The following is a 72,089-nucleotide window of genomic DNA, read 5'->3' on the forward strand; positions in this document are numbered from 1 at the left end:
TAATAGGGGTAAAATAAGACATTGTTTTTTAAAAGAAATTAAAAAAATATTTTCAATTCAAGATTTGAAATTTGGTCACCGTTTTCTAAACGGGTATTGTGAGGTGCTAACACCTTCCTCATACATAAATGACTCACAAACTCAACTCTAGTTTTCGCATACCACTTTTTATGATTTATTTAAAATCGTTTACTCTATTTCCTATCCAATCACACCGTGAAAAGGAATGGTGGCAACTCCTATTTTGTTTTGAAACTAACCCATTTTGAGTACGTTGGCCACTCCTCGTCGTCTCGGGCACGTGGCGACATCATTCACAACTGAAAATGCATTTCCAGCAAACAAAAAACGGCCAATTTTAGGAACTTCTGGTGTTTGTCCTAAAAACAGACGAATGACAATGCCCTGGAATCAGTTTTTTATTTTGGCGTCCAAAGTGGTCCTTCAAAGGTTTCTTTATTTTTTATTGTTCATATGCCTTTCTAGATTAGAAATTCAAACTTCAAAGACTTCAGTCTACATTCCTGGCATGGTTTCATACACTTTTTCTCAAGTATAGGTCAAGAAGCAAGCTCTTTGGAGGGAGGATTAGGTACAACCCAAAAAGGTTGAAAACATGGCCAATGCTTCAAAAAAGAGGCGAATGTTTGTTCGGTGTCACAAACCACTGAAAATGCACTTCGAACAAACAAAAAGGCCAAGTTTAAGAACTTCTGGTGTTTGTCCCAAAAACATGCGAAGAACAATGCCCTGATTCAGTTTTTTATTTGGGCGTCCAAAGTGTTCCTTCATCGGTTTCTTTGTTTCGTATTGGTCATAAGCACCTCTAGCTTAGGAACCCAAACTCCAAAGACTTCAATCTACATTCCTGACATGGTCTCTTACACATATTCCCAAAGTATAGGTCGGGAAGTGAGCTCATTGGAGGAAGAACTAAGATGCAACCCAACGTGATCGAAAATATGGCCAATGCTTCAAAAAATTGGTGAACATTTGTTCGATGTCAAAAACCACTGAAAATGCATTTCGAGAAAAGAAAATGGGTCATGTCTAAGAGGTTCTTGTGCTTGTCCCAAAAACAAGCGAATGACAATGCCATGGGCTCAATTTTTTCTTTTGGGATCAAAAGTGGTTCTTCAACGATTCCTTTGTATTGTATTGGTCGTAAGCACATCTAGCTTAGGAATTCAAACTCCAAAGACATCAGTTTACATTCTTGGCATAGTTCCTTACACATATTACCAAAGTATAGGTCAAGAAGCAAGCTCGTTGGAGGGAGGACTAAGGTGCAACCCAAAACAGTCGAAAAGATGACCAATGCTTCCAAAAATTGACGAACGTTTGTTCGATGTGAAAAACAACTGAAAATGCATTTCCAGTAAAGAAAATTTAACAATTTTAAAAACTTCTTGTATTTTTCCCAAGTACAAGCGAACAAGAATGCCCTGGACTCAGTTTCTTATTTTGGCATCCAAAGTGGTCCTGCAATGTTTCTTTATTTTGTATTGGTTCTAAGCCTTTCTAGATTAGGAATTCAAACTCTAAAGACTTCAGTCTACATTCCTGGCATGGTCCCTTACACACTTTCCCAAAGTATAGGTCTGGAAGTGAGCTCATTGGAGAGAGGACTAAGGTGAAGGAATGGAATTCCTAAAGCGAAAGCTTATGAACGCCCGTGCGAGTGAAATTCAATTTATGAAACCAATAAATTCAAAGAAAAATAATAAACATGCTTTTCATGGAAAAGGTGAAAATAAACTGACCTTTGTAAAACCAATTCTTCTTCCAAGCTTCGTGGCACCACAAAATCTTCCTCGTTATTCTCCAAGTAAAGAACCACATAGAGTTGTGGGCTTCTGTAATTTTGGTGAGGGAAGAAGCTTTTGAGAGGATTTTCTTTTGTTGGGATACAGAGAGATCGTAAGATTGTTTTTTTTGCTGTTAAAAATAAAACCTTTCTTTTTTATTTTCTTTTAAAACAAATCTCAACAATGGAGGGGGAAGTTATCAAATAACTTCCCCATCCTTCCCACGTAGAATAACTCCCAAGGGAGTTATTCTATTCTATTTAAATATATTAATATATATATATATATATATATATATATATATTAATTAAATTAAATTAAATCAATATAAATTTAATTAATATATATTATATCTCATATAATATAAAATCAATATAAATTTAATTACAAATATATTATATCTCATATAATATAAACTTTATATTATATCATATATAATATAACCAATGATTTAGATCTCTCATATAATCTATAGTTCTAATATGAATCGAATTCAATTTTAACCTATAGTTTATTTATGAATCTCATTCATATTATTATTATTATTTGAATCATATTCAAATATTAACTTCTCTCATAAAAAACTTTACATTATAATGTATCAAATACATTATATTAATTGTATCATATACAATTTATTCCCTTTAATCAATTTGAACAATTCAAATTAAACCAAAATAAATTTGATTCTCATTTATCCTTATTGAGCTAACAAGGGGACCTTATGGACCTACAGATTGAAGCTCTAATGAAATGAGATAATTAATTAAACTCTTTAATTAAATTTAATCTCTATTCATTAACTATTAGTCATTCCACTAAAGACTAATAGTTGCACTCTTCTAACTGTAGATATATTTTTGTGTCCATTAGATATAACCAATCAACAGTGCAATGACCCTTCACAAATTGCTCGTAAGTACAGCTAGGCCAAAAATTACCGTTTTGCCCCTGTAGTTACATCTAACTCCTTAAGTACCATTGATTCCTCTAATGAACAATAATTATAGTCCTACTATAACTGAACTCCTCTCAGGCCAAGAGAGGGTGTGGCGCCACATTGTTCAAGCCCTGAAATCAACCCTTAAGAGAGCAAATTCTCTACTTACTCTATCTATAGAGAAGGAGTGAATTCCTTCTTGTGTAGCTGCGTTCCCAGCTCCCCAATCAAACGAATCCCCAAAATGGTAGGCATATTGAGTCGGCTACATAGGCCATTCTCACCCATACAAATCAAAGGATCGCCTACATAGGCAGGAGTTCACAACTCACTCAAGATTCAAGTCAAGTCACCTATAGTCATCCTGGTGAAATGTAGTCTCAACTAGTAACGGTGTTAATAAGAGAGACTATTCATTTCATGGTCCGGTCTTATACAAACTCTTTGTATAGAATACCCCCGCTCTAATGTCTCGACATAAATGATTAGGATCAAATCATTTGTAGCACTTTAGAACAATTGTAACAACTACAAAGCAGACCGTATTCGTAGTGTCACCAGGATAAGGTATCCAGCCTTATCCATTTACTACAGACCATTTAGGTTATCACTTAAACATGATCCACTTGTATGTCTCTACATACATGTTTAGGTTACAGAAGATAACCTTGGATGTTAGTTTATTGGTTTTGTGAGTTAATGCAACTAAATATCAAATAAAATAAAACACTTTATTTTATTAGATAAATAAAAAGTTTGTATTATATATACAATTACAAACTACAAGACCACGAGATTTAGAGCATCAACCCCAACATAAGGTACAACCCAAAACAATCGAAAAGATGGCCAATGCGTCCAAAAAGTGGCAAACATTTGTGTGGTGTCATAAAGCACTGAAAATGCACTTCCAGCAAAGAAATTGGGCTATGTTTAAGAACATCAGGTGTTCGTCCCAAAATATGTTTTATATTTTGGGGTCAAAAGTGGTCCTTCAATAGTTTCATTGTTTTTTATTTGTCATAAAACTTTCTAGCTTAGGAATTAAAACTTGGAAGACATCATTCTACATTCCTGGCATGGTCCCTTACACATTTTCCAAAAGTATAGTTCAGTAATCGAACTCTTTGGAAGGAGGACTAAGATGTAAACCAAAACCGAAAAAAATATGGTTAATGCTTCCAAAATCTGGCGAACGTTTATCCGGTATAAATACGATTGAAAATGCATTTTTGGCAAAGAAGATAGGCCAAGTTTAAGAACTTCTAGTGTTCGTCCCAAAAAATGTGAACAATAATGCCGCAGACTCATTTTTTATTGTAGGGACTCGTCATTCAACGGTTTTTTTTTTTTTTTGGTCATAAGCCTTTCGAGCTTAGGAATAACAACTCCAAAGACTTCAATCTACATTCGGGGCATGATCCCTTACACATTTTCCTAAAGTATAAGTCAAGAAGCGAGCTCGTTTGAGTGAGGACTAAGGCAAACCCAAAACTGTCGAAAAGATGGACAATGCTTCCAAAAATTTGCGAACATTTGTTCGATGTCAAAAACCACTGAAAATGAATTTCCAGCATACAAAAAGGGCCTAATTTAAGAACTTCTAGTGTTTTTTCCAAAAACAAGCGATCGAAAATGCCCCAGACTCAGTTTTTTATTTTGATGTTAAAAGTGGTCCTTCAACGGTTTCTTTGTTTTGTATTGATCATAATTCGCACTAGCTTAAGAATTCAAACATTGAAAACTTCTGTCTACATTCCTGGCATGGTCCCTTACATATTTTCTCAAAGTATAGGTCGGGAAGTGAGCTCATTGGAAGGAGGATTAAGGTGCAACGAAGAACAATAAGAAAGATGTCCAATGCGTCCAAAAATTGGCAAATGTATGTTTGATGTCAAAAAACAACTAAAAATGCATTTTCAGTAAACAAAAAGGGTCAAGTTTAAGAACTTCTGGTGTTTGCCCCAAAAACTGGCCAGGGACAATGCCCCGGACCTAGTTTTTTATTTTTTGGGTTAAAAGTGGTCCTTCAACGGTTTCTTTGTTTTGTATTGTTCATAAGTCTTTTTAGCTTAGAAATTAAAACTCCAAAGATTTCAGTCTACATTCCTAGCATGGTCCATTACACTTTCCCAAAGTATAGGTCTGGAAGCAACCTCGTTAAAGGGAGGACAAAGGTGCAACCCAAAACGATTGAAAAGATTGCCAATGCTTCCAAAAATTGGCGAACATTTGTTTGATGTTTAAAACCTCTAAAAATGCATTTCAAGCAGACAAAAAGGGCCAAATTTAAGTACTTCTGGTGTTTGTCATTTTTATGGTAAGAGACTATGATCCAACTACTCGCTACAACGATCTATTAGATCCAAAAAAGTTGAGCAATAATACCCCAGACTCAATTTTTTATTGTAGGGCAAAATTCGTCCTTCAATGGTTCTTTTGTTTTGTATAGGTCATAAGCCTTTCTAGCTTAGGAATAAAAACTCCAAAGACTTCAGCCTACATTCCTGGCATGGTCCCTTACACATTTTCCCAAAGTATAGGTCGAAAAGCGAGCTTGTTGGAAGGAGGACTAAGGTGCAACCCAAAACGGTCGAAAAGATAGCCGATGATTCCAAAAATTAGCAAATGTTTGTTTGATGTTAAAAACTACTAAACTGCAACTCCATCATTCAAAAAGGGCTAAGGTTAAGAACTTCTGGTGTTTCTCCCAAAAACAGGCGAACGACAATTCCCCATACTCTGTTTTTTATTTTAAGGTCAAAAGTGGTCCTTCATCTGCTTCTTTATTTTGTATTTGTCATAAGCCTTTCTAGCTTAGAAATTCAAACTCCAAAGACTTCAGTCTACATTCATGGCGTGGTCTCTTACACATTTTCCCAAAGTATAGGTCAGGATGCGAGCTCATTGGAGGGAGGACAAAGGTGTAACCTAAAACGGTCGAAAAGATGGTCAATGCTTCCAAAAATTGGTGAACGTTTGTTAATTGTTTAAAACCTCTGAAAATGCATTTCCAGCAAAAAAAAAAAAAAGAGAGAGAGCCAAGTTTAAGTACTTTTAGTGTTTGTCCCAAAAACAGGCAAGCAGCAATGCCCCGAACTCAGTTTTTTATCCTGGGGTTACAAGTCATCCTTCAACGGCTTTTTGTTTTGTATTTGTCATACACCTTTTTAGTTAAGGAATAAAAACTCCAAAGACTTCAGTCTACATTCCTATCATGGTCCCTACACATTTTCCCAAAGTATAGGTTGGGAAGCGAGGTTGTTGGAGAGAGGACTAAGGTGCAACCCAAAATGATCGAGAAGAAGGATAATGCTTCTAAAAATTCACAAATATTTGTTCGATGTAAAAAAAACCAATAAGAATGCATTTCCAGCATACAAAAAGGTCCAAGATTAATCACTTCTAACGTTTCTTCCAAAAATAGACGAATGACAATGCCCTAAACTCTGTTTTTTATTTTAAGGTCAGAAGTGCTTCTTCAACGGTTTCATTTTTTGTATTGGTCATAAGCCTTTTTAGCTGTGAAGTTCAAACTCTGAAGACTTCATTCTACATTCCTGGCATGCTGCCTTACACATTTTCCCAAAGTATAGGTCGAAAAGCGAGCTCGTTGGTGGAAGGACTAGGGTGTAACCCAAAGCGGTAGAAAAGATGCCAATCTTCCAAAAATTGGCGATCATTTGTTCGATGTCATGAAACTGCATTTCCAACATAGTGAAAGGGTCAAGTCTAAGAACTTTAGGTGTTTGTCCCAAGAACAGGTGAACGATAATTTTCTGGACTCAGTTTCTTATTTTGGCATCCAAAGTGGTCCTTCATCGATTTCTTTGTTTTGTATTGGTCATACACCTTTCTCACTTAGGATTTCAAACTTCAAAGACTTCAGTCTACATTCTGGCATGGTCCTTTACACATTTTTCCAAATTATAGGTCGGGAAGCAAGCTCGTTGGAAGGAGGACTAAGGTGCAACCCAAAACGGTCAAAAAGATGGTAAATGGTTCCAAAATAGACAAACGTTTGTTCGGTGTCAAAAACTACTGAAAATGCATTTCCAACAAGGAAAATGGGTTAAGTTTAAGAACTTCTGGTGTTTGTCCCAAAAACAGGCGAACAACAATGTCCTGGACTCAGGTTTTTTATTTTGACGTCCAAAGTGGTCGTTTAATGGTTTCTTTATTTTGTATTGGTCATATGCTAAGCTTAGGAATTCAAACTCCAAAGACTTCGATCTACATTCCTTGCATGGTCCCTTACACATTTTTCCAAAGTATAGGTGAGGAAGCAAGCTCGTTGGAAAGAGGTTTAAGGTACAACCCAAAACAGTCGAAAAGATTACTAATGCTTCCAAAAATTGGCGAACTTTTGTTCGATGTCAAAAACCATTGAAAATCCATTTCCAGCAAAGAAAATAGGCCAAGTTTAAGAACTTCTGGTACTTGTCCCTAAAACAGACAAACGAAATATCCTACATTTAGTTTTTTATGTTGGCGTCCAAAGTGGTCCTTCAACGGTTTCTTCGATTTGTATTGGTTATAAACCTTTCTAGTTTAGGAATTCAAACTCCAAACACTTCAATCTACATTCCAGGCATGGTCCCTTACACATTTTCCCAAAGTATAGGTCATGTAGCGTGCTCGTTGGATGGAGGACTAAGGTGTAACCAAACATGGTTGAAAAGTCGGCCAATGCTTCCAAAAAGTGGCAAACATTTGTTCAGTGTCATAAACCACTGAAAATGTATTTCCAGCAAATAAAATGGACTAAGCTTAAGAACTTCTGGTGTTCGTCCCAAAAAATGTGAACGATAATGCCTTTGGACTCAATTTTTTATTTTGGGATCAAAAGTGACTTCAACGGTTTCTTTGTTTTAGGTCATAAGTCTTTCTAGCATAGAAATTCAAACTCCAAAGACTTCAGTCTACATTCCTAGCATGGTCCCTTACACATTTTGCCAAAGTATAGGTTGGGAAGGGAGCTAGTTGGAAGGAGGACTAAGGTGCAACCCAAAATGGTCGAAAAGATGGCCAATGCTTCCAAAATTTGACGAACATTTGTTCGATGTAAAAAACCATTGAAAATATATTTCTTGCAAAGAAAATTGACCAAGTTTAATAAATTTTTGTGTTTGTCCCAAAAACAAGCGAACGAAAATTTCTTGGACATAGTTTTTTATTTTAGCATCTAAACTGTTCCTTCAACGGTTTCTTAGTTTTGTATTGGTCATAAGCCTTTATAGCATAGGAATTCAAACTCCAAAGACTTTAGTCTACATTCTTTGTATGGTCCCTTACACATTTTTCCAAAGTATAGGTTGAGAAGCGAGCTCATTGGAGGGAGAACTAAGGTGCAACCCACAACGGTAAAAAATATGGCCAATGCTTCCAAAAATTGGTGAATGTTTGTCCGACATCAAAAACCACTGAAAATGCATTTCCAACAAAGAAAATGGGCCAAGTTTAAGAACTTCTGATGTTTGTTCCAAAAAGGGTGAACGAAAATGCCCTAAACTCAGCTTTTTATTGTGGGGTCAAAAGTGTTCCTTCAACGGTTCCTTTTTTTGTATTGGTCATAGGCCTTTCTAGCTTATAAATTCAAACTCTAAAGACTTTAGTCTACATTCCTGATGTATTGGTCATAGGCATGGTCCCTTACATATTTTTTCAATGTATCTATTAGAAAGCTAGCTCATTGGTAGGTGCACTAAGATGCAACCCAAAACAGTTGAAAAGACGACCAATGCTTCCAAAAAGTGACGAACATTTGTTCGATGTCAAAAATCACTAAAAATGTATTTCGAGCAAATGTTCATAGCCCAAGTCAGGACACAAAACAAAACACCCAACAGGGTAGCAAACGCCCAAGGTGAACACCCGCAAACTCAAAAGATCACATAGAAAAAGCCAAGAAGAAAAGAAACACCAATATAATAAGCAAAGGCAAAATGAAAGTAAAGGGAAAGCAAAGACAAAAGAACAAAACCACTGAAGCAGTCCATCAATATCCTCAAGTTAGGAAGCAAGTATGAGTATGAATAGTAGCATCAAGATCAAGTCACAAAATCATAAAAACATCAGAAGGTAGATTTCCATGCAACTGATGATTACACTTTTACCAGATAAAATAAATAGTTGTAGACCACAAAGCACACCAAAGCTTCTTCTTGCACCCTTACTCAACCCAACCCGATAAACCTACTACAACTTAACACCCCAACAAGCCACCTATAAGGAAAACCCTTCAAACCCAAAATCTCACACCATACTGATGACCGAAACAACACTAAAAAAATAAATGATCCTATGACAACTTAGATCCCTCAACACATAACAGATACTCAATCAAATTATCCTCCACTATTTGAACATACCAATCCCTCGTCCTCAATCTATCTCGCACAATAAATCAAGTGCAAAAAGAGTGACGAGAAATATTATCTCTAACTAGAGAAGACCCAACTAGAACACTCTAAAACACCTAGGACACAAAGCTTCCCAAGCACTCTTCATAGTAAAATGACTAGACACCCCCTACCTCGACACCCAAATCCACCTATCCACCTACCTCACATTGCTAGGAACGAAGACCATGGATAACCCTTGCCAACTTCAACAAATTTGAAGAACCACTAGGTTAACACCAAGGCACATCCTCTTCCAAAAAATCTTACAAACAAGCATCCCCCAAACGCATAACATCCCACGAGACCCTATCACCAAAGTGAGCTAAAATTGGACTATCAGAAAGCCATATATCATGCCAAAATAAAATAATCACATCCATCACCCACATCCAACCTAACAAATGACTCCAAAAGGCTACAACAAAAAGAAATAACTCGGAGACGCCAAGACATACTTGAGCCCTCTTTAATAGACTAGAGAGATCTACCACACAACACAAACGCCAGAGCCCACACAACCCACAACGAACCAACCCATATGAAAATCAACCACAAAATCTTAAGAATAGCAACTTTGTTCCAAGATCCCAAATGACGAATACCTAACCCACCTTTCACCTTCGCATACACACCTCATTGAAAGGATGAGAGCCCTTGCACAGCGGAAAAACAAACAAATACAATAAACCCAATTTAATTGGAAGTTAAAAATATCAAATACATTGATAAATAACATAAACAAATTTCCTAAAAGTTAAGCATGCTTTGAAATTCAAAGAAAATTACAAAGAAGAGGAAGAATACTTATGCACGTTGACGACTTTAAATCTAATAAACGCTAAATTTGGGGTATCACCACTTGGAGAGCTCCCTATTCCCTGCGTTGAGATTTTGGTTCATGGGAACCAAAATTGGAATAAAATTTTTTTTAGAGAAGATTTTTTTAGAGAGTCCCAATACGCAAAAAATTACAGAACACACTACAACAAATCTGGCCTTTAATGTCGGGTGGAAAAAATGAAAAATGGGCTTTAATGTCGGTTTTCAAAAGGCGGACGTTTAATGTCGGTTTTAAACCGACATTAAAGAAGGAGCTTTAATGTCGGTTTAAAACTGACATTAAACGACCACCTTTTGAAAACCGACATTAAAGCCCCTTTGTAATTTTTTTTAATTTGGTAAAAAATCAAGTTTCCTCTCTCTTACTTTACCTTTTCTTTTTCCTTAAAAGTTTCTATATAAATTCTCCTCCTCTCTTCTTCCTCCTTATAACTTTGAAATCTTCTAACCCTAAATTCTGCAGCCACCAATCAAATTTTCCTGGATGATTCTTTTTTTCATCGACGATTTGAAGATTTCGCGAGTTGCCCCACGGAGCGGTGAATCAAATTTATTGAAATCAAATTTAGTAATTTGAGGTATTTTTATTTGAAAAGAAATGAAATAGAATTCATAAAAAGGACTGTAATATCCTTCAGAAACGCACCTATTGCCGCGTACTCTTCAAGCATTCTAACGTCCATTTTAGCCCTAATACACTGCGAGAAAAACAGCCAACTTCCCGTTCCCATCACAAACCCTATCGTTAAACCTATTTTTACAACTCGCGGCGCCTGGTACCTCCCACCGGCCCCTAACTTCACCGCCCTCTCTGCCACCACACTAACTCCATGTACCACAAAGAAAGATCGTCAGATCGTAAGACCAAGGCCCTAATATGAGATTATCCGAAAGGTAGCTTTTTATGTAAATCAAAATGAAATAATTTCGTCTTTTTTTTCTTCTTCTGTAGAAAGATCTCTTCTTCATGCTTCTCGTTCTAAACAGTCCTATTCATACCACGGAGAGTCAGGTGAAGGTGCCTGATGTTGACTCATACGAAGGTGCAGATTTGGTACGAGAGAAAATGCCCCACAGAGCGGTTTAGGAAGGGGCAGCTAAGAATCAGGTCGCCATGAACCCGATTAACACAGTTTTTGGTAAGTTTTTTTCCTTTTCGTTTCTTTTTTTTTTTTTTTTTTTTTTTTGCGATTTGAGTTCTGGTTCTATGGAGTTCTGATTTGTTGCAGTTTTTCTACTTTCTAAAGGACTTATAGATTATTCTTGTATTGCACTTCATTCAGTTAGGATTATTCATCTGTCTGGAAGTTTCTCCTAGTACTTTCAAACCTCTAAGTCCCACCCGTCGATTAGGAATTAATTTGAAGTCTACTATCAAGGTAAATCCACCAAGGTGTTCAACTTTTATGAAACCAACAGCAAGCTATTTGGCCAAGCAAAATCAACCTCGGGGAATACATTCCAACACGGTTCTTGGAAGGTGATGTTCATATCTTAAATACTGTTCTCATGCCAATAATGATGTATGCAGTGTTTCTTTCTCTTGATATATGATGGGTTCATTTCTCATTCCACTCGTGAAGATAAGTTATATCAGGATAGTTGGTGATAGTTGTGGCTCATTCATTATTGTGGAACATGTTACTGTGAAATAAGGGTTCAATATAATCATTATTTATTCTTATAATTAATCCTTATCTTCTTGAATTGACAGGATATTTGTATGTATATATGTGTGTATATATACATACACATATATATATAATATGATTGTGTAGGTCCATTAGGGTGTCCTCATTTGTTTTTTGTTCCTTCAATAAAGTGGTATCTCTTATAATATGTATATATACATAAATTTATGTGAACGTCATTGTGTGACCTCTAGGCTTGAAATTTTCTTTTTTAGAGGTAATTTTTATGTGAGTAGACTCATATCTCTATAAACGTTATGAAGCCTAAGAATTGTCAGTGCTAATATGTGAATTTGAGCGTTATTGGACATTTGTTTGATGTAAGAGTTGACATATTTAGTAATTTTGTAAACTGTTTGGTTCATAACGCCCCGTCTGGTTCAAGGTTCCTTATAGTGATCCGTACCTTCTTTGCATCTGTATTTTTAATCTATATACATGGGTTAATTCTATAATATCGAGGAAAATCTTCCATGATTATGATGCCTTGCCTTTGGGTAGTGCTGGACTGCTAGTAATGAACTTAATGAACTAAAGTCATAATCATGTAGGGATCTATGGTGGAACCTACCGATATACCATCGGCCAGTGTGCCCCAGAATTTGTTACATCCTAGTCATTCCCTTCCTATCAAGGTATCTTCAATTTCTACCACAAATGAAAATAAGGGAGTTAGTATTACCAGATCTCATGAGGTTCATGGAAAATCTAGTACAGATGGGACATCCTCAACTGCTGGGAAAAGTGGAAATCTCTCTCTTGATGCTTTAGCAAAAGCTAAGAAAGCTTTACAGAATCAGAAAGAATTAGCCGAGAAGTTGAAAAAAATTCCCCTGGTAAGTTAGGCAACAGAGATACTTCGATCCATGTTAGCTATTTTCCCCGCACTTTGATGTTGGTTTTACATATACAACTAGTTATACAAAATATTGTTGCCGACATCAAAACTACAGTTGAAAATGCATGTCCAAACATTGTCTCCTGTGCTGACATTAGCCATTGCATCTAATTCAGCCATCGTCTTGGTAAAGTCGTTATTTGTCACTTTCTTAATCTATGGTGAATTCGTTTTGGGAAAAATGTCTAATATGTGAACGAAAAGCTCTAAATTCGTTTTCTTTCAATGCATATATATAGGTTTATATTTGACTTTGAATTTTATTGACATATGCAAGTGGTACTGCTAGGATTTATCTTTTTGATCTTTATGATTATTATTATTATTTTCAATTTGTGAAAAATCTTTTGTTATAAGATTTTGCATCATTTTGGCCAATTTAACTTCTTCTGCAAATGGAGTTGGCGTCTATGTTTGAGTACGATCTAAAGTAGTGGAGAAATAAGATCTAACAATTTCCATTATCCTTAGTGTTGCGGTTTCTTGCTTTTTCCCTGCTGTCTTTAGTAATGGTAGAATGCTTCATCAAAATGCAAAAAGAAAAAAACAAAAAAAAAAAAAAGAAAGAAAGAAAAGCCACATGATGTCTCAAACTGAAGTCGGCTGAAACCGGTCTAGAGGAAGGAGAAGGTTCCATGATTTCAATTTTCAAAGTTTCTTTGCTCAGCTTTGCCTTTTAACCGATTATGTTAGAATAAAGATATGAGGAATTTTATTTGTGATGCACAATGAACAAAGTTTATATTATTTAAGAGGCCATGGTGATAATCATTAATAAGTTCAACTCAGGGTATTGATGTTTTCTATTATTCAAATTCATCTTGTTTAGGTTGACCCTTTTTTGTTGGTTGTGTTTACATTTTTTTTTCCTGAAAACTGGAGACGCTATAGCTTCCTTTCAAATCTCTTTCATTTCTCTCCTAATTAGTGTAAAATCGAGACATCTATGTTGCTCACCTTGCTTGGTTGAGTACTTATTTGGATTGAGGAGTTTTTAAACCTTGGTAGGTTTCATAAGCCTATTAGAAGTTTTATTTGGTGAGTCGTTGTATAGTACTTTAATTCTTTGTTGAGTTTTACTATAATGTTATGCTTTATCTACATGTCTTATGTAGAAACCTTCAAATTCAATTGACAAATTTTTATGCTTAAATGTTTAGGCTGGTGATGTATTGATTAAGCTATATCATAATTTCATCGTCAATATACGAAGAAAGAAGCTGCCATTAGTTATCTTGAAGGGATAATTGAGAAACTAAGGAGTACTAAGTTGGTATGATGAATTGTTTCTTTTTTTTATATACTAAGTTGGCTTCTTACAAGACTCTCGTCTCTGAGGTACCATTTTTCTTTCACTTTCCTCCTTTTCATTTGTTTCCTTTTTATGTGGGCTATGACATTACTGCAAGTTTGGTAGGTTGAAGTTGCGAGTTTAATTGAAAGGGATCTCTGTGGTTGTTGAATTTATTTGATGCTTAGAAATTTCCCCTATCTAATTCTGATTTGCATTGTTGTCCTTCGAGTTTGAAGAATTTGAAGGATTCTGTTGTTAATTATTGGTTGGGTCTTATCCAGATTGCTAGTTAAATTTGACCGAAGAAACTAATTTCCAAAATTTGTGTGTTTTCGTGTTGATTTTAAATTCTGGGTTGCACTCAATTGTTTAAATTTTCCAAAGATGAACTTGTAATGTGTTGTTGAATTTTCAGTAAGCAATGCACGTTATAATATTAATTGAGGACAAAAAAAGAAGTTAAGTTTGGGGGCTGTAATTCCATGGCATAAAATGCATGAATGTGAGCTTGTGTTGTGTGATGATGTTTTGTTTGAAAATTAAAGATAAGTTTCTAAGCATGTTACCCCTTTTTACGTTTTAAGTTAAAGATATTCATATAATTAATTATGAGATAAGGGTTGTTGTTTCAAGAACTAATTTAGTAGGATCATGTGGTTTCTTGACTATTTTGGAGACTAATGCACCTACAGGATATATGATGATATGATCTACCGCACTACTGACCGCTAAATTTCCACAATTTCTAATAGTCAAGGTTGGTTATGCTTTCCACTTTTTATCCTTCTCTGCAATTTTAGTGCTTCAAACAGCTTTGCTATTCTAAATAAATGGTTTATTTGGATATTGTTTGTAGATAATTGAAGTCATATCGGGTTGAAAGCTAAGCGAGTGTGTAGATGGCAAGGGGACCGTTGAAAATTGAAGACTGAGAAGGCGTTTAGGATTTCTAATTATTTAATTCTTGTATTAGGATCTTTTTTCATGTACTTTTGTAGATATAAACACAATATTAAGATTTTATTTTGTGTATTCAAATGTAAAAGACAAATATTATAATTTCTAAAATAATATGAATTTCATTGATTTGTTGGCGTGAAAAAAATATTTATCTACATGGACCCAATATCGATCTATAAAAAATGGACAATAATGCAATAATTAAATAAAAATAAATTTGTAAAAATGAACCCAAAAACTACGCTTTAATGTCGGTTTTAAACCGACATCAAAGTTCAACCGACATTAAAAGGCTTTAGTAACACTATCAAAGATGTCGGTTGAAACTGACATTAAAGAGGCCTTTAATGTCGTTTTTAAACCGACATTAAAGCCAAACCGACATTAAAGGACTTCAATAACACTATCAAAGATGTCGGTTGAAAGCTGACATTAAAGACCTTTAATGTCGTTTTTAAACCGACATTAAAGAGGCCTTTAATGCCGTTTTTAAACCGACATTAAAGCCCAACCGACATTAAACGCCTTTAATAACGCTCACAAAGATGTCGGTTGCCAAGTGACATTAAAGCCCTTTAATGTCGGTTTTAAACCGACATTAAAGGTCAGATTTCTTCTAGTGACACTTCTATCACTACTAACGTACCAGTATCTCCCCCTTCTTCGAAAAGTTAAGAGAAAATGGCAACGTGGGAAAACCACCCACGTTCCCTATTAATTTATCAAATTAATTTTAAATTAATAATAATTAATTAATTAATTAATTAAATCATATTTAATTAATATTTTATTTCAATCATATTTAAATGAATATCTCTCACAAAACCTATAGTTTTAATTTAATTAATATAATTAAATTAAACTAAACTAAACTATTAATTAATTTCTAAATTAAAGATCTTATATTTAATTTAATACAAATTTGATTCATATTCAAATATAAATTTCTCTCATAACCTATAGCTTTAAAGTGTATTATATACACATTAAATTTTAACCTATAGTTTTAATATGAATCTAATTCACATTAATTAATATTTGAACTTATTCAAATATTTTATTCTCTCATAAATTAATTTTGAATCATATCCAAAATTAAATTTATATACTAAAGTTTAATTAAAATATAAACTTTATATTATAATGTATCACCATACACTATATCGTTAGAGTTTATGTCCAAAAACTCGTAGTTTATAGTTTAATTATATTCTATTCAATAAAGTGGTTATTGAGGACTTATTTGTGAAAATAGAATACTATAATCTTGAATCAATAAACTAAGGTCTTAAGGCTATCTAGTGTAGACTTAAACTTTATGCAGAGACATAAACGTGAATCAAGTTCGAGTTTATAGCCCGAATGGTCTATAATGTATGTATAAGATTGGATGCCTTATTTTGGACTGGAGACACTATGTGTTAGGGTTGATGCCCTAAATCTCGTGGTCTTATAGTTGTAATTGTATATATTATACAAACATTTTATTTATCTAATAAAATAAAATATTTTATTTTATTTGATACTTAGTTGCATTAACCCATAAAACCAATAAACTAACATCCAAGGTTATCTTATGTAACCTAAACATGTATGTGGAGACATACAAGTGGATCATGTTTAAGTGATAACCTAAATGGTCTATAGTAGATAGATAAGACTAGGTACCTTATCCTTGTGGCACTATGAATACAGTCTGCTTCGTAGTTGTTACAATTGTTCTAAAGTGCTACAAATGATTTTATCCTAATCATTGATGTCGAGACATTAGTGTAGGGGTATTCTACAAAGAGTTTGTATAAGACCAAACCATGAAATGAATAGTCTCTCTTATAAACATCATTACTAGTTGAGACTACATTTCACCAACATGACCATACGTGACTTGACCTGAATCCTGCCTATGAAGGCAGTCCTTTGCTTTGCATGGGTGAGCGTTGTTGGAATTTGTGTTCTAAAACTCATACTTTGTTATTTTATTCAATAAAATTTATTATTGAATGCTATAATCTTAAAACCAATAAATAAAGATCCCGAGGCTATTTTACTGAGTTTGTTGAATACACTTGAACTTTATGTATAGACATAAACATGGATTAAGTTCAAGTTAATAGCCCAAATAGTCTATAGTGTATGAATAAGGTTGGGCGCCTTATTTTGGATAAACACTATGGATGTGGCCCGCTCTATAATTAGTACAAACGATGTAATCCTGAATCGTTCATGTAGAGACATGGGAGTGGGGGCGTCCTATGTAAATGGTTTGCATAAGACTGGAACCACAAAGTAGTCACTTTTAGTTATAACACCGTAAACTATAAACTGACTATTTCAATAATGATGACCTAGGTAACTTGATCTTAATCCTGAGTTAACTATGAACTTCTGTTCATTCGGTAGTATCCTTAGATCTGCATAGGTGAGGGTAGCTCAACATCGTTGGCCCAATAAGCCTTCCATTTCAGGGGTAAGACCGAGTGGATAGCTAGGGACATAGGATGCAAGATGGAATTCACTCCTACCTACTTTTGGGATAGTAGATAGGTTGTTTCCTTAAGGACTGAATCCAAGTCTTGAACAAGGGGCCCCACCTTCTCATTGGCCCGAGAAGAATTCTAGTTTATAGGTTGGACCTTAAACTAATTGTTCAATAGTGGATCAGTGGGTCTTAAGGAGCAAGATGTAATCTCGGGGGTAAAACGGTATTTTGACCCAGCCAAGATTACGAACAACCTGTGAAGGATCAACTTACTCATCATGGTTATATCAGGTGGACAGAAATATATCTATAGTGAGGGGAGTGCAACTAAGAGTCTTTAGTGGAATGACTCTTTAGTTAACGAATGTTGATTAACTATGGTCTAAAAGAGTTTAGCCAGTTAATCTCGCATCGTTGGAGCCCATGATCTATAGGTCCATTAGGTTCCCCTACTAGCTCATATGGATTCAACTAAGAACAACTATGTTGAAGTAATTCGAATTGTTTGAATAAAGATAAGAGAGAGAAACTGACAAATATATAAGATATAAGTTGGTAGAAATAAACTTTAAGTTTTGTGTTTAAATATGATTTGAATAAATATGAATATAGATTCATAAGCTTGAAAAGTTTAGAGAACGGTCAAAAAGTCAACATGTTGATTTTGAACTTTGACCGGATTTATATTCAAATATGATTTAAATTTTAGACAAATTAATATAAATTCATACTCGGGAGGTTAGAATTAGTCAAGACGGGAAAGTTAGTAAAAAGTCAAAAATTTGACTTTTGACTAAGAAAAGTCAAAGTTTGACTTTGACTTAAGTTGGTCAAATGACCTAAATGCCCCTTTGACTAGTTACTTTATTAATTAACGGTTAATGGGAAATGTGGCAAATTATTATGAATTTGAAGCAACTAATTTTATTAAAGAGTTAATGAATTGATTAGGTGTTGATAAGATATGAAATAATTTACATGCAATTTGCATGTAAATTTCATATAAAAACTTCTCATTACTGAATGAGAAAAATAATAAGTTTTTCTCTTAACAACACCTAAACGATACACTCCTCATCTCTCTCAATATTTTTACTTCATAAAACCGAGTCCCACAACTCCGTTCTTGATCTTGAGGATAGTAGGTCAACTTGGTGGTTGTCCTTGTTCGTGATTTTCAGGCAGAGAAGAAGCTTTGGATTGAAGAAGAAGTTGAGAACTACAAAGGTAAGAACATCATTTACCTTTTGGCTTTTCATTTAAGTCCATCGCTTAGTAGATGCATGTTAACTTCTAAATCATTTACATGCATATACAGTAAAGCTCCTTTAAATTTCGCTGCGGCATGTCACTAGTGCTTTGTTTTTTCCAACAAGAGTGGCCTATGTCGCCGACTTTGGGGATTCGTCTGATTGGGGAGCTGGAAACACAGCTATACAAGAAGGAATTCACTTCTTCTCTATAGATAGAGTAAGTAGAGAATTTATCTCTTAATGGCTGATTCCAGGACTTGAACAATGTGGTGTCACACCTTCTCTTGGCCTGAGAGGAGTGCAGTTATAGTGGGACTATAATAATTGTTCATTAGAAAAATAAGTGATACTTAAGGAGTTAGATGTAACTATAGGGGCAAAACGGTATTTTTTTGCCTAGTTGTACTTACGAAATTTTTGCCTAGATGTAACTTTAGTCAGTGGATCTGTAATCATAAGTTTAGTGCTAATGTGTTCAATTGATACCCTCTGTTTCTGAACTTCTTCTTTAACGGGAAACTATTCTAATTCCATCTGTTTAGCACCTTTAGAAAACTTGTCGTTTTTTGAGAAGAAAACTGCTGCAGAATTATCACGATAAATTCTCAGCGGCTTGACAATACTGTCGACAATTCCAAGTCCTGAGATAAAGTTCCGCAGCCATAAAACTATGAACTATAGCTTCAAAGCATGCTACAAATTCAGCTTTCATAGTGGATACAGCGACAATAGATTGCTTTGCACTTTTCCATGAAATTGCTCCTTCAGCTAACAAAAACAAATAGCCAAAAGTGGATTTTCTTTTATCCATACATCCGGTAAAATCTAAATCTGAATATCCAATCACCTCAAGATGATCAGATCTCTTGTAAGTAAGCATATAATCCTTTGTTCCTTGCAGATACCTTAAAACTTTCTTTGCAGTTTTCCAATGATCCATTCCTGGATTGCTTTGATATATGCCTAGCATACCCATAACAAAACTAATGTCTGGTCTAGTGCAAGTCTGTGCATACAATAAGCTTCCGACAATAGATGCATAAGGAATAGTTTCCATTTGATTTCGTTCCAATTCATTTTTTGGATATTGCATGAGACTGAACTTATCTCCCTTCTGAATTGGAACTACACTTGAAGAGCATTTATCCATCTTAAATTTCTCTAAAACTTTATTAATATAGGCCTTTTGAGACAATCCTAACAATCCATGTGTTTGGTCACAAAATATTTCAATTCCAATCACATAGGATGCCTCACCCATATCTTTCATTTCAAAGTTTTTAGAAAGAAATTCTTTGGTTTGACATAACAAACCAAAGTCATTTGTAGCAAACAAGATGTCATCAACATATAGAACAAGAATTATAAACTTACTCCCACTGATCTTTAGGCATATACATTGATCAATGATGTTTTCTTTAAAACCAAAAGATGTGATGATATCATTGAACTTAAGATAGCACTGTCTGGAAGCTTGTTTAAGTTCATATATTGACCTCTTTAATTTACACACCATATATTCCTTTCCTTCAACCATAAAACCTTCTAGTTGATCCATGAACACTTTTTCATCTAAATTTCTATATAGAAAGGCGGTCTTCACATCTATTTGATAAAGCTCTAAATCATAATGAGCTACCAAAGCCATAATAATTCTTAATGAGTCCTTTTTCGAGATAGGAGAAAAGGTCTCTTTGTAGTCAACGCCATCTTTCTGAGTATAACCTTTGGCAACAAGTCTAGCCTTGTATTGTTCGATATTGCCATTTGAGTCACATTTGGTCTTAAAGACCCATTTACACTCAACTCTTTTACTTTCTTTAGGTAATTCTACAAGATCCCAGACTTTATTATCATTCATAGATTTTAACTCTTCTTTCATGGCATCTAACAATTTGGTAGAATTATCTCCTTTAATGGCTTGTGAAAAAGAAACAGGATCATTATCAATGCTTAAGTCAAATTCTGACTCATGCAAAAATAAATCAAATAGTCATCAGAAATAGTTGATCTTCTTGATCTTACAGATCTTCTTAACTCTATTTCTTGTGGTCTCCAAGTTACAGGTTCATTTGTTACAACATCATTATGTGGTGTTTGACTATTAATTTGTTATTCTTGTGGATTGTTAACAGAGTCAACAACTACGGAACAACAACTTGAGAAGAAGTTATAGATGAAGGAATTTCTACCCTAACTTCTTGAATTTCCACTTTACGTGGTTCCAAACTCCCACTAATTATGTCATTCTCAATGAACCTTATATTTACAGTTTCAACTATTCTCGTACTGTGGTTAAGACAGTAAAATCTATACCCTTTTGATTTTTCTGGATAACCAATGAAAAAATCACTGGTTTTTCTTGAATCCAGTTTCTTTTCATGTGGATTATAAATTCTTACTTCCGTTTGGCAAACCCAAACATGTAGGTGTCTTAAACTAAGTTACCTTCTTGTCCACAGTTCAAAAGGTGTCTTTGGAACTGACTTACTAGGAACCCTGTTTAATAAATATTAAGCGGTTCTTAATGCATACATCAACAAGGACACAGGTAAAGATGAATAAATTAACATACTTCTAACCATATTCATTAATGTACGATTTCGCCTTTCTGCAACATCATTTTGTAGTGGTGTTCTTGGCATTGTGTATTGAGCACATATGTCATGGCTTTCTAGGAATTTAGCGAATGAACCGGGGAATTGTCCATTCTCATCATATTTTCCTTAATACTCACCACCTCTATTAGATCTTAAGATTTTCACCTTTCTATCTAATTGCCTTTCAACTTCATTTATAAATACCTTTAAGGCATTTATTGCTTGAGATTTTTCATGCAATAAATAGATATAACCATAACGTGAGAAATCATCAATAAAGGTGATAAAATACTTTTCTCCACCAAAAGATGGAACATCACCCACAAATATCAGGATGTATAATTTCAAGAAGCTGTAACCTTCTTGTGGCTTCTTTATTAACTGTGTGTTTTGTTTGTTTTCATTTAATACAATCCACACAAATTCCAAGGTCGGTAAAATCAAAATCTGGAAGAATTTCATTCTTTATCAATCTTTTAATTCTTTCAAATATGTGGCCTAAACATTTATGTCACAAGTAAGCTGATGATTCATTAGTTTGACCATATTTAGTACCAACATTATGATGTAGTTAACAAACTCTCAGCAAAAATATTATCAAGCTTTAATTTATATAAGTCATCACAAAGAATACTGGAACCAATAAAAATATTATGTTTGAATAAACTAAAACACTCATTCCCAAATTTAAAGTAGTAACCTGAAGTATCAAGTTTTGACAAGGAAATCAAATTACGAGAAATAGAAGGGATATAAAAAGTATCAAAAAGGTCTAAATGATGTCCAGTGTCTAAAGCTAAATGATAGTTTCCCACAGCTTCAACTGGAACTTTGACTCTATTTCCCATAAAAATGAATCCTCATTTGAGTTTGTGGTTCGGGTTGTGAGGAATCCCTACATCGTATTGAAAACATGAATGGTACAACCAAAATCAATCCACCATGTATTATAAGGAGCTTTAGTTAAGTTTGATTCGAAACATACTAAAGCATTATGTTTACCTTTATTCTCGAACCATACTTCACGTTTTAGATAATCTTTCTGATAGTGCCCAGGTTTGTTGCAAAAACGACACTTATTCTTAATTTGTCCCTTTTTGTGAATTGGGGCATATGACTTTTTCACCTTTAATTGTCCATAATTGCCCTTTCCATCTTTTTTCCAGGTCTCTTTCCAGCTCCTTTGTGACCTATGAGATTGGCAGAGTGAATTATTGGTTTCTTAAGCCTCACTTCCTCTTGAATGAGCATACTTTGTAATTCATGCACATTCCATTTATCTTTTAGAATGTTATAGTTCATGTGAAATGGACCATACTCTGAAGGTAAGGAATTAAGGTTAAACATTATAAAAAAATTCTCATTAACTTCCATTCTCATGGTCTTAAATCTTGCTATCAAGTTCATCATTTCAAGGATATGCTCATGTATAGTACGAGAACCATCAAATTTGATGTTGGTTAAAGTACTCATAAGTGTTCCAGCAAGTGACTTATTAGTCAACTCTGACTGAGAACATTTTTCCACAGATTTCATAAATTCCTTAGCATATTCAGTTCTCTTAATTGTGGACTTATTTGTTGCTACAGTCATTTACATAAACATTAAGCTCAATCTATTTGGTCTTTCCTAAGCTTTATAGAAAGATCTATTTTTATCATTGCTAGCAAAAGTAATTGCAGCAGGTTTCTCACTTAAAAGTGTTAAATCAAGATCCAAAACTCCAAGATGGAATCGAATTTGTTCGCACCAATTAGAGAAATTGAGTTCAATAAACTTTATTATAGATGTAGCATGCGAATAAAGAGAAATAGGAGCAGATGCTGCAATTACAAAATAAATATGCTTATACATTATTGTTTTGAGAAATAAACTTAAAGATACTGACATATTTTCAGATAATATTAAATATTCATTAATTTATACATAGTTCTTCTTTGGAAGGCACAACAATGTACAACTTCACACTTAACTGATGCTAGATTTAGTTTCATATAATTGAAAATTAAATGCTCGAAATAGATACATTAGTTATCTTTGGATATACTAATAATATCTAACCAAACACCTCAATTAACCACAATAAGACTCAAAATTATAAAACTATTAATTACCTTTGGGCAAATTAAATGTTTTATAATAACGAAAATCAATGCACTCATGACAAATCATTAATGTTTCATAATATCATCTCATTCATTAGCATGAACATGAGTAATTGAATCAACTTTAATTTGATGTCTAAAGATTTACCAATTTGGCCACTTTAGTGATTAACAAACAGTTCATAACATAGACATCATGATAAAAACAATTTCAATTAATCACAGTAAGATTCAAAATTATAAAACTAATAATTACCTTTGGGCAATTTAAATGTTTTATAATAATGAAAATCAATATACTCATAATAATATCTTTATGTTTCATAATCTAATATGATTCATCAACATCACAAAATTATGAGTAATTGAGTTTAACCTTAATATAATATCTATTGAGCTTACTAATTTGCCCACTTTGATGACTAACAAATTATTCTTAATATAGATATCATATTAAAATAATCACAAATAATTATTTTCTTAATTTGCAAAATACTATCAATGGAATATCTATAAAACTTACTAATTTGGTCACTTTAGTGACTAACAAATTATTCCTAACATATAGATATCGCATAACATGGTTCCAAGTGATTTACCTTGTCATTTTCGATTAGATGCAAGAATTTCATCAAAACTTCATACATTCATACATTATCCTCCAAAATTTAACTGTATAATTTAAATTTTAAAAATAAGTGGCTACTTTAAACATAAAACATAAGGTATAATTAACACATGATCATCAATTTCAACAGAAACTAAATATATACAATATTTCGAAAATCATCAAAATCTAAATTTAATTAGATTTAGAATGTATTAGATTTTCGACAATATCCTAACCTTCATTAGATTTTAATTCCATTAATTATGGATTGCAATATTAATTTAATTCATGGCCTTTCAAATAGATAATTGAAATTTATATCAAAATCAATATCTTAATTCTTTAAAATTATTAATTCGTCATAGAGAAACTTTAATCATTAATAATTAACATTCCATAGACTTTATCGCTGGTGGTGGATCAATTAAAATTTGAAAGAAAAAAAAAGGTGAATTTAGAAGCTTGCCGGCGGTGGATTTAAAAGCTTGCCAACGATGGATTTAAAAGCTTGCAGGCAGTGGATTTAAACTTTTAAATTTTCTTTCCTTCTTCCAGCTTTCAATAAAATCAAATTCCCAAATTCATAATCTTTAATCAAAGAATCTTTAATTCAAATGATAATACATAATTAAAGAATCTTGATTTAAATTAAAAAAAACATGTAGCGAAAACATAAAACCAATCATTAATCATCCATGTACGATTATAAGTTCTCAATCAAGGCTCTGATACCACATGTAAATTTTAGTTTCATGATTATACAATAAAACCCTAACATTGTATATGTGTCAAGATCTTTGAACTAGATAATTTTACAAATTAAAATTAGTTAAGGAACTGAAATATGAACGACGGTCGAGATAAGCAACAGATGTAGTTTCAGTTATGTTAAGAGTAGAGTGCAAGGGGGATAAACAGGCAATGCAACACACGAGGTTTGTTAACCTAATTCGATGAATACGCATCTACATCTGGGTGGGCAGTTCGCCCGGGATAGAGACTTGTATTAATAACAACTACAATGACAGTTGAATGCATAGTTATGACTAGAGAAACAACACTATGATCCTTAGCTTCTGTGCTATTTTTCGAATTGTTCAAGACAGAACTAAATTATGAAATATCATACTGATCATAACTATATAATAAATGCCATAAAGCTCCCCCTCAATGGTGGCATAGGTTGAGGGTGTTTTCAACGTTGACTTTGTAGAGCTTCTCTATCTACGTTACTTTGTGTTCAGAGTTCGAACGAAAACCACACCCGAAAGCTTAGTACACTCCACTATTTATACTTGATGATGCTTTCGTAGGAAGTAACTAATTTAGCAAATCTTAACCACTTCGGTCTACTTTGTTAGTTCAACAGAATCCTATTTTTAAGGGGAGAATCTTAAGCTGGTTGTTAGGAGAAATAATCATGTGGGACCAGTTTGCTTAACAGACTCCCCCTTGGTACCACTGACTTTTATATCTGCAGTCAAGCACCCAGATTAACTAACTTCCCGAGTGTCGAAATCAGAGGACATAGTACCCAGATTAAAGAAAAAACACATATTTCATTAATAGAGAGAATACCAGAAAACAGTTGTACACTGATATAGCAATTAGAGTTGTGACCTTTTGACCTAAACCAATTAAACCATTCTGAGAGTGTAACGAAAGAAAAACTACGAATCACTGATATGGCAAATAACAAAGACTGTTGAGTCTACTGATATAGCAAAAAAAAGAAACAAAACAAACAACTGAAGCCAACTCCAACTACGTCAAAAACAACCAATCAACCAATCTTAACTCCTCCTGCTTGAATGCAAAATCAAAGCCATAGCATTTTAATCAGATGGAGGAGGGGTAGTTCCAGAGGCTACACGTCGAAGGTCACTGATGACAGGATCCAATACAGTGCGGCGATCAGTTAGCTCACTTATTTGACGGGTCAGAGCACGAGATTCAGCAATAAGGGCTTGCGGCAATCGATTGGCAAGTGATACAGAGAGAGTCACAGGATGGCCAACCGCAGGTTGCGAGACAGCAGGAGTACTGGTTTCGCCTGGAGTATTGTCAAACTCAACAGCAACATCAAGAAAGTGAGCCCCTTGAAATAGGCGCATACTGAGCGGTATAACCCAAGGTGTTGAACCTACAGTATCCAGAGGAGTCAAAATGGTTGACTGCTAAGCCAGAATAAAGCCACTTAAAATTCACGGGAAGCAGATTGGAATGTGGATGACAAACGTGTCGATATGCCGCAGAAGATGATTGAAGATGAATTCACCAACATTCACTTTTATCCCAGTGCCCACAAGGTAGACAAAGTGACCCAACGATGTCAAAATAATGGAGGCATGCGTAGACGGAATCTAATTAGAGATCCTAATTCGATGAAGAATTGAATACTTAACCGTCAGAGAGGCAACTGCTAACTGCCCATCAACTGGCCATACAGGGACTGTTCCACCGGTAAGTTCCTCAACCAGTCGTTCAGGAGAGGGATACGGAACCGCATAGTCAGCAGGCAAAGTGATACCCAGATAAGAGTTCAAAAGCTCAAGAGACACATTGAAGCACACACCACGAATATGTACCTTTTGATATTCGTCGGCACTTGGATCATTGAAGTCTGAGGGTAAACTCACAATCAACTCCCTCATGAGTCGCAGATAAAATGGACCAACCTCAGAGATAGTACGAATAAGTCTGACATTGCGTATCAGTTCTAGTATGGTCGGGCAAAAGTTGTATGGGTCAGCAATATAAGCCTCATCCGCAATTCGCCGTTTAACCACATATTTCCATTTGTGTGCTCCTTCCTCAGAGTGAAAAGATACTCCATCAATTGGTATGGACGACACATTGGGGGGTACCTTTCGCCTTCCATCCTTGGTGGAAACAACTCGTTGTCCTTTAGTGGGTGGGCCCCGAAAGCTAGAGGAGGATGCCACATGCGCTGGCGTGGACACAAGGGTCGAAAACTCACTTGGTCCTTCAGTTGACCTAGGGATTGAGGACTCACCCGATTCTTCAGTTGATCGGTGGTCAGATGGGTCCTTTTTAGGAGATGCACTCTGGTTTTCAGTCGATGTGGACGTGGTTTCCGCCTTAGTCTTTTCTTCTGTCCCTGGAGCATAGTCTTCATCATCTGAATCATCATCCTCATCATCCGCTTCACCGGGCGGAACAGTCTTGGGAGAGGCCTGGGATGATGGAGTACCGGAGTACTTAGTATGCTCACTAGGTCGAGGCGGCGCTACCTTAGGAGACACACCACCACTTGCCTGAGGTTTTATGAGAGAGGTAGTTTGATTGCTACGAGTGCTTCTTGTTCGGTGAAGAAGAGTAGATAAGATCACATTGTCGTCACTGTCTGATGAGTTAAAGTCTAATACCACAGTTTCCACAGAAACCCTCGGTTCAGGCCTCGAGGGCAACTTTGAAACTGACGAAGATACAGAAGGACGAGCACTCTGAGGTGAGGAGAATTCAAGAACTTCTTCCTTAACTGTAACTGGCGACGGAGGATTTGCCGATCGCTCTACATGAGAGCTATGTGCAGGACTGGGAACCGTACTGTACTCACCCGACGAAATGGATTTACGTACCTTCTTATACGGATGCTTAGTCGAAATTCCTTTGTACCGTTTCCCTTTCGAGGAAGTTGTCGACTTCGAAGCTGTGGGATCCATAGCTTCTGAACTGCAAGAAGCTGAAGGGATTTTGGAGGAGGAGATACCAGATGAATACTTCTTGAATCGAGTGGTGACCATTCTGAGTAAGGAGCATTAATATAGGCAAGGCGTTGGAGAATCTACAGAGACGAATCCCAACTAACCAGAGAAAAGCCAGGAATATTAAGAGATATATCACTTTGGTGCACGAAACCCAGTGTATTTTTGAATTTGAAGCTTGAGGGGCAGGTAATTCAAATGGGCTTAACGTACTATATGAGGCCCAATAGGTACTTAAGGGAAATAATTTGGGCCCCTGACCTACTAATTTTCATGTGGGCCGTTGACAGACTCCAACACTGGCCCTCAGTCCTTCAAATGTTGCAACATCCAGAGGCTTGGTGAATATGTCTGCTAGCTGAAAGGAACTTTGAACATGTTCTAATCTTATAATATTGGCTTCAACGAGTTCTCGAATAAAATAATGTCGGATATCTATGTGCTTTGTTCGACTATGTTGAACTGGATTTTTGGAGATGATTATTGCGCTCAGGTTATCACAGTAGAGAATCATGGAAGACTGAGTTATCCCATATTCATCAAGCATTTGTTTCATCCACAACAATTGAGAGCAGCTGCTCTTTGCAGCAATGTATTCAATCTCGGCTGTTGAGAGGGAGACACTGTTTTGTTTCTTGTTGAACCAAGCAGTTACATTATTCCCTAAGAAAAAGCACCTTCCAGATGTGCTTTTCCTATCATCTGTGCACCCTGCCCAGTCTGCATCACAGTAGCCAACAAGAGTACCAGTTGTGTCATAAGTATACCAAATACCATAGTTAAATGTACCTGATATATATTTAAGTATTCGTTTTTCACTGTGAAGATGTGACGTGCGCGGGTCAGCCTGATATCAAGCACAAACTCCTACTGTGAAGGCTATATTCGGTCTGCTGGCTGTTAGATAGAGTAAGCTCCCAATTATGCTTCAGTACAGGTTTGTATCAACTTTTTCACCATTTGTGTCCTTAGTCATTTTCAGATGTGTAGCAGCGGACGTTCTTTTAGGTCTGGCCTTATCCATTCCAAACTTAGATATAAGGTTCTTTGCATATTTTTCTTGAGAGAAAAAGATCCCTGTATTTCTTGCTTAATTTGAAACCTCAGAAAGAAGGTTAATTCCCCAACCATGCTCATTTCGAATTCTCCCTTCATCTGGGCAACAAACTGCTCAACATAGACTGAGGACGTACCACCAAATACAATATCGTCAACATAGATCTGAACGATCAAAAAGTCAGTGCCTTGACGATATATAAACATAGTTTGATCTGCACTGCCCCTTGATATCCTTGTTGTAACAAGTACGTGGTGAGTCTCTCATACCAAGCTCTAGGAGCTTGTTTAAGTCCATAGAGTGCCTTTCGAAGTTTGTAAACATGATCCTGATGTGCTGGATCAGCAAATCCTTTTGGCTGGGCCACATATACTTCCTCAGACAAGTACCCATTTAGGAACGTGCTCTTTACATCCATTTAGAATAGTTTAAACCTCCAGAAACATGCGTAACTTAGCAGTAGTCGGATGGTTTCTAATCTGGCAACTGGTGCAAATGTTTCTCTAAAATCCAGCCCTTCTATTTGAGAGTATCCTTGAGCAACCAGTCTAGCTTTATTACGGATAACTCTACCTTCTTCATCGTTTTGTTCTTAAAGATCCATTTGGTACCAATTATGTTACCATAAGGTGGCTTTGGTACTAATTCCCATACTTGGTTTCTTTCAAACTGGAGTAGCTCTTCCTGTATAGCCAAGATCCAGTGTTCGTCGAAAAGTGCTGCAAAGACTGTAGTCGGTTCTAGTGAAGATGTATAGCACACATTGGCAACCATTTTCGCATAATCTTTCCTTTGCTTTTTCTGAGTAATGATTCCACTGTGAATATCTCCAATAATGAAGCTGGAGGGATGGTTTTTGGCTATATGCGTAGGAGGTAAGAGGTTACACTTTGAAGAATCAGTTGCACCCGTAGTTTGCTCTAGGGAGTGCTGGCTTGCAGATACTAATGCTTCACTTTCACGTGTGTCAGTGTGAATTGCTGATGTAGAGGGTGTTGACATGTCACTTCTGCTTAAACCGAGATGAGAGGGTAAGTGTGTAGTTTCATTAGTGCGGGCCGTCGAATCTAATTCTCCTTCAGCAGGTTTATGAGAAAGAGAATTCCAGAAAACCTCATCTTCATAATCAAGATTTCTGTCGGGTTCCGTACCAAGGTCATCAATAATGACGTTAATGGATTCCATTACTGTTTTGGAACGCTGGTTGTAGACTCTGTAGGCTAGGCTATTAGCAGAATATCCCAGAAATATTCCACGGTCAGACTTTGAGTCTTACTTTCTGCGATGATCCCTATCACTCAAGATAAAGCACGTGCTGCCAAAGATGTGAAAATACTTCACATTTGGTTTTCTCCCTTTCCACAGCTCATATGAGAAAGTAGTGGTCCCTAGACGGAGAATGACTCTGTTATGTATATGGCATGCAGTGTTTAGAGCTTCAGCTCAGAATTGGATTGGTAGGTGTTTTGCATGGATCATCACCCGGGCCATCTCCTGTAAGGTTCGGTTCCTTCTCTCTACAACTCTATTTTGCTGTGGTGTTAAAGGGGCAGAGAACTCATGAAAGATGCCTTCATTATCACAGAACTCAGCAAAGTGCTGATTTTCAAATTCATGCCCATGATCAGTTCGTATTCAGCCAATGCCAGTATTTTTCTCTCTTTGGAGTTGAGTGAACAGGGTCTGACATGTATTAAAGGTTTTCAACTTGTCAAGGATAAACTTTATCCAGGTGTAGCGATAGAAATCATCTACACACACTACTACATACCGTTTTCTTCCCAAGCTTTCTATTTGCATAAGCCCCATTAGGTCTATATGAAGAAGTTTCAGAATATGGGACGTCGAGGAGATATTTATAGGCTTGTGCACAGACTTGACTTGCTTGCCAGCTGGACACTCCGAACAGCTTTCTAGTGACGAGAATGATAGCGGGGGAAGACCGATGATGGCATCAGCTTTAGCGACCTTGGAGATAGTAGAACCACTAAGGTGTCCAAGTCGTTTGTGCTAGAGTCCAGCTTCTTCCACTTCTGATAGGTTGCATAAGGTCACCTCTGCATCCTAGTGATAGTAGTTGTCTAATAGCCTTGTTCCGCTGAGAAATATTCTATTTTGACCATCTAACACATTACATCTATCTTTATTGAAACTGAGTTGATAGCCTTAGTCACATAATTGGCTGATGCTTATGAGATTTGCAGCCAGTCCTTGTACTAGTCGAACATCAAGAAGAAACGGTAGACCCGGATGGTTAATCGTTCCTTTGCCAATTATTTTTCCTTTTCCTCCATCTCCAAATACTACTGACCCAGCTTTGCATTCACTCAGATCAGAAAAGAAATCTGCATTTCCTGTCATGTGTCTAGAACACCCACTGTCAAAGTACCAGTCACTAGAGTTGGGGCTTTTGACAGAGGTGAGAGCCACCTTGCAGTTTTCTATGTGAATTTTTCGGTGCCATTCGGTTTTAGGACTCCTCAGGTATTTGGTCTGTCGAGTATCGAGTTGCCTGCACGTGAGTAGTAGGTAATTTAAGCAATTTCGACGAATATGTCCAACCCATCCACAAAAGTAGCAAATTCTACGTGTTCGCTTGTTTGGGGATTTCATAGACATGCTAGTAATCTCAGTGCCCCTTCCTTGTTCAATATTTGTATCGTTGTTCTAAGGGTACCTTCTCGGATGAACACAGTTTTTCTGACAGGTGTGTCCCTTTCTGCAAATCCGAGGCCTCTTTTGTCGTCAGCCCTTCTTCCTTGGTCGAGTATGTCATCTAGTTTCGAGGTTTCATTTGTCAGCATCCTTGCAAATTTTAAGAGTTCTTCGAATTAATGCTTGGTTTCCGCTAGTTCTTCTTTTAGAGTTACTATAGAGGATAGGAAGCGTTGGTTCTCTTCCACTAGATCTTGAATTCGTTCTTGTTGTTGCAGGATGACTTCTTGATCTTCTGTCTTCTTTCTGTCTGCTGCGTCGTCAGTTAAGTTCTTTGATTCCGGTTGGTCATGTGTTTGAACATTTTCTTCGTCATTCATGGTGCAGATACTAATTAGAGCCATTCCAAGGTCTTCATCGTTGCTTTTGGAATAATCTTCTTCATCAGAGAAGGTAGCTACAGACCATTTTTCTTGCGTTTAAGATAAGTAGCACACTCGGCTTGAATATGTCCAAATCCTTCACATTCATGACACCTGATCCCTTTACCATATTTGTCAGATTTCGAGGCTTCAATTCCTTTTCCTCGTTCGTGTTCCTTCCTTCGATGGTGTCCTGAAGAGGAGGTATCTGATATTCTTGACTGTCTTAAGGACAAGTCCTCTCTGTTGTTACGTTGGTTTCCCATGTGTTTGTGGAACTGGTTTTTAAGTTTCGCAACCTGTTTTGTCAGCATAACTACTGATTCTGTAAAAGCATCATTACCCTGCATCACTCGGTGTTCTTCGATGGCTTTTCCTTTACTGAGGTTAGTGCTAGTCCCGATTTCCTTCTGTTGGCCGTGTGTCCCAAGTGAATTTTGAAGGTTCGTAGCGACCCAAACAGTTCATCCAATTTCATTTTATATAGGTCATTAGCTTCTTCGATGCTGTGACTTTCATGTTGAACTTGGAGGGCAGGGATCTGAGAACCTTTCGAACAAGTTTGGAGTCGGACATTTTTTCCTCGAGTGCATCTGATTCGTTGGCAATGTCAAGGACACGGACATTGAATTCAACTACAGTCTCATCTTCACCCATTTGAAGTGCTTCAAATCGAGACGTCAAGATCTGTAGCCGTGATATTTTCACTTTGGAGGTTCCTTCAAAAGCTACTTCCAAGATATCCCAAGCAGCCTTGACCGATTTACAGGTGTTGATTAGTTTGAATATATTCGGATCGACAACATTAAACAGTGCATTTAGTGCGCGAGAGTTGCCTACAGCAGCATCATCTTCATCTTTTGTCCATTTCAACTCAGATTTTCGAACAGTTTGACCAGCTTCGTCCTTTTCAGTGGGATACTCCCATCCGGATATAACGGCTCTCCAACTCTTCATGTCGAGTGACATCAGGAAGGCTTTCATTCATGACTTCCAATAGCCATAATTTCCTCCGTCCAGAAGGGGGGTTTGCTAGTTGAGTTTCCTTCTCGGATACCGTCCATCAGGGATCAAATACAAACTCTTGTCTGATACCAATTGAAATATGAACGGCGGTCGAGATAAGCAACAAATGTAGTTTCAGTTATGTTAAGAGTAGAGTGCAAGGGGGATAAACAGGCAATGCAACACACGAGGTTTGTTAACCCAATTCGATGAATACGCATCTACATCTGGGGGGCAGTTCGCCTGGGATAGAGACTTGTATTAATAACAACTACAATGACAGTTGAATGCATAGTTATGACTAGAGAAACAACACTATGATCCTTAGCTTCTGTGCTGTTTTTCGAATTGTTCAAGACAGAACTAAATTATGAAATATCATACTGATCATAACTATATAATAAATGCCATAAAGCTCCCCCTCAATGGTGGCATAGGTTGAGGGTGTTTTCAATGTTGACTTTGTAGAGCTTCTCTATCTACGTTACTTTGTGTTCAGAGTTCAAACGAAAACCACACCCGGAAGCTTAGTACACTCCATTATTTATACTTGATGATGCTTCCGTAGGAAGTAACTAATTTAGCAAATCTTAACCACTTCGGTCCACTTTGTTAGTTCAACAAAATCCTATTTTTAAGGGGAGAATCTTAAGCTGGTTGTTAGGAGAAATAATCATGTGGGACCAGTTTGCTTAACAGGAACAACATACCTTGATCCATGATAATCTTGTTGAGGAATTGTTCTGCTCTCACTTGCCTTCTTTTAAGATTTAATTTAGATTTCTTGATGGGAAGAATAAGCTAGTTAATGAGGTACTGAGATGACCAATCTCAGGTTCTATTTATAGACACCATCCAGTGTTGAATTATGAAATTATATTTTAACTTAATGAGGCTAATAAAATAATAAGCTCAAAAGAAATAAATAATATATAATGTAATTGGGTCACATTAATAATAATATTATATTTAAGAATAAATCTAACATTTTTATGTTATGCTTGAGAGTCATGACTCCACGAAGAGCACTACTACTTATCCTCAATTCTTACCGGAAGGCTTGTGTATTTGTGTGTTTATGACAATACATCAAAATAAAAAATAAGGCCATACATATATAATAATAACAAAAAAAAAAAAAATTGAGCCACTTAAATTATTTCTATGGTGAAGTCGCTAAACTATCATTACAAAATTATGAGACGGAGCGACCGACCTTGTTTCAAAAAAGAGAAAAACAGACTCACCACTATTCTTGGTTTAGAAGGCGTGTCGGGACACTCAAATTCATGCTAAAAATGATAAACAAACAAAGAAAAATGGTTCATGGGTCTTTTGAGTATAAAGAAATCATTGTACCACGCAACACTTGGCTAAACAATGAAGTTTATTTTTCTCGTGTTAATTTAAAGAAAATGATCGTGAAGAAAAAGATTTTTTATGTTGATTTTTAAATGTCTCATATTTTATTTGTCGCTATTAAAATAAAATAATGTAGATAAAAAGTGAAGTTTATTTTTCTTTTCTTTTTATTCTTTGTGGGTTCTTTGCAGGTTTCCATGTAGGTTTTTTTTATTATTATTATTATCTTGGTGAGTTTGTGTCTAGAGCGAGAGCACAAGAGGAAGAATGGATTAAGAGCTTGAGATCAATTTGCATAAAAGAAAAGATCAAACATAATCGAAAGAGTAAAAGCATGAGAGAAAAGAGAGTAAAAGCGGGTGAAACTGATATGTATGAAAGAGCGGATACGCAGGAGAGAAGATCAAGCGAGAAGCAAACGCTCAATCAGCATGCACGAGGTTCTATTTTAATAATCTCACTCCGAAAAAATAATATAAGCTAAAAGTTAAAAAGAAAAACAAATTTAAAAAATAGGACATATTTCGTTTGGATCATCCATACCAACCCAAAGAAAACACACAATGCTGAGGAATTAACTCCCCAAGTACACAATTCCTATACAAATCAACCTCGCCGCAAAGGGTCGGCCATTTTAAGTCTTATAAAAAATAACCCACCAATTTTCAGCAATTCTCTGCTAGGCGGACTATTTACAACTCTTGGTCATAGGGTTGGTTTTTCCTTCACAACTTCCCCTCTTCTTCTTCTTTCAGATAAACAAGAATAAATCCGTATGTTGACCTATACGTTTCTCTCTCTCTCTTTTCATTTACATTTCTTTTCTTTTCTCTGTTTTGTTAATGTTTTATTCCCCTGATGACAGCAATCGCCGCGCCGAACGTTCTTCCAACTATGGCTGACGAAAATCACATTGAAGTTCCTGTTCCTGATGATGGGGCTCCTGAAACCAGTAATGGGCATGAACAGGATTCTGTCGAACTTGCTCCGACGTCACAAAAGGGTGAAGATGATGTTAAAGGTGAATGTTTTGTTTCCAATTTGGGTTTCTTGTTTGCTTCTGATTTTTGAATGAATGGAGAATCATGCGACAAGTTTTTTTTTTTTTTTTTTGTTTATCGTTCTAAATAGTCATATCGGAAGTTTTCAAAGAAAGGATTAATCTTTTGGATAGGTTAGCTTTAGGTTAGTTTCAATTACCTGTGTATGCAAATGGGGTTTTAAGGAGAATATAGAAATTACGTTTTAAAGAAAGATTAATCTTTTGGATAGGCTAGCTTCGGACTAGTTTCAATTATCGGTGTATTGCACATAGGGTTTGTGAAGAATATTGAAATTATGTTTTCAAAGAAAGATTAATCTTTTGGATAGATTAGCTTCAGATTAGTTTCAATTACCTGTGTGTGCAAATGGGGCTTTATGGAGAATATTGAAATTACGCTGTTGTATCTGCTTTCCTTGATTAAAGTTTGCTTAGTTTTAACTTTTAATCATGGGTCGATCTTTTAAGTTGGATGCAATTGTCATTTATGATTTATTGATCCTTTTGGTGCTTTCACTTTGAAGGTCTCTTATCCAATTTAATTTATCATTACATCTCTCTATATTTTTCTTCTGAACTTTGGAAGCTGAAAATTTCTAAGAAAAATTGGTCATTTCCTCTTGTTGATGTAGGGAAGATAAACACCATAAACATTACTTTGAGAGAGTTATCTTTTATCCCTGGCGTTGTCCTTTCTAAGTGTACTTTGGAATATATAAATCATCTTTGTAGCTTTGTCCTTTTGCTGATGGGTACCAAGGTCTGTGGTGTTACTTCTTGCATGCTTCTGATATTTAGTTGTGCGATGATGATAGATTTTATTAGCAGTAGTTCTCTCTTTTGGGGTTAGCACGATGTGTGTTGAATGATTGTCTATCTGTTTGCTTTTTTTTCCTCTCACTATGTTGTGGAATATTTGGTTGGAATTTGGAAAGATAGATTTATTGGGTATTGATGGGTTGAAGGAGGATGTTTGGAGTTGGAGTTTTAGAAATTGCTATTTGTAGTGATGGTCTTTAATTGATCACCAAATGCTCAACTGCTTTTTGTAACTTATCTTGGTTGGCTTATTTATTTATTAAGTTTTATTATATTTGGTGGTTCTCTTATGTACATCCATTTATCAGAATGAAAATTGGTCTGATTGTAAGAAGAAAAAGTTGAGTTTTACTTGTACTCTTTTTCTCTGCTGCTTGTAGCATTTTTCATAGTTTAATTCTATCATTGCAAGTATTAAATATAAAATTTTACTTAATACCCTGTAGATTGATTAAGATATGAATCCTATCAGGTTGAATTGTTGAGATTTCTACGTCCATTTTGTTAATGGTTTTACCGGTGCTTGTACCAAACTGATATTTCTCCCTTATGTTGCAGAAGGGACAAAGAAAAAGAAGAAGAAAAATAAAAGCAAGTGAGACTCATTATTTTTAAATCAACTGCTTCTTCTGTGTGCGTGGATTCCCCTAGGTCTTGGAATTGACAGGGGATTGCAAGGCTATCTTTTGGTTTGATAATTTTCTTTCATGAATAGGAAAAAGAAAGAGGCCCCTAAACAGACAGATCCACCAACTATTCCCATCATTGATCTTTTCCCATCTGGGGATTTTCCAGAGGGTGAAATTCAACAGTACAAGGATGAGTGAGTATTAAACTTGATTTTAATTCAATGCTAATAATTTTCTTGTCATAATTGGTCAAAACGTATATTGTTTTTGGATTGGACTGAAAAATCAAAAGCGATATTGTGAACAGGTATAGGTACACTTGTAACTTGTAGGTCATCTTTCAAATTGAATAGAAAATATAGCAGGGCCTACTGGAAAAGGAAAAAAAAGGCTTCTCATATGTGTTTGTTTGTCAAGTATATTTTACATTTGTTGTGCAATTAAATGAAAATGTAGGGTCCCCATCTATTTAGTATTGCCTCTCTTTGTTTAGAATTCTAGTTTTCGTGGGTGAAGTCTTAGGGAGTTCAATGAGATTTTTCATATGGAAATAAATTGAGGTGCGTGGGGGATCTCACTTGATTAGGTTATGGTGGGAGGTTGTTTTGAAGCTGGTGGAGGTTGGAAGTTTAGTCACTACTGGCCTGAGATTACGAAACAAGACCTTGTTGGTAAAACAGTTCTGGAAATCCTCCAGAGAATCAAATGGTTTGTGTGGCATTGGAATATTACTTATGACTGTACCTTTTATGTGGACTCCTAATGATGGTTGAAAGGCTCTAGAATCAATCACTGGACTGCTATTGTGTTGGGTCGTTTTTCCCATAGTTTGTGAAGTGCTCAGTTGGGGACATGGGGATGGGTCTATTCTTGTTTTCGGAGGATTGGTGGGTGGGGACTAAAATTGTCTATGAGTTATTATTGCAGTTCTATCATTTTTCTGAGAAGAGATTACATGAGCCTTCCCCTTTGCTTTGTTTTGGTTTACACACTAATTGTGTCTTTGGAGGTTGGCTTCTTTCCATAGTTCTAATAAGAGGCTGCTGGGTTTAAGTTGAAGGGGTTTCTGTTTTGGAAGCCTAATTCTTTGGAGGGTTTCTCTTATTGCTTGTTCTTTCTTATCCTTTATTCCCTTTCTCTCAGTCTGGGGTCTCAGTTTTTTCCTCTCTTTGGAAGTTTAACATCTCCAAGCGAGGGGAACTGTTTGGTTGGCAAGTCTTACATGAGAGAATGAGCGCAGCACCCATGATTATACCCAATGTCATTATACCTTGGTTTTGCATCTGCAATGGTGTGTTCTTTGTACAGTGCAGGCGGCTCTAGATCATCTTAGGTGGGGTGGGCTGCTAGTTTGTCTACTCCATTTTGAGTCGGTGCTTTAGTTTGTTTAATGTTGTTGTAGTGCGTAGCATAATCAGGATGGTCGATCTTTGATTCAGGAGATTGTGATGAACTCTCCTTTGGACAGTGAAGGGAGATCTTTTTGTGTGGCATGCCTGTTATTTTGCTACCTTGTTTGGCATGAGAGGTAGTTGGAATTTTAGAAAGATGGAGGGGTCTTTGGAGGAGGTATGTGAGGTGGTGAGATTTAATGCATCCATGGAATTCTGTTAATGAGATTTTTGTAATTATCTGCTTGGTTGAATTCTTTTAAATTGAAGTTCTTTTTGTTGTTGAACACTCATTTTTTTTTTTGTATACTTTTCAAAAAACAAATTCCCCTTGTGTACTTCATTGAGTCAAAAGCGAGAAATTGACTTACAATTAAAGAGGGGTTTGGTTTCCCAGCCATTTATTACAGGATATGGAAAACTCTAAAGCTTCTCCATTATGCCATGGTACAAAGTTAACACAGGGCTATTCATCAAAACCTTGTTGTGTCTGAGAACATAAAGCTAGCTTCTAGCTATGAGGGTTCTTTGTCAAATATTTTATAACCGACTCTATTTTTGTGGTTTTCTACATCAGTAACCTGTGGAGGACTACATCTGAAGAGAAGAGGGAGTTGGAGCGCCTTGAAAAGCCAATCTACAATTCCATTCGACGAGCTGCTGAAGTTCATCGTCAAGTAATGTAACTTGATCATATTAATGTTTACACCTGGAGGATCTGCCATGGTTTGCAACTACCTAACCTTTTTTGTCCCTCTTATTGCTATTAGGTAAGAAAATACATAAGAAGCATAGTGAAGCCAGGGATGTTAATGACTGACCTTTGTGAGACATTAGAAAACACAGTTAGAAAGCTAATATTGGAGAATGGGTTGCAAGCTGGCATAGCATTTCCGACTGGATGTTCTTTGAACTGGTAATATTAGGGACATGGGATCAATTGCATATTTCCTTTTTTTTTTTCGAGGATTTACTGATGGTTTAGGATTCTTTTTTTTTTTCAGGGTTGCTGCTCATTGGACCCCTAACACTGGAGATACGACTGTGCTTCAGTATGATGATGTAATGAAATTGGATTTTGGAACACATATTGATGGTAAATTTTGTTGTTTCAGTGACTTTGCTGTGAAGTTGTTATTGTATCTTCTGGATGAATGTCATATTCGAGGAGTCTTTGAAACTAGTTTATTGGTGACTGCAGGATGCATAGTTGATTGTGCATTTACAGTTGCATTCAATCCTATGTTTGATCCACTACTCGAAGCCTCACGTGAAGCAACTAACACTGGCATTAAGGTAATAGTGGTTTTTAGGTCTGCTGGCGGTCACTATAATATTTTGATTACTCAGCCTTGATGAAGTATATTTTCTATGGAATAGTTGTAGACATTTTGATAATGATGACCTGTTTTTGTTTACAAGATGGTCGTCTAATTATTTGTAGTAGTTGCAATTGGTATTTTAGTATTTTCTTCCAATTTTTTTATAGTAAATGCAACTCCATAGCAGTTATATTCTTTATTGCTTTCTAAATGGGGAAAATGGTGTGTAGATGTTGTCTTATTGACGAGTTAAAATCTTAAGATGATACTGAATGCATATAGAAAAGTGCAAATGTTGATATAAGTAAAGTACGAAAAACATCACCTTCCTCTGAATTTAGGATTTGTCAAATTTTTATATATATATATATATATAATGAGAACTGAGATATTTAATTTTGAGTGTTCTGTGCACCGACAAAATGCACTATTATGCATCTTAAGACAAAAAGAACGAAAGGAACAAAGGTTATTGTTAAAAGCGGTAAAGAAAATAGACATTAAGTTACGTGGAAACTTGAGTATTGAGAGAAAAACCATGATTTGACTTTTTTATTAATTTCTCATATCAACAAAAGATACGGAGGAGAAAATAAATAGATAACAAGCTTATGATAAAAAAGGAAAGGAAATTATGATAAATCCTTCCTTGGGCCAAGCCCACTAATTCTAACACTCCCGGTCAAGTTGGGATGTGGATATCAATGAGACCCAACTTGCTAACATATTAGTCAAAGCTTTGTCTGACAAGCCCCTTGGTGAGAATATCAACAATCTGTTGGCTCGAGAGGATGTAAGGAATGCATATGTTTAGTTCTATCATGTTGAACTGGATTGAGGGGATGCTAATAGCTGCCTTATTATCACAAAATAATTTCATTGGCTCCTCAGTCTTGATGCGTCAAATAAAACTTTTTGAAGTCAAATTTCCTCACATATTCCCAAACTTATGACCCTGTTCTCAGCTTCAACAATGCTTCTGGCCGCAACCCCTTGCTTCTTACTCCTCCAAGTTACAAGATTGCCCCACCCCATACAACGGTACAATAGCCAGAGGTGGATCTCCTGTCATCAATAGACCCTGCCCAGTAAGAATCACTATAGGCCAAGTACCTTAGGATTCTATTAACATAGGAGATATCTAGTCTAGTATGTGACAAGTAAACCAACTTTCCTACCAAGGCACTGATATTTTTCTTTCTCAATGGAACTTTGTCACCTGAATTTCCCAGTTTACAATTGAATTCAATAGGAGTATCAACAGGATGACATCCCAGCATACCTGTCTGATAGGACTCGATCCAGTTGGATAGAAAATCAAACTTTATTGATGTATATAGTTCGAATTACAATACTTACTCAATTCAATGACTAGGTCACTCTTGTTCTTCTATCTCTCATAAAGTAACAAGCCAATTCTAATCTTCACTCAAAAGCTAACTACCCTTCTCACCCAAACTAACTTCTATTTATACTAGTACTAACCAACTTAACAACTAACTAATCAGCTGCCCTACTTCACATGCGTGACTCCCTTTCTTTCTCCTACTATACTGAAATCTATTAGGGGGTCTAATATTACTCCCCTCTTCTGATTCACCTTGTCCTCAAGGTGAAGATCCAGATAAAGCCCCTGCATGTCTTCATAGATTTCCCACGTAGCTTTGTGCCTCAGCAAGCCTTCCCAACACTGCAACACTTCCCAATTTCCAGCTTTGTTCTTCTGATAACCGAGGACTTCTTCAGGGTTTGCTTTCCATTCATAGTTTTCATTTAAGTATTGAATAGTAGATCGCACATTAGTATGCTCTCCCACCAATTTCTTCAATTGAGAGACATGAAATACATGATGAATAGAAGTGTTATCTGGTAGTTCTAGCTTGTAAGCAATAAAACCAATTCTCTCTAAAAGCTTATGGGGCTCGAAAAATTTAGGGGAAAGTTTCTCATTTCTTTTTCTCCTCAACGACAGCAGCTTGTAGGGTCTAATTTTTAAGAAAACCAACTCCCCAACTTGATACTCGACATCTCTTCTTTTGCGGTCAGCATATTTCTTCATTTGGTCTTGAGGTAAACGTAGGTGTTCTCGTAAAGCTCCCAAGGCAATGTCCATTTCCCTTAACTATTCATCCAGAGTTGAATTAGTTGTTTCACCATCCCCATAATACAATGAGGAAGGAGGCTTCCGACCATACACCACTTAAAAGGGAGTTACACCTAGAGCTCTTTGAGACGTGGTATTGTACCAATATTCAGCCCATGGTATTCACTTCACCCACCCTTTAGGCTTCTCACTACAAAAGCATCTAAGATATGTCTCTACCCTCTGCTTACCACCTCCGTTTGACCATCTGATTGTGGGTGATAGGCGGTGCTTTTGTTTAACTTTGTGCCAGACATTCTGAACATTTCCTTCCAAAAAAGACCGAGGAAGATCTTATCCCTATTTGAAAAAATAGATGTAGGGAAACCATGAAGTCTTACAATCTCTTTCACAAACGGTTCTGCTACTGTCTTAGCTGTGTAGGGATGTTTAAGTGGTAAGAAATGTTCGTATTTGCTTAAACGATCCACCACTACAAATATCACCTCATATCCATTAGCTTTTGGCAGACCATCCACAAAGTCCATGGATATATCACTCCAGATTTGTTGCGGAATATCTAAATGGTAATAACACGCCAGCTGGAGACAAAGCTAGTGTTTTGTTTCGTTGGCATATTAGACATTCCTCACAATGCTTTTTAACATTAGTTTTCATCCCTTCCCAATACAATTCACTAGCCAATCTCTTATATGTTCTTAAGAATCCCGAATGACCCCTAAAGATCGAGTCATGATAAGTATTGAGAATGGCTGGAATTAAAGTTGAGGTTTTTGAGAGTACTAATCGATTCTTATACCTCAGCATGTCATTTTGAATCGAAAATTTTCCATCTTCATGTTCCTTTAGCTCATTCATTTTAGCTATCACTTTCTGGAGCTTCTGGTCTTTTTTCACTTCCTTTTTAATAGTTTTCAAATCAATAATGATTGGTATTGATTTGCTACAAAACTGCACATCTGGTGGCTTCCTCGACAGGGCATCCACAGCTTTATTTTCAAGCCCAGGTTTATATATCACCTCAAATTAATATCCCAACAGCTTTGCTATCCATTTTTGATATTGGGGTTGTATTACCCTTTGCTCTAGCAGGAATTTTGAAGACCTTTGATCAATCTTGACAAGAAATTTTGCCGCTAATAAGTAAGTCTCCATCTTTGGACAGCAAGAACAACTGCCAGCAATTCTCTTTCATAAACCAGTTGTGCTCTGTCTCTCATAGCTATTGTATGACTATAGTAGGCTATTGGGCATTTAGATTGAATCAATACAACACCATTACCATAACCTGATGCATCCGTTTCAATTTCGAACGATTGATCAAAATTAGGCAGTGCTAAGACAGGGAGGGACATCATTGCTTTTTTCAGTTTCTCAAATGCTTCTTCAACCTCTTCATTCCACTTAAACCCCCATTTCTTAAGTAACTGAGTTAGGGGTGCAGCTATGGAGCCATACTGATGCACAAACCGTCTATAATATTTGGTTAAGCCAAGAAATCCTCGTACTTCTCTGATATTAGTTGGCTTAGGCCACTCTGCAATGGATCTGATTTTTTTCGGGTCAACCTCAACACCATCTCCAGAAATAACTGCCCCAATTACTCAACTTTTGACTGAGCAAAGCTGCATTTTTTTCTATTCGCATACAACTCATGTCTCTTAGGAGTCGTCAAGACTCCATATGATTCAAGTGCTCATTCATATTCCTGTCGTATATCAGAATGTCATAAAAAAAAACCAAGACAAACTTTCTCAAGTGTGGTTTGAAGATGGCGTTCATTGAGGTCTGAAACGTGGCTAGTACATTAGTTAGCCTAAAGGGCATAACTAGGAACTATAGTGACCTTCATGAGTCCTAAAGGTAGTTTTTTCAATATCTACATCAGTCATTTGAATCTGGTGATAACCGGACTTCAAATCGATCTTAGAAAATAGGGATGCTCCACACAATTCATCAAATAACTCCTCAACCACCGGTATAGGAAATTTATTAGGAATAGTAGAATTGTTCATAACCCTATAATCTACACAGAAGCGCCAGCTGTCATCCTTCTTCTTGACAAGAAGTACAAGGTTGGAAAACGGGCTAGTGCTAGGTCGAATCACTCCTGATGCAAACTAGCTTTTCCATTTCTTCCTTTTGGTGATAACCATACCGGTAGGGTCTTACATTTATAGGATAAGTATCTTTCTTCAGATGGATGTGATGTTCTATATTTCTTCTCGGTGGAAGTTTATCTGGCCTTTAAAAAACATCCGTGTACTGATCCAAAACTAAAAGCACATGATCTGCTACTCTCGGGATCAAAATCAACTTAACAGCATTCAGCTTTAATTAGCCCTTCTACTTCTATTGCTCGGCATTCAATCAGATACCCTTCATCTTGTTCTCCCCATGACTTAATCATGCTTTTCAAACTGACTCGTTCCTTGGTGAGGCTTGGATCTTCCTTGATGCAAATCTGCTTATCACGACAAGAAAACGTCAACGATAAGTTCTTCCAATCAACCACCGTCACTCCTAATGAACCGAGCCACTGCATCCCCAAAATAATGTCCAGTCCTCCTAGTTCTAATGGCAAAAAATCTTCCTTCACAGTCCAATCCTTCAATTGCACTTCCAAGGCCTCACAGATTCCTTTGCCTTGAATAGCAGTTCCAGAGCCTAATATTACCCCATAATGTGATGTCTCTTTGATAGGTAATTGCAATTTCTTCACTAACTTATCAGAGACAAAATTGTGAGTAGCCCTACAATCTATTAATATCACAACTTCCTCATTCATAGTTTCTGGGTCATTTAATCCCACCATAGAGTTTATAGACAACTCCACACATGCTGCATTGTCTCCCCTGATTTCCAGCATAGTCAACTCTTTTCCTTCATGCTCACTTTCTTCAACTATCTCATACTCCTCATTTTCATTTACCACAACAAACATTCTTAGCTCGTGCTGTTCTTTCTTCTTACATTTATGGTCAGCTGAATATTTTTCGTTGCACCTGAAGCATAGATCCTTCTCTTCTTGCTTGGAACTCAGCATCGGGTAAACGTTTCGATGGACCTTCTTTGCGTGCTTCTCTAGTATTGGAACTTCTCAAAGTGATTGTTCTCATAAGAAACGTAGTGTTTCCTTTGTTTTCACTCGTGGAATAGCTAACACTTGCTTTTGTGTTCACTGTGGATTGAGGTGGATACTTCCCGCTAGAAAATCCATTCAAATTGGCCTTTCCCCTGATTATTTCTCTATTCTCAACTAAGTGGGCTATCTGCATCATTTTGGCAAGGCCTTTAGGATGATAAAACTCTACTTCTGCCTTAATCCAAGGAAATAGTTCATTCATAAAAGTCTCTTCCACCACTCTTTCTTGCAAATCTAACAACAGAGCTACTAGTTTATCAAATAAATTGCGATACTCTTCTACTGTAGTTTCTTGTTTAATTCGAAGAAATCTACCACAAATCAATCATTCTCTAGTAGATCTAAATCGTATTAACAGCCTTTCTTTCAAATTCGACCAGTTTAAAAACTTGTCCCTTTCTTCCTGTGATAGGTGTACTAGTTCAAGGAAGGTCCGTCAAAACTAATCGTCGACACTAGCATTTTTTCAGATTCAGTAAGTTTATGGATCTGTAAGTACCTTTCGACGCGAAATAACCATGAATCTGGATCTTCACCATTAAAGACTGGCATCTCGACCTTCTTAAACTTGTTTTGGTCTTCAGAATTATCATCGTTATCGGATTTCTTTTCGTTTTGGTTTGCTTTGATATCGTGGCTAGAAGTTTCCTCGTTTTCTTTCCCTTTCGTCATCGATGAATCGTGTATTGCCGATAAACACTCACTCATCATCGATCATTCCTTAGCATTTAACTCCATGAACATCAAAAGTACTTGTTGTTGTTTCTCGAGTTGTAGACGCATCAGTTCTAAGTTCTTTGTCATCTCATTCAAACTTGCTTCGATCATTGATATTTTACTTAACTCCTTCAGTCCGACGATTTTCTGATCGAACACTTCCATTCGCTCTTCAATTTGTGTCTGCACCATTGCTCATTGCTTTCCCTGAATTGTTGCTTTGATACTAAAATGATAGGACTTGATCCACTGGGATAGAAAATCAAACTTTATCAATGTATATAGTTCGAATTACAATATGATTGAATTGAGTAAAACTCAATTCAATGAGTAAGTCACTCTTGTTCTTCTATCTCTCAAGAAGTAACAAGTCAATTCTAATCTTCACTCGAAAGCTAACTACCCTTCCCGCCCAAACTAACTTCTATTTATACCAGTACCAACCGACTTAACAACTAACTAATCGGCTGCCCTACTTCATACGTGTGACTTCCCTTTCTTACTCCTACTATACTGAAATCTAATAGGGGGTCTAACACTGTCTCAGTCAACAAATCAAGGGTATACTTCCTCTGAGATACGGAGATACCTTCTTTTGATCTAGCTACCTCCATCCCAAGGAAATACTCCAAATTTCCTAAGTCTTTAATTTTAAACTCATCGCCCAAACTCATCACCCATCTTCTTTTTCAATTGGATGATTTTAGCGGTGTCATCCCCAAATAAAACAATGTCATCGACATAAACAATCAACACAACAATCTTTCCAGTTTTGGAGACATTTGTAAACAAGGTGTGATCTGAGTGCCCCTAACTGTACCTTTGGGACTTGACAAAGGTAGTGAACCTATCAAACCATGCTTTTGGTGATTGTTTTAGTTATACAAGAATTTCTGAAGTTTACAAATCCGATGATCAAACTGGGCTTCAAACCCTGGTGGTCTCATATAGATTTCCTCTTCCAAGTCTCCATTCAAGGACGCATTCTTAACATCAAGCTGATATAAGGGCCCTCCTTCATCATAGCAACAGATAACAGGACTCTAAACGGTATTTAGTTTAGTGACTAGGGAAAAAAAGTTTCAGAACAATCGACACCATAGGTTTGAGTAAACCCTTTTGCAACTAACTTGGCTGTGTTTGTCAAGAGTTCCATCTGCCTTGTATTTGAGTGTGAACACCCATTTACATCTCACCGTTTTATGTCCTTTAGGGAGAGTACAGATCTCCCAAGTCTTATTCTTTTCAAGAGCTCTCATCTCCTTCCTAACAACAATTTTCCACTCTGAGAACTCTAAAGCAATGTTGATATTTTTAGGTATGAAGCTAAAGTCAACGGTGGCTGTGAAGGTTGAACGGTGGAGAAAGACTCTCTTAGGAAACATAGTTACAAACGGAGTGTGTCGTGCAGGAGTTGATACCTTTTCTCAGTCAATGGGGTCAACAAACGGATCATATTCATCAATATTACTTGAATGATTCTGTTCAGCCTCGTTACCATCAGTTTCTGCTCTGACCTCAGTCTCATACATTGTCCTTTTCTCCTATATCTTCAAGAACAACAATAACGAGCCTACCATTCTGACACATTTTACTATCAACACATGAGTCAATAGGATTAGTCATACCTTGATCTCGAGGAGGTTTAAAATCTTGGACCGGAGCTGGCAGATCAGTAGGGGATCCAATTTTCTTTATGAGATTCTTCCTATAGTAAGGTTTCTAAGGAACTTGGTATGTAGGGTAGGACCATGGGATGAGGATCAGTGTTAGGTAGGTAATAGGGGTAGGACTGGTAGACTCTAAGGGACTGTTAGACTCTTCACTCACACTTGAAGGTGGCTAACGGGAAAGAAAGGTTGATCCTCACAAAAGGTGACATCCATGGTGACAAAGTATTTACGGGATTATGGAAACATTTATAGCCCTACTGATGTAGGGGATACCCAACAAACTCACACGCCTGAGGCCGAGGGGTGAATTTGGCTTGGTTAGGGTCAGAAGTAAGGCGAGTGAAGGGATACGACTCTTTGAGACACTCTAAGGGAGTCTGAAGGTGGGATAAGCTATAGTAAGAACAATATCTCTGCACAAATAAGAAGGAAAGGAAGTAAATAGCATAAGGGAATGGTCTACTTCCAATAGGTAACGATTTTTCCGCTCGACAACCCCATTTTGTTGAGAGGTGTAAGCATGCAAGCTCTTATGAACAATCCCTCTATGGGTATGGTTTTGAAACCCCCGACCATTATCACTTTGAAGAATTGCAATTTTTGCATTGAACTACGTTTCTACGATGTGATAGAAGTTTTGAAAAACAGAGGAAACCTCGGATTTATTAGTGATAAGCCATGTAAGACGAGTATGATCGTCAATAAAGGTCACAAACCATCGTTTCCTATAGGAGGTAGTGACCTTTGAGGGACCCTAACGTCACAATGGATAATGGTGAATGGTTGGGTTGGTTTTTATGATTGTGAGGGGAAGGAAACCCAATGTTGTTTAGCCCGAATATACACATCGCAAGATAATAAGGAGACATCAATTTTAGAGAAGGGATGTGAAATAAATACTTCATATATTTAAAGTTTGGGTGTCCCAATTGGAAATGCCACAACATACAATCTTCTTTAGAAACAGTAAAGTATGAAGACAATAAACTAGTCCTAGAGCTACTACTAGTGGAGGTATCATTGTCAAGGAGATAGAGTCCTCTGCTATGCCGGGCAGTGCCATCCTCCCCAAGTTCAAGTCCTGAAAAGAAACAGAATTGGGTAAGAAAGTGACTTTGCAGTTCAGCTCACAAGTGATCTTGCTAAATTTTAGACACATACAACATATTTTGGAGGGATAGCCTTCCAAAGGGAAAAATTTTCCCCTTCCTAGCAATTGGAGCTAAAGACCCCTAAGCTATTTTGATCTTTTCATAACCAACACAAGGAATATAAGGGACAAAATTCTCAAAAGAATCTGTCAAGTGATCTGTAGCACTCGAGTCAAGGATCCAGGAATTCTTCCCATCAACATTCATAAGACTAAGGGTCTGAGGCATACTTGACTGAGCCCTGGCTCCTGGAGTGGGGGGGTGGACTAGGACCGTTTTGGTTTACGGTAGGGCCATATAGTTGAGAGGTTCTAGTAGACTCACTCATACTAGCACACCCTGAATTTTCTATCATTTGAGGAACGTTTCTTATCTCTTAGAGGACGACCATGAAGTTTCTAACAATGATCCTTAGTGTGCCACTGTTTCTTGCAATAGTCACATATAGGGATCGGTTTTCTGTTGTTCTTCTCACGATCATGGGTTGAGGTTCTAGCACTGAAGGTTGCATAGTCAGTAGCAGGAGTAGTCAGAACACTCATGGCATTCGTACGGTCTTCTTCAAGATGGACTTCATAACACACTTCCATTAAGGAGAAAATGGGTCGCTGGCCAAGTATACGACCATAAACAATGTCAAAATTGGGATTGAGATCGGCAAGGAAGTCATAAATCCGATCAACTTCTTCAATTTTGGCATACTGTATGCCATCATTCCGAGTATCCTATACTCTCTCCTTGCACATATCCATCTGTTGTCAGAGCAAAGAGGGTTTATTGAAGTAGAAGGCTACATCTAGAGTTCCTTGCTTGCAATCACGAACTTGTTTCCTCAGTGTATACAGACGGAGGTGGTCTGATGCTTCGAATAGAGTTTCTGAGTAATGTCCCCTGGATTCTTCACAATTGCTGCATAAAGTAGAGGCCTGCCAATTTGTGGTTCCATACTGTTAATCAACATGAACCGAGTAAGAAAGTCTTCCCCTCTTCAGAGATGTTCATGGGCACTACTAGGTGGGGCCGAAGAGTTTCCTTTGTCAGAAAACCGAATTGATGACGTTCCTCTAGAAACATTTTTACTGACTGAGACCAGAAAAAGTAGTTTTGGTCATTCAACTTCTCACCTAGAAAAACACCTATAGATGGTACTGGAAAACTAGTTATATAACTTGAGGACAAAGTAGGGAGCGAAGTTATCAGGTTCTTGGAATACATTGGCAAATGAGTTGGTTTGGATTGTGCCAAAGATTCACCAACTTCAAACCCTGATTATTATGGAGTTGATCGATCCTGGTTCCATGGATGTGGGGCTGCTGTAAAGAATCAGAGGGCAGCAGCGTCACTTGGATGTGCAGCTGACTAAAAGAGTATTGCAGCTAGACTTGGGAAAACAGGTGGGAGTAAGCTAGTTGGACGGCGGCGCGTGGGGATACAAGAGGGCTTGAGCTGGTGCTATAAAATTTTCCCTTTTCTTTTTAAAAACCAGCCATATAACACTTCCAAAAGCCAATAATCAATACTTCTGGGCAGACATGAGGTAATGCTGAACACCTTGAACAGGACCGACCAACACTTTGCAGCAATTGCACTAGGAAGGAAGAGATGGTTGAGAGTGCCTCTCCATTTTCCAGATGAAGGCAACAAATTGAGTGGAGATAGCTGGTTAATATTTGGACTTCTTTGGTGTCACGGTGGCTTCTCTTTCACTCACTAGCTAAAACAATAATCTGAACGAAAGTTTTGTTCTTTTTTTTTTTTCTACTATAGTACATAAATTCATATTGGTTGAAAATATTTTTAGTTAAAACAAATTTTGATACAGCACAGAGGCCTATCTATCTAGTTAATATCAATGGATGCAATCAATCCAACTATGAAAAATTTCGATAGAATATATTTATTCTATGTTTTCCATGATGATTTATTCTCTTACAAATTGCATCACAAAAGCACAAGACTTCTATATTTATCTTCCAATTGAATTTTATGGTTGCTTGTATCCTTTTTAACTTTACTCTCTTATTTCTTTAGGAGTCTGGAATCGACGTAAGGCTTTGTGATGTTGGTGCTGCAATTCAGGAGGTCATGGAGTCATATGAGGTTGAAATTAATGGAAAGGTGTATCAAGGTATCAGTGTTGCAGTTGTCATCAATTCATCTATTCTGTATGATATTTTAACAGTGTTCTTACCCTTTATTGAAGCATCTTATTTTGGGTAAATGCTTGACGTTCTGACGTTTTCTATAGCCTGGGTTTCTAATTTCTAAGGAAAATCTTCCAAACAATGTCCGAGGAATTACATTTTACAGTAGAACGGGATGTCTGCCAAAGAAAAAATGGTTTTGTTTTTCCGTTTCTGACGTGGGGCAATCCTTTGATTCCTTCTTCTCATTTTTTATCTGTAAGTTTGCTTCTTCGTCAAGGAATTTGCAGTTCCAAGGAGGGAGGATTTTTTCTAATTTCTAAAATTTAAAATTAAAAACCACAATCCTTGTATTCAGACACTCACAGATATAAAAATTAAAAAGAAAAAACCACAATCCTCTCTGGCAGGACTTAACTTTCTTCATGAAATAAGAATATTTCACGGAGAATTGATAGTGAAGGCCGAAAGCTAAATCATAGTGATAATTGATAACAAAGTGGTAAATCAAACCTAAAAGTCCTGAAGATGGGCTATGCCGAGAGTGTTGAATGTTGGCTATTCCAAAATCGACCCTATTCTCTTTCTCGGCCACTTTGAACACTTTGGTTTTGATTGTATGAAGCCTCTCCTACATTGTTAGAGCTTGCTTAAGCTATTGGATTTATGCATTAACGAATGTAAGCGTGTAATGCTTAGAGATGGATGATTTCAGTCGAGAATCTATTCATTTTGTTAATTGTAGATTTTTTCCTGATGAAATAATGTATTTAATAATTTCTCATCAATCTTAAGCCTATTTTTGTTTCTTTTCACTTTGCATATACATGAGATGTATTTCTTCTCCTTGTAGATACATTTTAATGAATGACTTATTTCCTTTCCAGTCAAAAGCATTCGGAATTTGAACGGACATAGCATTGGTCGTTACCAGATCCATGCTGGTAAATCTGTTCCTATTGTGAAAGGAGGGGAGCAAACCAAAATGGAAGAGGGTGAATTCTTTGCAATTGAAACCTTTGGATCTACTGGTATGAATTTATGCAAGCTTGAAAGTAAATGTTATATGTTACGGGTTGCCCTTGTTGATACTTCGGATAATCTGTATTTTATCCAGGGAAAGGATATGTTAGAGAAGATCTTGAATGTAGTCATTACATGAAGAACTTTGACGTGGGCCATGTTCCACTAAGGTTGCCAAGAGCCAAGCAATTGTTGGCAACCATTAATAATAACTTTTCAACGTTGGCATTCTGTCGACGGTACTTGGATCGCCTTGGGGAGACTAAGTATCTTATGGCATTAAAGAATTTGTGTGATACTGGCATTGTTCAGGTGCTCCTCTTTTTCCTATTTGCTTGAAACCTTTGATCTAATATTAAGAGATGCATAGTATAGATCAGTTTGGACTTGGAGCTGTCTTGTTTTCCTTTCATAAAGAGGAAAATTTCAATGGTATCAGTGTGCACCGAGTCTCACTATTGGAAAATTAACTCGTGACATGACATCCCCTTGCCTTTAGGATATCATTGTCTCATTCTGAAATCACACTGGTGACTTTGATATGATTCTGATGGCTGGTGTGTTTGTGGTGCTCTTAATCATACTACTTTAATTACTTTGTTTTGGAGCTATGACTCGGTCGGTTTGGGTCCCCACTTCTTTGTTCGGTTTGGGTTGATTTGGACCTTCAGGCAGCCTATCACAAATCTGTTAGTTCTTTGATTGAGGTGTTCCTCCCCCTTTTCCTTTCTAGGGAAAAGGGATTTCTTATGGACACCAGAGGTGTGCCATTGTTGTGGGATAGTTGGGGGGAAGAAATAGTAGATAGAGTTTTTTGAGGGACTTGTAGTCCTTTGATGTTTGGTCCCTTGTAAAATGATGCAAATAACTTAGTCATACCAGTCTGTCTTTTATTGTAATCACACATTCTATAGTGTAGGGGCTGGGTTACAGATTTATTTGTATTAATTTCTACATTTTATAGTTTAGTCGTATTTAGTTGTACTTAAGTTGTAGCTAGATTTTATTTCTTAGTTTCTTTATTTGGAAACCTTTACTACCAGAATATTTGAATTTAATATTAAAGTTGAAGTACTAAACTACAGCATATGATGTGTAGTAATTAATCCTTTAATTTTCTCAGGCCTATCCTCCATTATGTGATTCAAAGGGCAGCTATGTGTCTCAGTTTGAGCATACCATTTTACTGAGGCCAACCTGCAAAGAAGTGATTTCCAGAGGTGAAGACTATTGATAATGTAGCGCAAAAAGTAGTCCTCATTTGAAGCCTCTTATATTTCACTATGGCTTCTAATGCTTTGTAATATGTTTTAATTGGAGTCTTCCTCTATACATTTTGAAGGCTAACATCTCTATACATAGGCATTTATAAATTTCGATTACATACTAATATGTTAATGCTTATTTAGTGTCTGCTTTTTGAGTGTATGAGAGTTACATGACTATCTTTAAGATTTTAAGTTGCATCTTTTTGTATGAACAATATTTATATTTTTGGTAAGTTAAAAGACCATCAAATATGCTTATAAAAAGAAATAATTACTTTATCGTTTTGAATGTTCAAAACATTAGCTTTATGCCGTAAGCTCAGCAATCTATCACCGAAGGAGGGTTAGTTGCAATGTAATAAGATTGGATGGAGCTCTCAAGTGTTATGGTCCCTTGTTTCTATTAACTTCTGTGAGATCTTTGTCTTTGGTTTCCATTTTGATCCTTCAGTTCTAAAATGTTACACTTTTAAACTTTAAATTTTTAATTTGCTTTCAATTTAATTTTGAAAATTTTATATCTGTTCTCTAGATTTCAAGCTTTATATTTTTAACTAATTCAAATATCACGTAAATTCAGCCAGTAAATCAATGAATAAAGCTTTTTTTTTTAAAACCATTCATGTGAGTTGTTTACCTTAATCATGAGTTGGAAAGAACTCACCTTAGCAACAAACGAGCTCAATGATCTTCTCATGAGTAAGATTACAAAGGGAAAACCAAAAAAACTAAAAGCTAATGTAGATTATAGAGGATGGGAAAATGAAGATAACATGTGGTCATTTTTCTAAAGCGACCACTCAAATCATATGTTATGATCTAATTAAATTATATCACGTTCATGTTCTTTTGGCTTAGTTCACGTTCTTTTGGCTTAGTTGTTTTGTTATGACTCTAAATTGATTCATTTTATAATTTTCATCTTATGCTTGATTCCACACTTTGGATGATGGAACCAGCAAAATAAACAATTAAACACATTAAATAGCGTAACAAATTTAAGTTAAGCCAAGCGAGACAACATATTTAAGTGTCATCATAACTTCATTCTCGTACAAAGTTTTTCTAATATTTATATGAAGATTCTAATATGAGTTATGTCACTCATTATTGACCTTATAAGTAAGAACTCTATTAAAAATCCTAACAAGAAACCACTAAACTAAAAAGCAAAGAAAGAACTCTAAAAAGATTCATTCCACACGTATTCTCGTTGTGAAGTAGTCTGCAACCTTAGGCCTTGAATCTGTTTCTTGGCTTTAAGAAACCTCTTTAAAACTTTAAAATTGAGCAGACATTGAGTTTGAATATTTTTCTTATCTCCAATTAGTTTCCAAAAAACAATTGATATATTGGTTTGATCGGACTACACGTTTTGTACGTATGAGTTTTGGAGGCCTTTGAGCTCTCGAGTTTGACACTCAAACTATTTTTCAAGTAGACATCCGTCACACACTTGAGCAGAATGACTTGCTAAAAGTAAACCTCTCATAACGGTTTTGTTGGAAGTTGATTCTAACCTCCTAAAAAGTGAGTGCCTAAATTGATGATGTCAAAAACCAAGATGGGCCAATGTATCTTTGTGACCCATCTTGAGGCATTTTACAACGTCATTTTGATTGTTGAGTACAAACAATTTTTTTTGTCATTGCCTAGTAATTGAACATCATAACCTTTGTCTGAAGTTGGCTTAGGATCAAGATATTATTTTTCATATTTAGTACGTAAGAAATAAGTAGTTTATCGTTTCTTCAACTGAATGAGAATGTTACCTCTTTCTTTGACTTCTACCTTAGATTCATCTCTAAAGGTACATTGTCTCTCGTCAACTCATTGAGTACTACAAAACATACTTATTCCTTTACACATATGATTGCTAACCTCAAGTCTAGGTACCATCTATTATTTTTATTTCATTCATTATTTGTGCATGCCATCAATAAAGTGTCTCCCTCTTTACTTTTTTTCTCATGCGTAATGGCCAGACTTCTAACGATTATAGCATTTAACCTAGTCCCCTTTAGTTGTTCTTGTCCTCATTGGGATAGAGTCTTTAGCCACATACTTGTGCTTGTCCAGGGCCTTTTTCCTGTCCTCTATTTTCACCTGTCATCTTTGTTGACTTCTATTATTGGGCCTAACTTTTCACCACTAATTGATTCTGCTCTCAACTCAGGCAATTGGTCCATGATTTCTTTCTTCTTCTTTTCCTTTTTTTCATATGATTGTAATGAACGTATGGAGTTATTAATGGTCATGACCCGCAAAGTCTTTTGTTTCTTTAATTTTAGCAACAATGTTATTTTCAACTTGTAGATTCTCCATGATTTTTACAACATCAATCTTTTCATCATAATTTCTTTCAGTGATTGGTAACTTGTTCAAATCTAGATCAGGAATAGTATGAGAGATAGTTTCCCTTTCTTTCATATATAACTTTCTAACTTAGCACTAGAGTTTGAAGATATACCTTTTTTAACAAGGTCTACACCTAGTGGTAGATCTAGAAATTTTGTATAAGGGCACTATATAATAAACACACTAAAAAATGTAATATATATATATTAATAGATTTAAAGATTAATTAATTTAATACGTATTACAATTGTCCTGTACGAGTTCTCATGTTTTGAAATCGATCCATAATATGTTTATTATCTAGCTTATTCAATAAATCTTTCATCCATTGATCTCCCATTCGATTGTGCAGTCGAGTTTTCACAATATTCATAGCAGAAAATGTTCTCTCTACAGTAGCTATTGCAATCAGTAAAATCAATGCCAACGTGAGCAACCGATAAACTAATGGGTATATCTTATATCTTTTCGTAACGACCATTTTCACTGCAATATCACCAATGCTTTTTAGTTCAACAAACTTTGAACGTATATCAATAATGTAATTTTGAAATTGATCCTCAAGCATAGAGAGTTCAATAGCTGAAAAGTTTCTTGGAAAAAACTGAGCAAGTCGACTAAGTTTTTGTCTATTAAAAGCAACAAATGAATTACTCGGATTCAAACAAGCTATACAGAGAAGCAATTCAGTACTTGATTCAGTATAACGATTATTCAATTCTTGAAGTTGCATATCAATGACATAGAAGACTTCAACACGATAATGATGCAAATTTGTAATTGGTTGAGATTTTCGACTTTTTCGTCCTCGAACTAAAAACATAGCATCCATTTTAAGAACTTCAATATCATGACTATTGTAGAAATTAGAAACTCTTTCCAATAATGAAACCCAACCAGATTCTCTCATTGCTTGCAGTCTATCTTTACAAACGTTGACTAACTTCATTGCATTCATAATGTCCTAATCTTTTCTTTGTAAGACTTGAGACAAGTCATTTGTGATTCCCAATATATTTTTCATGAGATGCATATTGAAAACAAAGTCAAGTGACAAGATTGAATTCATTAGAATTTGTGCTTCATATTTTTGTTCTGAATTTGATCCATTGTCCACAATTGTCTCGAGCACATCAACTACTAAAGAGAACATTGTAACTAAACTCGTTGTAATGTGATCCCCATTGAGTATCTCTGGTCTTAGTACGCAGGATTCGAACCCTGACTTAATGGTTACAAAATGGGAGCACAACCACTACACTACACTATAGCCAGATTTTAAGAAATATAAAGCATTATTTAATATATATTATAGTTTGACACTTCAAAATTAATATTAAAATACAAAAATCAACAATGTGAGAGGGGACATGTGCCTCCACTGGCCCCTTAATAAATTCGGCCCCTATCTACACCCATGTACGAGTTTGAAGCTTCTCCTATACTTTTTTTTTGTTGCCATTTTTGTTTCTAAAATCTTATCAAAGCACCATCCTCTAATCCATAAATTCGATAGTCTTCTAATCTTTATTTCTTGAATATATCAAACTGTCCTTTTATCCTTTTGTGCTTGAGAAAAACGATGTTGTTTTTATGAAATCTTTAATTTTGTTGAGTTTATTGGGTATCACTTTCAAAGATAATAATTAGGTGTATAAAAATATTTATAAAAAAATTATAAGTATAATAAAATCTATTATTGATAGACTTCTTTTATAACTTCGAAAATTAAATAAAAAATTTGTTATATTTATAAATTATATTCTTTTATTATGTTATATCTGTGAAGATTTTATAATTGATTGGCGTATTTGCACTGTTCCTAAACTTTAATAAGGTCTCTAGTGCTTTGCTAGGCACTAGTGAAAATTAAAGACTTGGAGATATTTTTCCAACAACAAACTGCGAGAGGTCAAAGGAAGAATATATGCATCAAAGCAACTTCACTACGTTTAGAATGAATACATCAATTTGGAGATTCTCTAGATTCAATAAGTATTCAGCGAAGAGAGAAGATTCCACCCTTTTTGGGAAAGAAAATACTTCCTGAATCATGTCAACATTATGATAATCTAGGGTTATTTGATTTGTTGACATGATTTCATACATCTTCTTCAATTAATTCAGTTTCTTTCAACCTTATTGAAATGCAAGAGCACAATTTAAAAAAGATTGGGATAATAGTTGAGTTGACTACAAAATTTTGGAAGAGTATTCCTAAAGTGTGAATACTTATACAACTTAAACTTTTTTTTAGTGAATAATAATAAGTTTTTGACATATATGATGAAGATTTAATATAAAATTTGACAAGTACTTTTTATTTGAATCATCACAATTGATTACTATGCACGAGGTTTCTGGAAAAACATGCTTCGTGAAGTTTAACTTGTGTTGATGTTGATTATGATGTAATGTGGTTCATTCTCTAGTATTTGAACTTTTAATTCTCTCTCGGTTGAATTCTTAAGCTTGATTTGAGAAAGTAAAGCAAAGTTGGAGTCTAAGTTTTGAAAGAAAACTTGTATCTTCAAAGAAACTTCGATCTTCGAGGATGGTCGTCTTTAGGAGACGGGAGTCTTTTGGTTCCTCTGAGAATTCTTTCAGATCTTATGGAGTAAAAATTTATGTCCCCGCAAATAAAGAAAACTTCTCCATTTATAGAGTTCTCTAGTGGGTTTTATGGGCTTGGGCTTGTTAGTCACATAGATCAGACCCACGGGCTTAACCACATGGAATTGGATCATATTTAGCATTTGGACCGGTTTAAGTTTTTTTTTTTCTTTTGCCTTAATTGGACTTTAAGCTAAACAAATAATATTTAGGGGCGACAAGAAGAATAGAAAAATAAGGTTTACTTTGGATAAATGGCAAATTTATTTTTAAATTGTCAAAATAGCAAAACAGTTAATTTCCACATAATAAATGGGATAATTATGCCTTAAATGCCCTTACCTACTTTACAATATAGACTTCTAAATACAATAGTAAGAAAAACCACAAATACCCTGTAATTAATACATACTATGCACTCCCTTCAATTTTCTAATTTTTCCTCCAAAAAAAAATAAACCATCTTCTGTAAAGCTTTCCAGCGTATTTGTTCTTCCGTTTTTAGAGGCTTTCCGGCGCATTTTCACCGTAGCTTTCTCTTCCATTTTTCCACCGTCGCTTTCTCTTTCGTTTTTTCACGTCGCTTTCTCTTCCGACGCTTTTCCACCATCGATTTCTCTTTCATCGCTTTTCCACCGTTTGCACGCCCTTCCTTTTTTAATCGGTTTGCACCACCCAAGGTATCGGTGAGTTGTTTCGTTTCACACTTCTGTTCCTTCTTCAACCTTTGGATTTTTCCTCTGTTTTCTGCATGTATCAATAAAAAATATCGAGTTCTCAAAATTTTCTTCAAAATTTTCTCCGGTTCTAACATTCTTCAAATTTTCAAATGGTTTCCCACCCGCATTTGTTTTCCACCCGCACCGTCGCTTTTCACATTCTTCTTTTAATACAAATTTTCGTTTCCCTTAATTCTGGTTGATTGTTTTCCAGTGAATCTTCTATTTTTGTTTCCCTTAATTCCTGTTGGTTGGCAAAATTAAAGATAGATCATATTTTATTTGGCATGATTTTAGGGAGGGTTGGGATTTGATTCTAAACTTAAGTACTTCCATTATATTTGCCATAATTAAATTACATTTTATTTGGCATGATTTTAGGGAGGGTTGGGATTTGATTCTAAACTTAAGTACTTCCATTATATTTGCCATAATTAAATCACATTTTATTTGGCATGATTTTAGGAAGGGTTGGGATTTGATTCTAAACTTAGTATTTCCATTATATTTGTCATAATTTTAGGGAATGGTTGGAATTTGAATTTGAATTTTACTTGAGATTTGAAATTTGAATCTTTTAAATGATTTTTCGTTACTTTTTAAATATTTTTGTTAATAGTTAATTATTGCATCATCTTTATCATTATAAGAAGTATTCATTGCATTAAAATTATAGGACGTTAATAGCTAAAGTTTAAATATATAATTATTGAAGGTAAAAATCGAAATAATTAGGGATATTGAAACCAATGGAATATGTTTAGGGTTCTTTGAAAGAATATGATAATTTTTTGATTTAGTTAATAATTATCATAAGTGGGTGTGTTCACAAATACACTGTAATCGAATATGTGATATTTTATTTGATTTTTCTATCTCCTTAAATATACTGTATTTGAATCTGGACGGTTCCCATCCGTTGAGTTTTATTTGATCATTGTCGGGGAATTTCGATATAAGTAACATAATCTAAGACACATCCTTATCATCAACAATCCGAATGAGTTTCGAATTGTTGAAATCTTTCCAGTAAACGGTCAACCTAGAGACAGAAACTTCTGAATTTGGAAAAAGTCTACGTTGGATACAATTTGCAAATTCTTGAAACGAGGATGAAACTGGAACATATACATCAAGGAGGCGATAGTCAATATACCGACAGGACTCAATCCATCTACCATCAAATACGGTTTTCACTCGTTGTAAAGCCATGGAAAAAATTCAAAGAGAACACGTTTATCGAATAAAGTATTCACTACTAGATTGTATATAGGAGGGATGAATATTAAATTAAATTATTGTTTCATATATTGTACAGGTACCTGTTTCATTTGTAGGGATCACGTTTTAATTTGATGTAATGGTCGGATATTACGAAAATATGGTAGACAAGGGCAAAGAAATAAAATGTATATAGCATAATCTTATGAATATAATGTTGGGAAGGCAATATTAGTTATTTTTCTAAAGTAGTTTAGAATATAAAGATGTTAAAATTTCAAAAATAATATGCTTTGCTCCATTCTTCGTTGAAATTTATGTTTTAATGGTCATGAACGTTCCGGTGAAATTTCAAAAAGATTGTCTTTCGGTGAATCTTGTGTTTTGGTTTTGATTAATTCCGGTTTGTTGGCAATTTCAGGGATATTCCCAATTTTAGGGATATTCCCAATTTTAGGGATAATTCTGATTTGTGTTTTGGCATGATTTTAGGGATAGTTGAGATTTGAATCTAAACTTATGTATTCCCATTATATTTGCCATAATTTTAGGGAACGATTGGAATTTAAATTTGAATTTTAGAGATTTGAATTTTGAATGTTTTAAATGCTTTTCCGTTAGGTTTTTTTAATGTTTTTGTATATGGTTAATTATTGCATCATGTTTATCATTATTTTAGGAAGCAAGAATTCATTGCATTAAAATTTTGGTATTCATTGCGTTAATAGCTATTGAAGGAAAAAATCGATAGCTAAAATTTGAATATATAATTATTGAAGGGAAAAATGGGAATAATTAGAGGATATTGAAATCAATTGAATATGGTTAGAGATCTTTGAAATAATATAATAATTATTTGATTTAGTTAATAATTATCATAAGTGGGTATGTTTACAGATACACTGTAATCAGCTATGTGATGTTTTGTTTGATTTCCCGGGTTTCTTAAATATACTATATTTGATTATGGACAGTTCTCATCCGTTGAGGGGCATTTTCGGTCGAAAAAAGTTAAAAATTATTTCAGGCAATTAGTTTTGCCATAAATTAAAAAAAATAACAGTTTGCTATTTTGACAATTTCCATTCTTATGTTTACCATTTCCATGGATTTCCCTAATATTTATTTGGACCAAATTAATTATCTTGATCCAACAATCATAATGCAAACATGTGGTATCATAAAAATTAGCCAATTTATGTCTTCAATTATAATTTGGGACAAATAAAACTTTTAATTAGTCTCAAATTCAATTATTAGTATCTTTTCATCATTAATTTGGTAAATGACATGAAAATTTGTGACTGGTTCAAAATTTCTTATTCAACAAATGCCCTTTTTTGAAATTTATGCACGCTTATGGGTGTATGAATCTAAAAAAAAAAAAAAAAAGATAAAGTTGAAGTTACAAGACGATCATTTTTTTTTGCTCAATTCGGCATATCAAATTCATTAAACTATAAATTTATTACATGAGTTTGATTTAAATTTGGTACAAGGGTCTAAATTTGACCTAACCTTAATTAACATCTCATTAGTAAGCCAAACTGGATCGATTCATCGAATTTTGGTATTATTGATCGATTTTTGCGTATATCCAGAAATCTTTCTCATTATTACAGAGGATCCTCTAAAAAAAAGAAGAAGAAGAATTTGTATCGAACCCAATATATACTTCACCTTTCTTGTGTTAAACTTTGGCTCATAAACTCAAAAGTATTGTACGTGCTCTTTTTAAAAGGTTAAATTCGAAATAATTGGAAGAATTCTTTACGGAGCAAGAACAGGTTCTTTCTTTGATCTTCCGAAGAGCTTCTTTTACTTTACAGAGGGTATATAGGGGAAAAAATTTGTATTTGGATATTATTCACATGAATGATTTGTTATGAGGCTATGTAATGGTAATTTTACCTAATAAATCCAAGAGATACCAAAAAAACTTCATTAATTTCTCACAAGTGTGAACTTTTATGTGCAATTTAATTTGATTTAAGATTAAAAAAAGTTAAATTTGAATTTGGGATAAAAATTCCTTATTCAACAATTATCTAAAGTCAAAGATAATATTGTTCCATCCGATAATATTGTTCCATCTAATAAAAGGATTTTAGGCGTTAAGAAAAAGGATTTTAATGAGCTCTATAAGTTGTTGAATAATTATTTATGAAAAGAGCATATACAATGTTCTTTATAGAACTCACCCTATGTGAGTGTGAAGGGGCTTGTTCTATGAAAATTTTAAGGTGAACTCTTTAAAACACTTACGAGACTAGTGTTGTTCAAAGCCAAAATGAATAATTTATGAGAACAAACTTTGTTATAATGAGAAATTGTGTGACTTCAATTATCTTAGTTTACTCTACAATTGTTGATAATTCAAGGCATCAAGTTCACTAATTAGCTAAGTAAGTCTGACCGATGTTCACTAGGGAAAGTCTAAATTAAAGTGTTTACTAATTATTATGTTGTAGATTCTTGATTGAAAAATAACAAACATTTTTCTTTTTCTTTTATCTTAAATTGTTAACTTACCATTTATAAGAGGGTTGTTGAAATAAATGGTCATGAGTTGCATTGTTTAATGAATGGACATATCTTTTCAAAAACAACACTAGTCTAATGAAAAGTCATGAGGTAAAAGACATTGGAAAATTTCACATCCATATAGTCATAGACCAAAGAAAAGATCGATGGACAAACTCTACCTATAAAAGGTTTCTTACAGTAATATGCATTGGAGAGGCTAGAACAAAAAAAGTCAATCAAAAGACGAATCCTAGAGTTGAGAACAAAACAGATCACTAAAAAATTCAAGACATTTGGAGCTGTGATTGAAAGAAAAAATAAAACGTTCTTATTTTCATCCCAAAAATTTCTAATGCGACTGTTCACACGAGGTTTCTAGAGAAATTTGATTCGTGGAGTTGAACTTGTATTGATGTTGTGCTTGTATTGATATGATGTGATGTGGTTTGATCTCTAGAATTTGATTCTCTGATTCTCTCTCAGTTGGATGCTTACGCTTGATTTGAGGAAGCAGAGCACGTGATGTTATTGAAGTTAGAGTCTTTGAAGAAAGCTTGTATGTTTTTGAAGTTAGAGTTTTTGAAGAAAGCTTGTATCTTCAAAGGAGTTCCAATATTCGAGGACGGTTGACTTTAGAAGTTAAAAAGTCTTCTAGCTCTTGAGAGAATTCTCTTTAGGCCTTCTAGACCAAAAAAATTCTAACTCTTACAAATAAAGAGAACTCCTCAATTTATGGAGTTCTCTAGTGGGCTTTTATGGACTTGGGCCTAGTTGGTTCATGGACCAGATCCATGGACTCAACCACATGGGTGTGAGTCATATTTAGCCTTTGGGCTAAATTAAACTTACTTTTGGACTCAATTTGATTTTAGCCCAAGTAAATAATATTTAATTAGACTAAAACAATTAATTTAATCCAACGGTCATACTAAAGATATGTGGCATTGTTCACACGAAATTTCAGGAGAAATGTAATTCATAGAATTGAACTTTGTATTGATTATATGGTGTTGTGGATACAATCTCTAGTATTTAGTCCTTAGATGCTTTCTCTCAAATACAATTTAAACTTAGAACTTTTTGATCTTCGATCTTTAGGAAGTTATAGTTGCAAGTCAATTCTAGCTTCAATCTTCTGAAGTTCAAAGAAAGTTTGATATTCCAAGTCTTCAATCTTTCACAAGATGATGATCTCGATGTTGATAAAAAATTGCACATCTTGAGAGCTTTTTGAAGTTTGAATCTTCAGTTCTTCAGAGCTTCAGTTCTTCTTCCAACCAAAAGATACTCAAATGAATGGCAAATGTCCCTATTTATAGAGAAATTTCATGGGCTTTAGGTGGGCTTAGGCCATTTGCTTGTTGGGCTTGGGCCCTTTTATTTGGCGAGCTTGGTCGTGGGCCCACTTGCTTGGTGGACTCAAGCTCGGGCCCATATGTTTGACGGGCTTAGGCCTATTATTTCTTTGGTCCAATTTTTATATTTAGAGCCTAATTGGGTTGGGTATGAGAAAACTTAATTATCCAATTCCAATCAAAGTATAATCATCACAATTTTGTTGTGATGACGTGCCGCGATTTAATTGGCCAAAATTTCTTATTCAACAAATGTCGAGACTCGTGGACGTGTATGGGTGGGTGAATCTCGAAAAATAATTTGTAGCATTTGATTCTCTGCTTTGATGAGTAAAAAAATAATTGTCTGAAATTTTGTTGGCTTGACAAATTTTACCCCAAATACGCAAATGATGAATTTTAATCTTTTACCCTCTTGTTAAAAACCAGACATTAATTTGAACTAAAGTAAAATTTATGCTCTGCTTTAATTGCAACACATGAGAGAAATGAAGATGAAGATCCTCTTGGCTGCAACACATGTGAGAAGATAAAGATGAAGATTCTTTCGGCTGCAACACATGTAAGAAGATGAAGATGAAGATCATGTTGGTTGCAACACATGAGATAAGATGAAGATCATCGGCTGCAACACATGGGAAAAGATGAAGATCCTAGTCTTCAACATATCGAAGAGGAGTAGAGTTCGTTGGTTGACATTTTAGGGAGGAGACAAAGCCGCACCTTAAGAGGGTAGACAGTTAAACATCCCTTCTACCACCAAAGAAGCCATTGAGGCCCTAACTACGATTTATAAGAGTATGGAGGCTGCACACGAAGAATTTAACAACTTCAAGTGGAAGTTTTGACTTTGCCCCCTTTGCTTCCATTCTTTTGTTTTTTTGTCATTGCAATTAATGTAAATGCAAGATTTTTGCTGAATGAAAATGAAATTTTTTATTCTGGTGTGACTGTCATTTTGTATTGCTCATATATTCTTTACTATGAGATCATAACGAAACATTTTTTTCGTGCGACTGAACTTAAAGTATACTTTAAGCTGCTTACGTACCATTTTTATAGCATAGAGATCAAGTTATAACGTAGTTCAAATTTTTTTTTTTTTTTTTTTTGCCATTCATCTTTTAGTCTCTTGTGGGCTAGGGGCACCATGCTATTTAGACTCTTGCGATAAGGAGCTTTGCATATTTAGTAGCTTTTATTTTCATAAAAAATTTGCTCATCTCCTTCGTTTGTAGGATTGGTGAATGCAATAAGTCTTGACTTCACGGTCAAGGAACCTTCTGTATTTATGTTAATAGACAACTTCCTTTTCATGCGTGATGGGACATGACTGTGAATTTTATTGTCATTGTTTTCTTCATGAAACAGTTTTACCTTCAAAGTTTTCGTCTCTCTTTGCTGTTGATCGTTTGTCATCTTTAGACGATCAAAAGCTAATGCTGAAAGTCGATCTTTCTTCGATGTGGAGATACTTAGCTTTTTGAAAGTTGAAGTTTGAGTGGAAGTAGATGTTGGACTTTGATTTTCTTCTTCTTTCATGGTCATACTCAATCTTTGAAAGACTGACAATCGAGTAGTTGAAGGCTTGATACGATAAAAAACAAAAGTCATTTGCTTAATTTCATTTGAATTATCGACTTCTTCAGAAGATGTTTAATTGTTGTCGACTTGTACTATGTTGACAGCATGACATTCAGTGATTTCTAATACTTCTTCTAGATGATCATCAAGGAAGCTTCTTTGGAGGAATTCTATCAAATTTATCGATCGTCGAGGTCGGAGGAAGTTCTTGTCTTTTTCTTTGATAGGCTTAGTCTTCCACATCTTCTTGTTCCTTTTTTTTTTTTTTTTTTTTTATGGGAGATGCTTCCTTTTGCAGTTTTTAATGGAATGACGACTCCTTTTGAATGAAATTTGATTGTCTCCACTACTACAAAATCTAATTTACTCGACACTAGCTACTTTTACATACTTGACGTTTTTATTAAAAAAAAAAAACATCAAGTATTGACCATTTTAAAGGAAAAACGTCAAGTATAGTCTTAAAAAAACGGAGTTTTCACGAAAATTTTCGAACTATTTTACGTTGGCTTTTACTTGACGTTTTATTCGTGTCAAGTATAGTTTGAAGAAAAATAAAATTTTCGAATTATTTTACGTTAGCTTTACTTGACGTTTTATTTCGCATCAAGTATAGTAGAGATTTTACTTAACGTTTATTAACGTCAAGTATAGTGTAGAGTTTACTTGACGTTGTGTTCACGTCAAGTATAGTTAATATTTACTTGATGTGAAAACAATGTCAAGTATAGTTAACATTTTTATTTAAAAATGTTTTGAAAATGTCAAATAAAAAAATAAAAAAATAAAAAGTATAAAAATACTATTTATTTCCATCCTTTCATTAAATAAATTTATTAAAAATAAACTTAATAAAATAAGCTTATTAAAATAAATTTATTGAAAATTATTTTAATAAAAAAGTTATTAAAATAAATTATTTTATTAAAACTTTCCCTCCAACCCTTTCTTCTCCCCCCTTTCTCTTCCAAATACCTTCACCATCGATCTCCTCACGCCTCCATCATCTCCTTACGTCGTCGCACCTTTATGTAGCCCACCGACCGTCTCAAAACGTTGCTCTACGCCGGCCATACCTACTCTCCACACTACTCTATGCCGGCCATCACACCTCTCCAGGTTGCTCTATCTACACCGGTCACCAGAAAAACGTGTCTTCACCTAAAAACGATATGTCAGTCTTCATGTTGCTCAATCTACACCGATCAAAACGTTGCTCTATCTACATCGGCCGCTGCACCTCTCCACGTTGCTTTATCTATGACCGCCACCACACAAACGCTAAAAACGCCAACCGCACGGCTATTTCGCTGGTATGTCTCTTCACCTTTATGAAGTTCGAGTTTGTTATATCGATGGATTGGTTTAGTTTTTGTATTAAATACCTAATATCTTGACTTAGGCTTAGGTAATTTATTGTTTGTTTGGCTTCTATGGTAGAGATGCTACTGATCTACATTTGAATGTGATGTTTGACTGAAATGTTGATGAATTTTTGTTACTAATGTACATTTGAATGGGATTTGGATGAATATCAATGTGATGTTTGACTATGTACGTGAAATTCGTATGTAGAGCTCTAGATTTGAGTTTTAGAGATGTTTAAAAGTTTAAATAATGTTGCCAATTAAGTTTGAGACCAATTTAAGTAAGATTTTGGCTGTGTTGCTCGATTTAAGTTCTGAAGTGTTTTTAGATCAAACTACGTGTTAGGTATGGTGAATAGGATTTTTTATAAGTTAATTTTGTCTTTTGGTTTGAGATCATAAAGTTTGAAGTTAAGTTTGTTTATGTTTTATGTTTGGATCCTTGATTTGAGACTACTATAAGGCTTGACGAATAGTAAATTGCTTGTTAATTTGAGCTTTGATTTCGATGTAAATGATCTTAATTACTACTAGAACACTTAAGCTAGATTGGGATTTGTTTGTTGATAGGATAGTAAGTTGCATGAGCTACCTAATTTTGAATACTGTAAATTTTTTTTGTAGATCCAAGATTAGCATATTCTAAGTATGGATAAATCATGGATGTCAAAAAGTATTATCTAAAGAGTTTAAGTTGGGTGTAGAGAACTTCATCAAATTTGGATTTTTCAATACAACCAATACTTCTATACGTTGCCCTTGTTTAAAATGTGGAAATTGTCAAAAACATAAAGCCGATGATATTAGAGATCATTTATATTTTAATGGCATTGATGAAAGTTATAAGATTTGGTTTTGGCATGGTGAAGAACTTCCTAATTCATCCTTCCATGGAGAATCCTTTAAGTGTATGTATGAAGAGAATGACGTTGGAAATATAAAAGAAATGATTGAAATTGCTCATGAGCAAGATTCAAAGGATCCAAGTGGTTTTGACAAATTGCTTAATGATGCTGAAAAGCCGTTATACATAGGATGCAAAAAATTCACCAAATTTTCTACATTAATGAAGTTGTATAACTTAAAAGTTAGACATGGATGGAGTAACGTTAGTTTCTCAGAACTACTAAAAATGGAGGATACATAAAACGAAGATGTACAACAAGTTGCCAATGAAATAGTAAGATACCCAATGTTACATTTGCACCAAATCACATGAATATACTTCTCACATATTACTAGTCATATTTAACCTTTTTTAGGATGAGATTTTGGATAAATCACCCAATGATGAATCACCAAATGATGCATTGACTCAAGCTTTGGGTACTTGAGCATATGGTGGCCGAGTACGTGATGTGGGTGGTTTCATTACACCTACTATTTATTTTCATCAAGCAAAACCAAGAAAGTCAAACAAGGTGGATACGACCCAACAAATTATTGATAAAAATGGAGCACTTCGTAAACGTATTCGAGAGTTGGAAGAAAAAGTTCAAAACATCCTAACATCGGAATATGGTAGTTGCTCCGAGAGTAAAGTCCAGGAAAAGGTAAAATGTTTGTTTCTAAAGTCTTTACAATATTAATTGTTTATCAAAGTGAAGCTATCATTTACTTGTGCTTTGAAAATTTTGATGGTTTTAGGAGAAAGTTTTAGAAAGTGTGGTAAAAGAGAAGAAAGGGATTGCTACTACTGTACCATCGATATCTCTTACATCAAAGAAGAAGGTCATAGACGAGGAGGAAGTGAAAGAGGAGGAGTGATTGCTACTAGGCCAATAAATGTGAAGGTGAATTGTAAACAAACAATTTTACGTATATGAGTTCTTAGATTGTTACTTACTTATGTTAGGTAAAAGCTTCAAGGCCGATGACAAAGGAGATGGAAGTTACTAGTGAACTAACCAATCTACCAATACAATTGAAGTATATTCTTAGATATGCTGAAAGGGTAATGGTTGATGGGTCTAGTTTTTCATTTCAACTACCTCTTGAGTTCTTTAGTATACCTCGAAAGAGTTACGTTTTGTGAGAAGATGTTATTGATTTTTGCAACATGCAAACAGTTAAGAATTTATCAATGGTGGCTTATATTACGTAAGCAAATGTTACTTCTTTATGATATATATATTCACACTTTTTAATTAGTAATAAGTTGATGTGTGCAATTAATTTATTGTAGCTACTTATACTCACTCATTATTGATTTGAAGATCGAAGGTTTCAAAGTACATTTTTGTATATCCATCTCTTATTTCCGCTGACCATAGTACTCGAGAGATTAGAGCTTGAAACCTTTATTAGATTATTTACTTTTGAACATGATCAATTGGTTGTTGGTCCTTATAATCCTGGGTAAGTGTAATTTTTATCAATTTAAACTTGCATTAGTACCAAAATACTAATTACTTGCATATATATATATATATATATATATATATATATTTCATTTAGAGATCATTGGTCATTAGTAATCATTAATCCATATGATGATGTGGTGTACCATCTTGACTCATTGAGAACAAACTCCCGAGATGATATCAAATACGTAACGAATATATAAGCTAACTATGTTTATGTTTTTTTTTAATCATTAAAGAAATTTGTTCATTTTGATTTATACTATACTTTGGAAAATGTAGGGCCTTGACGATTTTCCAATTTCAGAAGAATCTGAAAAAGACAAGAAAAACAACATTCTGGAAAGTAGTAAAGGTAAATATATTTATAAAATTATTTACAATTTAATTTAGCACATGATATAATATGCATTGTTATTTGGTTTTGTATTATAGTATCATTTACAAGTAGGTACTGTTGAATGTGGATATTATGTCATGAGATACATGCACGAAATCGTGAGTAAGGACACAAGCATTATTACTAATGTTGTATGTTTTTAAACTACTTAGAGTGTAACTTTATAAATAGTATAATATGATTAATTTTTATTTTCAAAAAAGTGTCTACTCAACTTTTTATGTTTTACAAATTGATACAAGAAACTCGTATCACAACTTAAATTGGATGAAGTACGAGTGGAGTGGGTTGAAATTTTTAACTTGGTACATATGATAGACACACCTAGATATGATCTTCTTAATTTTGTAAATGGCTAACATAGGAGAATCCCATAACCTTTTTTGTGTAAATGTTTTGTTCATAGTCATTATATTTACATACATGAGGCAATAGATGTAAGGAGATAGACTTTAGTTTTGGTTATAGGCCATAGATAGGAAATTTTAGTTGGCTATATTTGAATTGGAATTATGTAATTATTGATGACATTGCTGAGAAGAATGAAATTATTGTTGGTTTACTTATTATACTCAATTCTTTATTATTTTTTTGTCGTGTAACTACTGGTTGGAAAGTTTATTTTGTTGATGGATTTGTTTTATTGAAACGAATGTACCTAATGCAGGAATGCAGGAAACAGAAAATGGAAAATTTTTATATTTAATATGGAAAATTTTTATATTTAATATATTAATAAACAGTATACATGATGTTAAATACATGTCAAGTATACTATCTTACTTAAATCAAATATACTATTTTACTAGACGATTTTTTAGTGTCAACTATACAATTTTACTTCACGTGTAAATAGTGTCGAGTATATTATTTTACTTGACATGTAAATAGTGTCAAATATACGATCTTACTTGACATGTAAAAATCGTCAAGTATGCATTTACTTGACATGTAAAATACGTCAAATATACGACCTTGCTTGACACATAAAAAGTATCAAGTGCGATGGATTACTTGACGTAATACAGAATCAAGTAAACGTATACTTGACGATTTTTTAGTGTCAAATAATCTGACTATACTTGATAGTCGATTACTTGACGCTTTTAAAAACGTTAAATAAAGGTTTACTTGACACTGTATTAATGTCAAGTAATGTAACTTTTATAGTAGTGCTCCCTTTTCGATGAGTCATGACAATCCATAATTCGTCATCATCCTTAACATTCTCTTCTTTATTTTGGGAGTATATCGTCATGATCCTTTATTGGAATTGGACAACTATAGGTTCCAAAGTCCCAAATTGAATTAAGCTTTTCCTTTGATCATAAAATTATGTTAATGGTGGAACACTTGAAGTCATCTCGACCGCAACATGATTCATTTGAGCTACTTCATATCCAGCTTAAACTTATTTTCACGAGCCAACTTTAGAGTCAGTTCCTTCAACACGAAACACTTTTCAACTGGGTGACTAATGAAACGATGAAACTTGCAGTAGTTAGGATCATTTACTTTCCCTGCTTGTTATGGTTGTTTGCATTATGGCAGCTAAATAAGTTGGTTCTCTAGCAGTTGCTCTAACATGTCTGCAACATTAGAGTCAGGAAATGGATAAACGTTTTTCTACCTATCTTTAAGAGTTGGACGCCATTTTTCATCGATTCATGTATAAGTATTTCTAAAAAAGATTTCGAAAGATAGCATACACTAGTAGAAAAAGGGCCTACAATGATAGTTAAATGCTGTCATTAAAGGTTTTCGTGACAGTTTTTTGCAGTCATTGATGCGGTAGTCATGGAAAGTATTTTATGACAGTTGTATAAACTGTCACGAAATGTGGTTTCAATGACATATAATACCTATCACGAAAGAACTTTTTTATAACTGATTATAACTGTCATTATTTAGTTACGATGACAATTAATAACTATAACAGTTTATATTTTATGACAGAGTATAACTGTCATTATTTATTTTCGATGACAGTTAATAACTATCATTGTTTATATTTTATGACAGCTTATAACTGTCATAGTTTATATTTTATGACGGAAGATAACTGTCATTGTTAATATTTTATGACTGATATTAAATGTCATTATTTATCATTTATGACACTTTTTAACTGTCATCATTTTACTTACCATGACTTTAATTAACTGTCAATAAAACTTTTTGGATGACAGTTTTATTTTTCAATTTAAATGTCATAGTTGTGTTTTTAGTCACTTTTTTCAAAAGCCCTATTTCTTATTGAATTCTGTATTTGTCGTCGCCCTGCCATTACACATACCATTACATACCAATACAATAACAAATGGAAAAAGGGTGAACGCTTTAATAGAAAGAAACACACTTTGTAATATTGCTTTAATTGTTAGTACAAATGTTTTTTGGTACGAACAAACTATTTTAAATAATTACATTTAAACAAAAAAATTTCCTACCAAACCTATAGAAAAGGCTATACATCAACTAATTGGCGTAAGTATGGTTTCATTGCTCCAATGGATTGTGGCAAAACCTAATAAGAAAAGAAAAGGAAAAAAAATAATTCAACAAGACAACACATTCACCCACATAAACACATCATATTCACTTCATGATGAACAACACACTTCAACAACATAGAACACATACACACTTCAAATATGTTTGTCTATTCAAACATGATTGAGTACATACCTTATAAAATGCTATAGGATTCCCTTTTGCCTTGTTAAGACCTTTGTCAACCTAGCAAAACCAAAAAGAACACACTTCAAGATCAACAACACTTCTTTATCTACAACACTTTTTTATCAACAGCACACTTCAACAATAATTACATACATACTTCAAGATCAACAACACACTTCAAGATCAACAACACTTCTTTATCTACAACACTTTTTTATCAACAACACACTTCAACAATAATTACATACACATTTCAAGATCAACAACACTTCTTTATCTACAACACTTTTTTATGAACAACACACTTCAACAATAATTACATACACACTTCAAGATCAACAACACTTCTTTATCTACAACAC

The 72,089-nt window shown here is 35.1% G+C and overlaps 5 protein-coding genes across 6 annotated transcripts; 1 reads left to right on the forward strand and 4 right to left on the reverse strand.

Moving 5' to 3' along the window:
* Positions 1 to 19,159: 19,159 nt before the first annotated feature.
* On the reverse strand, positions 19,160 to 19,717 carry LOC127149692 (secreted RxLR effector protein 161-like). Its single transcript, XM_051085552.1, has one exon. It carries the CDS (start codon positions 19,715 to 19,717, stop codon positions 19,160 to 19,162), a length of 558 nt encoding a protein of 185 aa, XP_050941509.1.
* Positions 19,718 to 22,295: 2,578 nt separating this feature from the next.
* Positions 22,296 to 22,760, reverse strand: LOC107991516 (uncharacterized). The gene has a single exon (XM_017046572.1). The coding sequence runs from the start codon at positions 22,758 to 22,760 to the stop codon at positions 22,296 to 22,298; it is 465 nt and encodes a 154-aa protein (XP_016902061.1).
* Positions 22,761 to 25,717: 2,957 nt separating this feature from the next.
* LOC103496886 (flocculation protein FLO11-like) lies at positions 25,718 to 27,649 on the reverse strand. Its single transcript, XM_008458918.1, has 2 exons — positions 26,288 to 27,649; positions 25,718 to 26,056 (listed from the first exon to the last, which is right to left on the reverse strand). Exons 1-2 carry the CDS (start codon positions 27,647 to 27,649, stop codon positions 25,718 to 25,720), a joined length of 1,701 nt encoding a protein of 566 aa, XP_008457140.1.
* A 6,988-nt stretch (positions 27,650 to 34,637) lies between these two features.
* On the forward strand, positions 34,638 to 52,818 carry LOC103496871 (methionine aminopeptidase 2B-like). Of its 2 annotated transcripts, XM_008458903.3 has the most exons (12): positions 34,638 to 34,884; positions 34,977 to 35,132; positions 36,531 to 36,567; positions 36,688 to 36,795; positions 38,570 to 38,669; positions 38,763 to 38,908; positions 38,997 to 39,088; positions 39,194 to 39,288; positions 50,136 to 50,232; positions 51,136 to 51,279; positions 51,366 to 51,583; positions 52,395 to 52,818. In XM_008458903.3, the coding sequence occupies exons 2-12, from the start codon at positions 35,006 to 35,008 to the stop codon at positions 52,503 to 52,505; spliced, it is 1,275 nt and encodes a 424-aa protein (XP_008457125.1). In that variant the 5' UTR covers positions 34,638 to 34,884; positions 34,977 to 35,005; the 3' UTR covers positions 52,506 to 52,818. The 2 variants fall into 2 exon arrangements, with proteins under 2 accessions (XP_008457125.1, XP_016902066.1); XM_017046577.2 differs by lacking the exon at positions 34,638 to 34,884 and having other exon boundaries at positions 34,909 to 35,132.
* A 2,320-nt stretch (positions 52,819 to 55,138) lies between these two features.
* LOC103496885 (uncharacterized) lies at positions 55,139 to 55,855 on the reverse strand. The gene has a single exon (XM_008458916.1). It carries the CDS (start codon positions 55,853 to 55,855, stop codon positions 55,139 to 55,141), a length of 717 nt encoding a protein of 238 aa, XP_008457138.1.
* Between the last annotated feature and the right edge of the window lie 16,234 nt (positions 55,856 to 72,089).

This window comes from Cucumis melo, chromosome 6 (genome assembly GCF_025177605.1).
Source record: "Cucumis melo cultivar AY chromosome 6, USDA_Cmelo_AY_1.0, whole genome shotgun sequence".
NCBI classification, from domain to species: Eukaryota; Viridiplantae; Streptophyta; class Magnoliopsida; order Cucurbitales; family Cucurbitaceae; genus Cucumis; species Cucumis melo.

Coding starts and splice junctions, on each gene's coding strand:
- LOC127149692 (XM_051085552.1), bottom strand. CDS start 19,717: ATGGATAAATGCTCTTCAAGTGTAGTTCCAATTCAGAAGGGAGATAAG.
- LOC107991516 (XM_017046572.1), bottom strand. CDS start 22,760: ATGACTGTAGCAACAAATAAGTCCACAATTAAGAGAACTGAATATGCT.
- LOC103496886 (XM_008458918.1), bottom strand. CDS start 27,649: ATGGTCACCACTCGATTCAAGAAGTATTCATCTGGTATCTCCTCCTCC. Junction 26,057..26,287: donor TAGCAGTTGCCTCTCTGACG/GTTAAGTATTCA, acceptor CTGGCTTAGCAG/TCAACCATTTTGACTCCTCT.
- LOC103496871 (XM_017046577.2), top strand. CDS start 34,970: ATGACAGCAATCGCCGCGCCGAACGTTCTTCCAACTATGGCTGACGAA. Junction 35,133..36,530: donor GGGTGAAGATGATGTTAAAG/GTGAATGTTTTG, acceptor CTTATGTTGCAG/AAGGGACAAAGAAAAAGAAG. Junction 36,568..36,687: donor AAGAAGAAAAATAAAAGCAA/GTGAGACTCATT, acceptor TTTCATGAATAG/GAAAAAGAAAGAGGCCCCTA.
- LOC103496885 (XM_008458916.1), bottom strand. CDS start 55,855: ATGAATGCAATGAAGTTAGTCAACGTTTGTAAAGATAGACTGCAAGCA.